We start from the raw sequence: 72,089 nt of genomic DNA, 5'->3' as shown, positions 1-72,089 counted from the left end.
TTCTAGCCACCCATGTGCTAATATGCAAGAAGGCAAGACACAAAAGCTGGTTTGGCAAGCATGTCAAGCAGCGAGATTTCGAACAGGGAGACTTTGTACTTTTGTACTCTGTCAAGGATCATAAGCAGAAGATGAAGTTCATAGGGCTAGGGCCTTTCAGGGTTCATGCCATCAGCAGAACTGGTAATGTGGAACTCGAAACCCTAGAAGGAGAAGGCATAGGCTTCTTCAATGGCAGTCGCATCAAGAAGTACTACCCTCCCATGCACCCATTGTATGAGCCTCCAATGTTAGAGTCCCCTGTCAACGTATGAGTGGCCACAATTACGGAGATTGAAGATGAGAACGAGGAAACAGTAGAACCAACTTATCTAAGCATAACGGTCACTGCCAAACACATGACCACTCTCAATGAACTAATCAATGAGAGGAAGTTGACTTTAATGTCCTAACTCACGAGCATTGGACCCAAATTGGCAAACCGCAGTTACAGCCCACTAATGCCAAACTTAACCCATTTGGAGGCCGATCATATGCACTCTTCGAAAAGTGCAAACTAGCAATCTCTATCGAGTCTGAGAGCATACCCATGATCTTTTATGTATTGCCAAACAGTAAAAATGCAGGTACGGAATCACTGTTAGGACACACGTTTAAAAAGCAAGCTCATTGCAATGTTGACTACGAGTCCCAACCCATTCATATCACCATAGGCAATGTGCGTATAGTCAGCGCCTTCAGCAAGGGGGCTGTGCGACTCCTTCAAAGTCTGCAAAGCCACTGGTAGAGAAACCCACTATCAAGTCTAAGGAGGGGAGTCATGACATGTCATAGCCCACCAAACCTCAAGATGAGCGAATCACTAAAGCCAAAGCTGAGGCCTACAAACCAAGGCTTAAACATCAAAACCCACCCCTAGGAGCACACATCCCCAACCCCGCAAGGCTTAAGAACCCACACTCAAGACCTAGGAGGCCAAGACGTAACCATAGACATCAACGTACGATCAAGCCATGATAGGTTCCCAAGACCTTATTGCAAGTGCAAGGCTACTATGAGGGTAACACCTGGATTTGGGTACCTAGAGCCAAAATGTCCAAAGGCCCTACTTAAACGTCGCCCTCAAGCTTGACCACATAAAATATCAGGACAGATCAGGCACTCAGGCCACAAGAGACTCGGACTGCTAAATCCATAGAACCTCTGAAGCCCGGCCCGAAAAATCTAAAACAATCTATAGGCCTACACCGTAGCCCGCTACTAAACAAACTATCTCAACCTGGTCCTACTAGTGCCTCTCAAACCTCAAAAGTACTCTTAGCAGCCGTAGCCCAGCCTATTGAACAAGAGGCCAAGCCACAACCGCAAAAGCAACTAGAGCCGCAACAATCAACTATTGAACTCTCTAGTTAAGTCAAGCACTAGCCACCTACAGGCCTTAGACCCTCTTATGAGTGGAGATCAATTCTAACCTTGACCCCACGAACTTCGCTGAGAACATGGGGGATGACTTTGTTGCTTACCTTAGACTCTTAGATGTCACTTTCCGGTTGCTTGCTAAAAGCTATGACCGCTTGGACTTAGACCTTTTGGAAGAGCCTTTTGCAACGGAGGTGCGTACGCTACCTTGCTCATGGGAAGAATCCAAATTTGTATTTGTTAAGTCTATCGAAGGCATCTAAGAAGTTAATCACCACCAAGATTTCCTGTGAGAAAGCATAGAAATGATGCCTCATCATGTCATATGGCAAGCACACTACATATGCCACCGACCAAGAAATCGAAGAGTTGAAGCAGCTCGCTAACAACGACTCTTCTTTCTTGAGGAAATGGTACATTCTCTGACTTCAATGGGAATTTGAGGGCTGTCAAGTCGTGACTAATGCTGAACAGAGACATGCTATCAAAACCTCGGAGTATGATCCCACTTATGTAGCCCCAACCTCCTATAGGGTTTCGACAACAATTTGTAACAAACCCCTAGAATAGCTCCTCCTGACCTATCCATCTTTGGATCGTATTCTAACTGAGGAGGAGTTACACATTGCTACACGAATTGACTCTAGTGACTTCCTAACAAATGTTCTTACCTACATCACTCACGTAGGCATTTGACCTATCGACATGGACCACTACGATAAAATGGAATATAATCCAAACTTCTATACTTGGCTCATGCGAAAGTAAAGAACTGTGCACAGGCGTTGAATGCCCTCAACCCTTTAACCTCTAATCTTAAGAAGGATCCTTTTCATTCTCAAGGGGGGAGGGGGTAAGGTGAAATCAAAAGGTAAAATCAAATAAGTAATGCGAATTAAACATGCAAGGAAAACTAAAAAGCCTCAGTCAATGCCCAAAATAGATGAAAATTTAATTTGTGAATTGAGAAAAAATGTCACGAAATCTTGGAATGAAGGGATTGCTTGAAGGAAAAGGCTACTAATGTGCTTAAGCATCTCAAGTTAGCAAGCATGAAGTCCTTCCTTCTGTGAGTAATTATTTTGAAAAGCACTAATGGTGAATATGGCTTCATGACAGGCAACCATCATGGCAGGCTAAGAAAAGACTAGCGGATTGCCTTTCTCAGAAGAAGAACAAGCGAAATATGGCCTCTCGGTGGAGATGAGGGCTTTCAATTAGTTTAAATTTTGGCATATCTTCAACCTAGAGGATGTAGCCATCGAAGAATGAGCCGTGAGGAAAATTATTGAGCAGTGCAATCGACAGAAATACATGGAAGCAGTGGGCCAAGGGGTTGATTACATCCATTGCACAGAGTTCTTATGAACTTTTCACAGGAATCACGGCACCATGACCGTGCAAGAGGGAGAAGAAACTCGTCGAGTGCAAATTCAATTGACCCAGGAGTTGGTAGAAAGAGCATTGGTCTTGGCAAACAAAGTAGAGAGAAAGCCAAAGAGAGAATTATACACCATGCTAGGGATGGACAAGGTGAAGGTCCACACCAACAATGGCATCAGCTTGGCGGATATTCAAATCTCGAAATCCAACTTCAGGCCAAGATGGTGTATGCATTGTTCTCTACTCAGAGGTATAACACAATCATGAGCCATATTAATGTCCCCTTGCTAGAGAGCATTGTAGCACGATCACTAGATGAGGTGAACCTCAATGGCTTTGTAAGAAAGACCATTGAGACCTTGGCAAAGGCTCTAGCAACGGGAGGATAGCTTGTCAGAGGAGAGTCCCCTGCTACAAAGGCTAAAAGGAAGGCCTCATCTTCAAAAGCCTCAACCATTATTGGGGTCCTCACCACCATTATTAGAGAAGCCTTGGGACAAGGGCAAGGAGGAGAAGAAGGATTTGATGAAATGCCAAGCAAGTCACCACCTCACCATCAACAAGAGGCATAGTCCAGTGGAAGGACGATGAGCGAGGATGGAGAAGACGAGGAATAGGAAGAGTAGTCTAGCCAGGGAGAGGCTAAGAAGACAAAGAAGAAAATTGCACAGGAAAAGTAAGAAGAGAAGAGAAGGAAGAAAGAAAAAGCAAACTTACAAAAGACTCGCAGAGGGATTCCAAGAAGGCAGAGGAGGAGTTAAAAAGAAAGGAGGAGGAAGATATAGCCCTTGCAACACACAAATCCATTGAGCAGAACTCCAGGCAGGACAAGCTGGAACCCATGAGTCCACTCAAAAATGAAGGGCCAAGCTCAAGTGCCCACATGCCGAAACTCATGCCACCTGCAGTGCAAGAAGGCAAGGGCAAGGACCCAATCACCCCCATTCCTACTCTCCTCATGCCCACAACCACCACCATATCCACACTTAGTTCTATGAGCCAAGTGGACGCTAGCAACCTAATGGCATGGGTCTAATACTTTGTGAATAAGGAAATGAGCCAAGGAGTAGGAGAAGGCACCCCTTTGGCAGGAACCAAAAGACCGGCAATAGCAAATGCCGAGTCGAGACAAGACCCGAAGAAGCAAAAGGTGGCAACCTCTTCAACATCCATTCCCGTAACAAAGATGCCACCTCTCTTGAAGTACAATGAATATGTCAAGGAGCTTCTCTCTCAACTAAAGAAAGCCAAGGAAGAGAAAAAATTAGCAGTGGCAGAGATAGAAGTAGAAAAAGAGGACATGGCTACATTTCAGCTAGAGAAATCTTGCCAAACCCCAACGCCATAGACACATGCACCATGGCTAGACTGATAATGCATGCTGATCTTCTCCCTTCGTTTTGTTTATCCCTTCTCAAAGATATGAATGATAGCTACTTTGCGCATTGCAATCATCCATTTCTCTCTATCACCACTCTGCAAGTCCACCTAAACCTCAAAGGGTACTTGCAGAGTTGGCAATTCCTAAATAAGTCTCTTAGGCCCCCTTCTCCACCCCACTCGGATGACGAAGCTTAGCTCTCATCCTGCTTATGTATGTTTTTTTTTTCAAGAAGAAGAACAAGAACAAGAAGAAATAAAAGAAAACAAAATTAATGCAAAAGAGAAAGAAAGAAAGAAAGAAAAGGAAAGCAAAGATGAAAAGTGAAGAAATCACAAAATAAACAACAATTTACACCACATAGGCCACAATCACTACACCTTGGGGTTCTCAAGTTAGGTGCGTCTGGTGGCTTCAGTTGGCTGGCTCCATCCCTAACCCCCTAGCCTCATTTTGATTCCCCACTTCACGCTTAGGACACATCAAGGGCAAGACATACCTAGGGAGGTAACACTCGCCTATGGTTAGATCTGTCACCCCAAGCTAGGGAGGTAACACTTGCCTATGGTGACCTGTCACCCCAAACTACATGCACCGCACCTCCCTTATGCACAAATTGGGTCCTCAAGTGGGGGACAATACCCAAGATTTGACCCAACTCCTAGTTCCACTAGCATAAGCACAATGCACCACATGGCAAAGTAGACACACCCCCAGGTAGTGCACCTTCTTTTCCTTTCAGGTATAAACAAGGCTCCAACCCCCAATGTTGAAGGTCCCATCAAGTAGTGCATCTTCTTTTATTTTCAGGTACAAAAAAGACTCCAACCCCCAACGTCGAAGACCCTATCATCCATGCAATGCGCTCCTAGCCTCCACCACCTTAACCGATTGATCAACTTTTTCCCAAGACAAATAGCCTTGAGACCCCATCATCATCAATTCAAACGACTGCCCTTTTAAAACAATGAACCTTCATCAACTCCAAACCACAAGTGTCCTAGGACTAGCACCCATCTAGGAGAGGGGTCATCTTATATGACATGTCACCATGCAAACGAAACATTGTAGGTAAAGACCAAGGCAGTCCCAATCAAAAAGTGAATGAAGAAGCTCATTTGAAATAGTTCAAGACAAGGCAAGCTTAGAAAAAGAGGGAGCTCCACCTACTTTGGTGAGGTCCTCTCAAGGATGAGGAAGGCCTTGTCAAGGATGAAGGATGATCTCTCAAGGATGATGGTAAGCACCGAATATTCTAGCAAGGCTCTCTCAAGAATGAAGGAGAAACTCCAAAGGCCCTCACAAGGAAAGCGCAAGGCACAATGTAATTCATTTTATGAGGAATATAGGTTTTCTCATGTGCGAATGGTGAACTCTGAACAGACATAGGTGAAGAGATAAGGCAACTTAAAGGGAATGGGGAAAAGCCAGTTTCCGCTCATGTCATTGCAACCTCGGCCAGCGAGAGGGAGATCCGTCGAACATCATATTCAAGGGATAGATCCACTCCAAGTCAGTGTTAGGGAAGAACCTGCTGCCCCAACTATATCTTCAATTTCAAGGCTGGTCCACCCAACACCATCCCTCGCAAGGGCTTGTATACAAGTCATCTGACTATACCCATCCCACCTTCCAACTACTACCCATCAGTGCCATGGGACTAGCACTGAACTAGGAGGGGGTAATGTTAACCTCAGCACAAAAAGAAAGCAAAAAAAGTGGAAAAGCACAAGCCAAGTCAAAGGCAGAAATGCATTCTTTAACTCAAGGCGCCCCTAAAACTTTTTATAAAAGAGTGCCAAGCTCCCTTCTGTGCAATTTGTAAAGGTAGATGGTGGTAGAAAGGAAGCTAGGAAGATAGGAGGACAATGGAAAGAAGACCTAGCGACCATGTAAAAAGGGGATAAGGGGATGACCACCCAAAAGGCATTTGGGGTTTTGTATATAAAGTTGAATAGTAAATGAAGAGCTCATTCTTTGGTGTGTGGCAAAGTGGACTCTTCTTCTTCTCTCCTTCTCTTCTCTTTGCTTATTAGTGAGTGCTTGAGGGAGGGAGTGTAAGTACTCTCTTTGTCTCTCTATTCTTTTAAAAAATTTGTATAATTATTGACTCTAATTAAAATTAAAAAGTATTGCCAATGTGGTACATTGATGGAAATTCAGGGCATATGTCTTAGTCTCCCTCTCCTCTAATGTTTATTGAGGTTTTGTAGGTTTTTGGGCCTTTTGACTTCATATATTGTCAAAAAGATCAAATATTGCATTCAAAAAATCTCAATTGAAATTTTCTAAGGATCTAAGACCTCAATTCATATTACATGCATCCATATATATTATAAAAACTATAGATGTCTTTTATTTATTTGTCTATATAAAGAGAGAGAGCATGGCTACCCCTCTATCCCCCTTGCCTAGCAGGCTCTATCCGCATCCTACCCCTTCATGTTACTTTCTCCTACCTCCACCTCTACCTATACTTATCCCCATTTAAATCCTCCTCTTTTCTCACCTATCCCCTTCTCTCCCACCTAATGTTGGGAATAAAGGACCACCGTGCCTACACCCTACACAGATGAACATACGCTTTACGAGTATTGTACTATGTTTCATATATCTATCTAAAAAACCTAAAGAGGTACAAGTCATTGTACTCACACATGATGTGTGTGCTCTGTTCTCTCTCAACCTATTGCATCTCCATTATTGAAGCATCGAAGAAGCTCCATCTCAAATCCTTCACTTCAAACTAGTATTAGAGTTGGATGTCTTAAGGAGCTCCCCCACATTGCTTTAGTAGTTCAATACCTGCATGGTTTTCATTCTTGGCAGCCATATCCACACCATTCATGGTTTATATCAATCTCATCGATTGCTTGAGAACTCATTGGCTTGGAGCTTTCTCAGGGAATTATTCAGTCAGTGATAAGTTTATTTTAGAGAGCATTCAACTCAATTTCAAGGTCAACCATTGATAGCTTGGAGAAAGCAAACTCCATTGGTCTACTCACCTCAACTTGCATTAGGACTTGATTTAAGGCTTTTAAAGCCTTGGTTGAGCCTTACTAGAGACTTCTTGATTATCATTAACTGTTGTCCAAGTCAAAAGCCTATCAAGGTGCAACTTACATTGATTTGCAGCACCCTGTTTTCAGCCCACACAGTCGATTCTCTTCATTGATACTCATTGGTAGCTCAAATACAACTTGGATACATGCTTGATCACACCCATTGAAATTGGCATTGGCTCTTTAGCATGTTGTCGTGATGTTATGAGGACACAATGTGAAAAAGTATGAAATGCATCATCATCTGACTTCTTTATTGATCTAGAGAGTCAATGTAATCTGAGCCATTAGTACTAGTATGAGTTGCATGGATTATCCAAAAATACTAGATTTTTGGATAATTTTAGCCTATTTTTATATTATTTATTGTAAAAATACGAAAAAGTTAGAAAAAAAGCTTCTAGATTAGGATGGCATGCAAAAAGCTAGTTGCTTTTTCAGCCAATTATGGGATTTTCACAAGAGGGATATATTGACAAAATCGCGCGCGTCGTGATCGTTGTAAACAGGCTGAAAACTATAGATTGAACTGAAAGAATAAGAAGGCATGATCTGGGAGATCCGTGAACAGGTGTCCTGTGGTTTTACCCCCTCTTTCGGAGCCAACGGAGCCATCAGATTTGGGTTCTGAGTAGCAAAGAAGGAGATGTAATTTTTATGCACGTTTTGTTCTATGAAGAAGCTCTAGGAGATCTAATGCCTGGAGATTGCTTCTGAGTAGTGCGAAGATTCTAGATTCTTTCAATACTTATTGATTCAATTCGTTTTGCTTTGTCTTTGTAGTGTTTACCACTTGGATATTCTCTATCTTCTCTTCCATCTCCTATCTCTACTTCCTTCTACTTCTAATTCCCGGTGGATTCGACCTTTCGACAAAAACCCCTCCAACAACGTGGAATTGGATTGGAGCTGATTACATTCAGTCCTTTGGCTATGAATCATAGTGTATGATCTGAAATAACATGGCAACACTTGTTTTTAATGCCTCATGATTAGTGGCATGCTCCTTTTGGTGCCCAAATGGTTATGTTTTGATGCTATAATGTTCAGGGATGCTACGTCATTGCTTTGAGATGCCTTTGGACATGTTTTGAGGCTTCATTTTCTCAATTTTTTACAGTGATATAGCTACTGGAATATACAAGGCTGAAAGTAATTTACAAGGATTATCCTTATATCCATTACTTATGGCTATAATTCAGGTGCCCTACATGATGTATTGATGTATGTTGATGCAATATACTCTGATATGGTTATGGGGATAATTTGAGCTTGGATTTGGGCTTGCCAACATTGCCATTGGCTGTAGTAAAATTGCAAGTTGCAAGTAAATATCTGGAGAGCATTTTGGTACAAATTTATGCTTCCTGTTGATGTCTTTGGGTACTGATTTGGCACTGAATCATTGGCATATGCTTGGATAGTGATTGCACATGCTTTGTGCCTCTATTTTGGGCTGAAATATGTCAATTTTTTGCAAAGGTTTTCATGTTGTATACTATGGACAACAAGTCTTACATGCATATAGGTTATCCATGATGCTATCACATGTTATTTGGTAATGTATTAATGTATACTTCTTAGCCCATATGCCTGGCTATGCTTGGATATGATCAATAGGTGGTACTAAGCCGAAAATTTTAGAAATGATGTTGATTGGTACTTGTCTTTCATCTTGATCATTTGCGTGACAAATTAGGCTTGCATTTGGTATACTTGAGTTATCTTTGGGCTATAAACATGGCTATCAGCAGTGATAGCAGCAACCTTTTGCACATCAAGAGACTTGAGGGTGAATAAAACTTCACCATATGGCAAAAGCAGTGCTACAATGTCTTGGTGCAAAAGAAACAAGTAAATCCCATTAAGACAAAGGGGATACGACCAAGAAACATAGAGGAAGAGGGTTGGGAAAATCTAGATGAGCTTGCATGCTCTATGATCAAGCTTTCAGTTTCAAACTCTTTGTTGTTGAACGTAGAGAAGTTGGATTTTGCCTATGCTATGTGGACTAGACTTGAGGAGTTGTATTCTCAAAAGAATACGGCTAGCAAGGTCTATTGGCTGAAGAAATTGATGGACCTTTGCATGAAGGGAGATACAACCATGTATGTACATCTCAATTAGTTTAACTTGATTTTCATCCAGCTAGTTGCTTTGAAGTTTAACATTGATGATGAGTTCAAAGCCCCTTTCCTACTATGCACTTTGCCTGAAAGCTAGGATACATTCAGGATAGCCATGAGTAACTCTAATGCCATGTTGATGTACTATGATGTGGAGAGCTCTCTATTTATCAAAGAGCTTCCAATGCATTGCATACTAGAGGTAGATCCCAACAAAAGGGAAAATTTAAAAATAAAGGATGCAGCAAGTCTCATGAGAAAGATGTAGAGTGTCATCATTGTGGCAAGAAATGACACTTTAAGGGTGCCTACTATAAGTGCAAAAAAGAAAAGGGCAAGGCTAAAAAATCTGATGATACCAAGGATGAGAAAAAGAATAGTCAACCTGCAAAGAAGAGCAATGTCAAGATAGAGGAAGTCAATGTAGTCAGTCATGAGAGTGACAATGGTAGTGATGTCCTCTTTACTTCTTCTTTTAGTGCACAGCTCTGATTGTAGATTCTAATGATGACATGCACACTTGGATTCTTGATTCAAGTGCTTCATTCTATGTAATACCACACCATGCATGGTTCTTTGACTACAATGGTGGTAGACATGGTGTTGTCCACTTAGGAGACAACTATGCATGTGATGTTGCAAGGATTGGCACTGTGCAGTTGGAATTTCAACATGGTTCAGTGTTCACCTTGCATCATGTGAGGCATGTACCCCAACTCAAGAAGAGCTTGGTAGCACACAAGGCAGCTAGATGACAAAGGCTATCACACTACTTTTAGGGATGGAAAATGGAAGATATGTAAGGGATCTAGAATCATTGCTAGAGGCTCTAAGAGTGATACTCTATATCCATTGTATGTATCTAGTGTGCATGACCATGTAGTTAATTAATTAATTATGTTGCTAATTAGTTGCATGTCATATTGTCATCCGTGCTTGTTTGTCAATCTCTATCATGTCTCCTCAAACTCTCCCTCCTCCTCCTTGGCTAAAACATGTGACAACACATTAAATATATTCAATTCCATAACTCGTTGCTTTTTTATACAATGAAAGCAGGTCGATACTTGGCTTCTCACACATTACATGGAGCCATTCTTGTATCTTAATTGTTATATTCTTTCTCATAGTGATTTAAAACTTCTTTTATTTCATTATCAAGTATTGTCATTGCTAGTTCGTTGTAAACTATAATTACATAGGGTTGTTTAAACAAGTCTCTCTCTCTCTCTCTCTCTCTCTCTCTCTCTCTCTCTCTCTCTCTCTCTCTCTCTCTCTCTCTCTCTCTCTCTCTCTCTCGTCTTCCAAGTTCTTGCCAACAAACTATTGCCGAACTCCTCCTTTTCATCTTTCTCCTCCTTGAACTCCTCCTCATCTTCCATCAATCTCTCTATCCCTTGTGTCTCCTGCCATCTGCCGGCTATTGCCAACCTGAGGGGGAGAGGAAAGACTATTAATACTACAATCCCACTACCCTTGTTGAGGGGGAAGCTAATTACTATACCCTCTCTCTCTAATGAGCTAGCTTTAACTCTCCCTTCCTATCTCTATTACCATGCAACCTCAGCAAGAGTCCCCAGTTTTCCACACCAACCACCAACATGGGGGGAAGGGCACCTAGGCACCTAGCACATGGCTAGCTAAAACAGTACCCAACTGTCGTTTGGGGAGGCACAACCTTTCACACAAGCTTAGAGGCAAGCTTCATTAAAGATAACCTTTGGCTATATATATAATTGTTATTAATCACTCCATGCAATCTCGAGCTCAATTATGAAGGGGTCATTTTCACTACAAGGGTCAACTATCTAGTATCAACCTCCAAGGATGTCTTTTTTTCTCATATTTCTTTAAAGGAAATTCAAGGGATGGGGGACTGACTATCCAACTCCACATCATCTCCATCAAGCATAAGTAGGGGCCACGAAGCTTATTTAGGCATTCACCAAATCTGCCCTCGACAAAACTATTGTTTTGTTTCAATAATTAGAAAAAGAAAAAAATATAGTACTCTTCATGTTTGATAGGTCCAACAAGCAAGCTTACATAAAGGGGGGTTGCCTATCACTTAACACCCTAAGATTTAAATCTAAACCTTTTTTCTTACATTCTCTTATCCAAGACTTAACCAAAGCACAGCATGGCTGGGACTCAAACAATTAGTGTTTTAGCATTCCCTTTTGTAAAGCTTAGATTTTATTTATTTATTTTTGCCATCTCTTAAAGCTTCTCTATAAGCTCTAAGTCTTTTACACTAAAATTTCATACGTGCAAAAGCTAACCTTTCAATTCATAACACTAGGCACTCCACGATTCTCTTGGCACTTCATGCTAGTGTTGTCTCAGTGCTTTGCACTAAAGCTCAAAGCACGAATGTCAATAAAAAATTTAGGACACTTTCCATCCTAATGCACATTTCATATACTTGTACACCATCACCTCCACAAAGAGAGAAATAGAGACAAAGACAAAGAGAGAGTCAGCGGCGGGCGGTTGGAGAGACAAAGAGAGAGAAGGTGCAATCAAGTGTGCCACATGGCACCCCTACGGAGGCTTTTTGGGGGGGCAAGAATTGTGACACGTGGTCCCCCTCAAAAAGTTTTTGTTAATATTAATATTAATACGTAATTATGTTATCATAGAATTATCATATTACATACGTGTGTGTGTGTATGTAACGTAATATACTAATGCACAATATATTATATATAAATTAATATTAGCACATAATATATTAATATATTATAATTAATGTTTTATACACACACACATATACATATATACGTATATATCTTTGTCATAACATAATACAATATAGCATATACATACATACATACATACATACATACATATAACATGACATGTGTGTGTGTGTGTGTGTGTGTGTCCCCCCATAGACGCACACATGGGTATGACTTGTGAGGGTAGCTAGGACTGAGAAGGGTGCAGCTTCGCGTAGGGTGCACGTGTAGGCAAGACACATCAGCGGAGACATACATACAAATGACTAAGAGCCACACACATGGTGCGCAAGAGGAGCACACGCGGGAGGGGCTGCACACGCGCCACATGGGACCCCCCACTTACTGTGTATTTTATATTTATATAATATTAATATGTCATATATTAGTGTATTATATATTAATAGGATACTTCTATTTTTAATATATTATATATAATATTTATTTGATTATTTATTTTAATATTATATTGCTAGTATTTTTGTTATATAATATTTGTATATATTATATTAAGTTTATGTATTATTATAATATTATATTTATATCATAATAATTTTATATTAATAGTATATATAATGTTTCTATTATAGATTAATAATATACATTTTATTATAATATTAGTAGTGTACATTTATGTATTGTTATAATATTATTTTTGTATTATAATATTCATATTTCATTATCATACTCATATTATATATATATATATATATATATATATATATATATATATATATATATATATATAATTTATTTTATAATATTCATATTACATATGTAATTTTTGTATTATCATATTCATATTATATATGAGTATAAAATTTAAATTTGTATATCATATTATATTCACATATAATATTATAATATCAAAATACCATATTTATATAAATTATATTTGTATTGTATACAAATGTAGAATATTAACTAAACATTCATATTATACATAAACATATAAAATCCGATTTCGACTTCAATGTTTGTATTATTCTTAAATTTGGCATTCATCTTTCAAACTCACATACGCATGAATATGTGGAAAGAAGTGTGAAGCCCCCCCCCCCCCCCCCTTTCAATGTTATGACCTTGTGCTTATGGGATTAACCTTCTTTTGCCTTCTTTCTCTCCAAAAAGGGTTTGTAGCTAACCAACAGTACATGGCCATCGGGGAGACCTAGAATGGACACATTAGGGGAGTTTTGATGTCTCAAAAATGCCTCTTAGGAGATAGAGAGTGTGTGCTCTAAACCAATAGAAGAAAATTCTCTGTAATGGAACTTTTATTTTTAAAAATATTAAATTTTTATTTTACAAAAATATATATAGTAATAATATGAACTTTTATTATCAATATCTATTTTTGGCATCTTATATTCGTGATTATGACATTCTTTATATTAATGGAATATAATCTTGGTCACTTTTATTTAATGATATGTCTAGATTAATGATAATGATCAATTTAATATAAATTCAAATTAGTTAAAAGCTTGGCACTCATTTTTTTTCCTTTTTTCTTTTTCCCTCTAGTATTTTTCCCTCCTATGTGGTACCCTAGTCCTCTCTCTCTCTCTCTCTCTCTCTCTCTCTCTCTCTCTCTCTCTCTCTCTCTCTCTCTCTCTCTCTCTCTCTCTCTCTCTCTCTCTCTCTCTCTCTCTACCATGGATACATAAATTTGACCTTCAATAAGGCATCCAAGCTCCCAAATCACATCCATATCAGTGTTTAACTCATTCCAAATAGATAGAAGACAGATTCCTACTATCATTAGCAAAAACAATTGGATTACCATGTAACAGGCAAAATGATGTAAAAGACGAAGATATGAGAGCGTGTTCATCTCTGCTTGGAAGGGTAGAATCCGAGATTTCAAGCTTAGAGTAAATAAGAATAACATAAAAGAGGTAGTGATGCAACAACGTCATATGTTTATGCATAGTAGAGAGCTTACACAATACCAAGTGAGGATGGATTTACAAAATGAAGATATTGAACTACCATGCTTATTTGTTTTCCAACTTAATAACAAATGAGTAAGTTTTTATATCATATTATATCCAGTTAAGTGTATATCTGATTCCACTTCCTGCTTAACAAACATTTGTAACATATTTTTTGTTGATATCAATGAAGAGAAAAGAATATACAATGCAAAGATATTGAAGAAGATATCTCTTTACTATCAATATAAAATACATGTACAAATTTTATGGTAAATTTTTGTCAACTATCTCCATGACTTATACACATAAGGGCTTATAAGCAATGAGGCAAAGCTACTTCTTATTTTGAGGACTTTTCTTAGGAGAATGAACATCCTTTCTAGGAGTCCTTTTGTCTTTCTTTGATGCTTTGGTTACCTTAGGTGTTGAAGGCATCGTTTCACGTATTGCAGTTACATGCACCTTCTCTCCTTCATTACCCAAGCCCCTACTATTGTCCATTCTTGGTTTCATACAATTGACCATTATATACTTCATGACCTTACCTTTGCTCTTATGTACTAAACATACTCACCTGTATAGCATTCCCTTGAAAACTATCATACATTTGTAAGAAAATATTTTTAGTTTATTGCTATTTTTTACAATAGACTATATTATTATCATCAAACATGGACTATTTTGCAATGAACCTCTATCTTAAAGTTTAGCATCTTTCAAATTACATTTACAAGTTTATCATCATTGAGATAAATAAACTTAACCAATCTTCTAGCATTTACAATTATTAGTCTCCAACTAAGAGTGACTATCATCTTGATGAGGATACTGCAATCATCAATATAAAGTAAAACTATGAAAATTGTTTATGGTAGTTTATTCTTATTATGTTCCAACCGTTTATCTATTTGTATTGTTGCAAGTAAATCAGAAGGCATGGGAGGATTTTTCTCTAGCACTTCAAAATCAATCTTTTTATAGCTCTGTACCAAAAAGATAAAAAAATTTAGAGTAATTACAAAAAAAGATCGATATATTTAGAGTACTTGCCAAAAAAAAGATCAAAATATCAAGGAGACCCTAGTTTATATAACTTACAACTTAGCATTTCCATGGCTTTCTTTCAAAAAATTGATGAGAAAACATTGCTTCTCCACACAATCTATTCCAATTAGGCTTCAATGAGAATTGAAAACAATCATACTTCAATAATTTAGCAAAACAAAATCTCATTAAATCTAACAAAAGATCAATTTACTTACTTTTCATTGTATGAAATTAGAATGACCTCCAAAAGTTTCAAAGTCAATTGAATTGAACCAATGATCAAGTACACTTGCATCAAGCTCACTCCTCATATAGTATGAGATAGATAGATCAATAACCTCAATTTTTCATTGTATATTAAAGGGTAGCTCATACATTACATGCCTAGAAAAGGAATGGAGATAGTGAGCATAAACATGAAAGCCTAATGCTTGAAAAATATAGTAAATAAAAATAAATTTAGGTATATTATACCTCATCCCAGCAAGAAGAATGAGGTCACTTACTTCTCTCATTTTATTCTTGAGGATTTAACATAGCCAGAGTAAAAAAATGTCATATCAGATCTTCTATTAATATCACTAGGTAAAAAGCAACAGACATACATTGAAGCCCTTAGGATCAGCCCTTTTAAGAAGAGTAGATAGCTCTTTTTCAAAAGATAGTAGCTGCTCTGCTTTCTTTTCTTTTGCATTCTTCCTTCTATACTTCCTCTATTTATCTACATGCTCTTATGTGGCCTTTTCCTCTATCTCATGTAATCTTGTGTCCTTTTCAATCTTATAAAGATGAACAAGCTTTCCAATTATCTTGCAAAGCACATGATGTGCATAGATATGGGCACTCACTAAAGGAATATCTAGGACTGGCTTAAATTGTGGATCCTTGTTGTGCCTAGAGGGAGCTCTATTCTAATTGCTTGAGTTCAACTCTATAGCTAGGGGCATGCAATATAGACAAGGAGATCTGGAGTTGGCTCCCTTTGACACATTGTACATACATTTAAGTATCTTTAAGTCACCAGCTATGTGCCACTCAATTCTATAGTTCCTAAATCCTTCAACAAATAGCTCTTCTCCTACCTGTTGTCTCTCAATAACATCAGGAATTGGTGTTTGATGAAAAACCCAATACAATATATCAAAATCCTCTGTATCTACTTTAAATGCTCCTAACCATCGGATGTTGTATCCAAATTGAACACTAAATGACATTGAGTGATTGCAATGACCTGATGAAAGTGCTCTATTCATCAAGGTAATAGAGATCCTCTCTAATTTTGTGTATTTCAGAATCTTGCTTTCATTAAGTTTAACCATAAATCTAGCCACTCCTTATGCCTCTTCTAGTGACAAGTCATAGAATCTGATCATTAAATATTGTAGGGTGGAAAAGTCAAGGAAAATATTGTTAAATTCATTGAATACAACTTATTTTTTCTACCATTAAAGCTAGCCTTGATATGGAAAGGCTCACATAGAATCTCCATTACTTTGTTATTCACTCTCTATCTAATAGTTCTAACCATGGACGACCTTGGAAGTATGCAATTGCGTACTTATCATTGCTTCATATTCTATTGTAAAAGCTAAAAAAGTTGCATATAAGCACCTCAACTAATACCAATATTATCTAATGTCATCTGCACTAACTCAGTATCCAAAGAATGGTCCTTTATAAATGACTCCAAGCATTGTTTCTTTGCCTTTTTAAATTTCTTCTTCTCCAAAATATATTTTGAAACTACTGAAGGAAGATGATGATGATAAAACTTTTAAAGAATCTCTTTCACTTGCATTTGGTTGAAAAAGAGACCTAAATAAAATTAACATTATAAATTAATATAATTAATTATAAACAAATATATATATAATATTTTTAAAGTAAAAATATATATGTTATTGCTTGGATTCTTTTACTACAACCACCTCCTCCTCATTTGAGACTCTCGATATTTTTAAGAGCCCTTTATCGATTTCAAAGGCCTAAAATAGTTTGTTTTCATTGACAAGTTTAAATGTATTTCTCCAATGAATGAATCATTTGTTTATAGCCCTCTAGCTTCTGCAATAACTCATTGTTATGTTTTGATAAAAGATGGTTCTCCAATATAAGGATATCATTTCTACAACCAAGTTAAATGTATAACCTAGAAACTCATTATAACGATCACCAATGAACCCCATCAATGAAGAGCTATTATAAAAAGACATAGTGTTATTTTTGCTAGGATCTTTGAGATATAGCCTACCATCTAACCAAATATAAAAATTCTTCTTTCCTTCAAACCTAAATATATGTTTCATAGACTTTGTAATAGTAATGGGTTTTGTTCTCTTCCTTATTGGTTCATACTCACTATTCAACTCAATATGAATGTGATAGAGGGGTCCTTTAATAGAGCTACAAAGATCATTGAATGATTGATCCATAGCTAAGGATGTGATTAGAAGATTGGATTGAAAAACTATGTGAATTAGAAATAAGAAGGAAAACGAAGAAGAAACTAGCAAGGAGGGGAAAGAAAGAAAAGAGTGAGAATAGAGAGAAGTAATCAAACGTCAAACAAAATTCAAATTGATTATTAGTTCTTACTTTAATGAGGATGAGCAAGATCTTCATTATGACAACCTTTGTCACCTTTATGGTGGCCTAGATTTCTAGGTTTGATGTGACCATGAGAATATCATGACAATGACTTATTAGTGATTTTTTATATATTTACTTACCAAAATATAAAAAATTTTGAAATTTTAAAAATTATTTTATTTTCTAAAATATTTTCTCTCACTAGGATTGCTTACAAGGCATTTTTGAGGTGTCCATTGTAAACCACTTTCAACCAAACATCCATTGTAACACCCTCCAAGGGTAGACTAGACATATCTCCATAAGGACCATGGGGTGCCTCCACATCATTCTTCCATTACATTAAGCCTTTAACCTCTAGAATACCTTGACTCCAAGACTCTCAAAATATCTCATTATATTGACTTCAATTATTTGATTTGACTTGGGAATACTTTGGCTAGTTCATGCTAAGAATTTACCTCTCCCTATGTTTGCTATAGTTATACCAATATTCTAGTAGCTAATGTTCTAGCACAATACTATATTAGAAGAGGTCACTAACAAGTCGAGAAGTAATGTGAGGCTAAGTTATTTAAAGAAAATTTAATTAGTGTGTATATATTGAGAAGAGGAGACTAAAACTCATTGACAAGCATCAAAAGATATATGTTCGCTCCAAAACATGATAGACTATTTCATATTTTACACAAGATCATTTTGGCAATCCTTCTCAGTAGCAATTTCATATAAATATTAGTCTATTGAAACCCTGTAGAGGTAATCCACCCATTAGTCCAAAAGTTAATATTCTCCATTGCTTGAGAACACAAAAAACTTAGTCCCAAAGGTTACTATTGATCATGATAAAATTACATGAATATGAGCATTGCTTGGTATAATGTAAAAATTACTCTATTGAGTAATCCTATTGGATTTAGAAAGTGTCCTTTTCTCCAACATGTGGTCATCTAATAATTGCATACCATTCACAAGCACACTAAATTCTATATCCAATATAGATCCATTGCACAAGACAATGTTTGTAATCCACTATCACTTATTTTCATAATTGTTGTGTTGATTCACCACATAAGGTAATGCATGCATTTATTGTCGTTCACTTATATTAGGGTTCATATATTTGTATATGCTTAGTTAACTTAGTGCATATCCACCCCATGAGGCAATAATAACACGTGATTGATCACACGTACTATGTATTTATTTTATCAATTTGAGGATAGTTGCTTTCCACCCCTGGATGTATTTATTTTATCAATTTGAGGATAGTTGCTTTTCCACCCCTAGTAATTGTTATCATTATTGATTTACTTTTATTTAAATAAGATATTTAATTATTATATATAATATACATTTTTATTTTTTATTATTTCTCCCATGATTATGACTTGTTAGATATGCAAATGTATAGCATCAGTTGTATTACGCTAGGTGGATTGGCAAGGAATTCAATGTGTTTTATGTTTTTGATGGGCAAATTATTATATTGGAGGATGAGAGAAATTTGTGATTTTTAGATTTAATTAAGCAATGACTAAAAAGAACACATCATTTTTTTTACATTTTCATATGTATTATTTGTGCGCTTAATGTGCAACACATTTTATGTTTTCATATTCTTCCCTAAGGTTGGGGGCGTATCTATTTTATTAATCCCAAAGATATCATTTAGTAATTCAAATTTTTCTTAGATATTAAGAAAAGAATGAATTGTCCATGAAAATAAACTAAAAGTGTAGATGCAATATTCTAATCCTGGGTACAAGATCAATCAACTCATTAAATTCATACATTGAGAAGAGCCCTCTCAGTGCATGGGGGAAGATTGTACCGAATTGGTGCCATGCTCTCTTCTTTGTGTTTCTCTCAATTTCTATTGTGCATGATACAATTCACTTTTTTGCTATCAATTTGTAGTTAAATTATCAGTTTATAACTGAGGATTTTCAACAACTTTACTATATTTTTAGAGATTGATAATCAATCCATAATTCCTAGAGATTAATAACTGAGATGATTCTCAACAACTTTACTACGTTTCTAGAGATTGATAATCAATCCATAATTCCTTTGCAATCTTAAAATGTTATAGTTTAAACATGTAAATAATCTAATAATGATGTTTACTGCATTAGAGAACTAGTAGAAGTAAGAACCAAAGTGTTGTAATTTCTTTATCATTAAACATCTACAATGGTCACTCATGCACCATATATTCAAATTGAGAAGACAATAATGTGTGTACAACCTTACCTCAAAACTAATTATGTATAAAGTCAGTACACAAAATTGGTTTTGCACAAGGTTACCCCAAAATTGATTATGTGAAAGCTAGTGCACAAGGCTATCACAATTTGAAGAGCTTCACTTGTGAGTTAGGTAGTCACAGACATACACCTTGTGGGAACCCTTTTTGTAACATGTCCACCTGTCGACTTCTAGGATACGTCTTAGCAGCCCATCGAGAAGAGAGTCCAAAAAGCGCCGCCTGGCACTCCCACGGAATGACACGGGGTTTGCGATCTAGGTCTTCCCGAGTCTACCACGAAGCAGAAGCATTCCGGCCGTTCCCACTTAGGATCGACCTGAATCAGGGTTTCCTTAATGGTCAAGTTCCTCGGAGGTAACTAGCGTTGAGCCCAAACGAACTACTTTACACAGATACGTCAGGGTCGAAGCGGATCTATACTGCACTTGGTTCAAGGAGAATGGAAAACGAGAGGGATGAGAAGCTCGACCTCTCTGCCCATAAGGCATAGTCCCATTCCGTTCCCCTAAAACAATACAAATCGGGATTCTAGCTTTCTAAATTCTAGGTCATCGTTACCTTGCAGTCAATTCCGTTGAGAAAAGTTTCCGACCAACCAAGACCACCCTTCCATAGGACAGACCCATGGTCACATCCACCGCACTTTCCTCAGGGTGCTTTAGTTATCTAATTACCTACCACATTTAGTTTGACACGCAAAAACAGCTTCCTTAATTAGCCAATTAATCACCAGTTCCTTCACGTAATCTTAGCACTAACATAGAAAAACAATGTCAAGCAAGTTTCTTTTCAACAATTGATCTTACTTATCAGTCTTTGGAATACATCATATAATCCAGCCCGAAGGCTATTCCATAATCCGCCCGAAGGCAATTCCATAATCTACCCGAAGGCAACTCCAACAATCCTCAGGGATCGCCATTCCAAGTTTCCGCCCGTAGACTAGCATGCGGGCCTCGAGATCCAATCTCGAGTCATGTCGGCCTCTTGTGCAGGACCTGAAGGCAAGGGATTTACGGCCAGATCCCCCCCTGGCACCCAAGTGTCCTCCTGCTCCAAGTAGCACCCACAAAGAGACCTCTTGCGGCGGGTTCAGTCCACGTACCCGGTGTGGCTAACAACCCCCTTGTATAGGGTCAGGCAGACAGTCGGGGGTAACTGATGCTGCCTCTCCCTCCAGGCTTTCAACCTGAAGCATTAGTTATTTTTCAGCATTAATTCCTTCAGCAAACAAAAACAAACAGTGCTCCTAAGTGTACAAACGCAAGCACTCCAATGGTCGCTTATACGGCCAACTATTAAGGTGTGAATCCTTCTCTCTGAATACATCCAGCATTCGATCAGGGATCAATTTCAAATTGGCAAGATCCCAAGGGTTTTGTAAGCTGTGTTACTAGATTACCCTCTTTCCTTGGGTTAGGGTTTATACCCTATTGACCCAAATTGATAAACACCTTAGGTTCCTTATATTAAGTCAATAAATCCTGACAATCCCATTGTCCTCACTTGATTGGTCAATTTCTTGGTTGCTAGGCAATACATAACTTCCTTATCTTGGCAAATCAGCCTCAAGGAAATTTGATAGAGCAGGATGACTACTCATCCTCTTGCAAATTAGACTTGTACTTAGAACCTGCCAACCCTTGTTCTGAGTGGCAATACTATTTTGTGGTTTAGACACAAAACCATGTGACGTTGCAACTTGTTGCATAGGAGTCGCATCTGACTTGTGGGATTAGTTCTCTCATCAAACGGTTTTCCTTGGTTGAGAATACCTTTGGTCAAGATGTAGGGTTTGGGAGTCCTCTTGACCCAACCCAACCCCTAACCCTACTAGACCGATAATGCTTTTGCCCTTAGGGTTCCTAACTTCCTTGCGGAAGTCTAGCATTTGGTCATCTAATCATTAGGGTGAGAACCCTAGATCGTTCTTGCATGGGAGTTTAGCTAACCCTAACATTCCGTGAATGTGGGTAGGACCTTTGGGATCGAAAGTCTTGACTTGGCATCCCAAGTGCGATACTAGGTAGATTTTTTAACGTAACTAAACCCTACCTAGCACTTTGAGGTGTTCATCGTACTAACTATTTATGCTTTTATGAATCCCATGTGGGTTATGCCATTACAAGCAATTTACCTAAATCGATCTAATTGTCTTGCGACAAGAGGTGATCTTTTCTTAGAGACGCTAATATTTTTCCTAAAAGATGTAAATAATTTCAAGATACAACATTCCATGCAAATAGCAAGTATAAGACGTACAATGACCATTTCTTTTCCTTGCCTAAACTATAATGATTGACAATTTAGGGCTAACTTGTATAAACCCTACGTTGATTTACATCAAGAACTATGCCTATAAAACCTTCATTTAATGCATTGAATTCAAGCTTTAATATGAAAACGACATCCTTTCCTAAATACAACTTCGATAAAAGAAGTCCATGCATGAGTGAATGCCATGAGACCATTAATGATTTAATTCGTCCTTCAACACTTAGCCCACCCTAGGATGTAATTATTACCGCATGCAATTTGTAAGGTACATAAATCCCTTTTATGCATTGCAACTACTTGGACAACATCTAAATGGACATCAACGATTATCTCATACGAATCACAACTAGGAAGTTGTTACCTAAATGCATTATGCGTTGTTCTTTTTCTGCGAGGCAATCTAGGATGCATTTAGACAAATCCATCTTTTTAACCTATGCATTATGCGTTCAGGATTGCAACTTGAAACTGCAAGCAATTTCAAATGCAGAACATGCACTAACTTCGTTAAAAAATGAATAAATGTATTTAAATTTTCCTAAAAACCATCATGCTTAACGCATCCCTTTCATGCAAGAATACAATTGGAACTTGGACATGAGGACTCGTAGCGTTGTCCACGCGTGAACTTGGGTTGGAAGCTCCCGCGTGCACGCCTTGCGTCTTTAGCTTTGAAGCCATTTATGCAGTGTATTTTGTCACAACAATTTTCCCCTTGGATTACTCGTGTGTCCCGAAGTCTCACAGTCTACAATCTCCCTCTCCTGCGCAGGACACGGCCTTGGAGTTGCGGGTTTAAAACACCCCGGGAAGGCACGGGTGAATAGGGCTTCAGGAGGCCTTTAATGGAAGCTTCCAAGCTTATGTGGCAGGAGATTACGTGGAGAGAGAAGGTAATAATGGAGAGGATGATGGGGATGACGACAAAGGAGATGAGGGTGATGAGTATAATGATGATGGCGATGGTGATGGCGCAAGCGGCAGCAGCATGGCCTGGCGGCAGTAGCCCGTGACATGGCAACGTGGCAGACGGCGCCTTCTGCCGCAGCACGACTCTCTCTCTTCTCCTCCCCTCCCTCAAGCTTGGAGAGGGGGTGGTTTTATAGGACTAAGGAGGGAAGGGATAGCCACTCATGTGTCGAGTTGCATGCCACCTCCCCATGCCCTCCACAACTCAGGCTCTTCTCACACTCCCTCTCCGCGCCATACATCAGCTGAGGGGAGGGGGTTAATAATAAAAAAATTTGCACAAAATTTAACCATTATCCTCTCTTTTTCCTCGTGAAGGGTGTTCGTTCGTGGGCTTGCGGTCTTCAAGCCACAGTCTCTTGTGCGCAATGCAGGCTAGAATTTTGATGATGCATACGGAGGGAGCACTTGGCCACCGATGTTTAACGTTGCAGCAGATTACTTTTGGTTACATTTAGCATGAGATGTTAATATTTCGTGGAAGAAATATTACATTCTCTCCCCCTTATAGGAATCGAGATGCCCTCATCTCGAGAAGAATTGGGGGTATTGTTGGTTGAGAGTACGTTCATCCATCCAAGTGGCATCCTCTTTGGGATAATCTTTCCACTGGACAAGGTATTCTCTCAAGTTTCTGGATCTCAAATCCCTCTCCCTAACATCTAAGATCCTGTCAGGCCGTAGCTCAAGGACTCCTTGGCTAGGCATTACAACTTGTTGATCATCAAGCACGTGACTAGGGTTAGGCACATACTTCTTCAATAGACTAATATGGAATACATTATGAACTTTTAGGTTCTCAAGGAGTTGTAATATGTAAGCATTAGGCCCTAGGCACTTGAGGATCTTATAGGGTCCACAATATCTTGGACTTAGCTTTTTGCATTCACCCAAGGATAGGAAACTCTTCTTTGGGCGCACGCGAATGAAGACCATGTCTCCTTCAGCAAAGGATCTATCTTGACATTTCAGGTCCATGTAAGCCTTCTTTCTGCCTTTGGTGGCTTGGATTTCCTGTCTTATTGACTTGATTTGGTCATCCATGTCTTCCAGCATTTGTCTTGAAGCTTCAACCCTCAGGGTTGGATCCGAAAAGTTTAAAGGACTACGACAGTCGTGTCCATACAATGCTTGAAAAGGGGTCATCTGAATGCTTTGTTTGTAGCTTCGGGTCCTGATCCTTAATGGGAATTTCCCTTAGCAATTTCTGATAGGTTGGATCATGGCATGCCTCTTCTTTAGCTAGCTCAAGAATTGGGTTGTTTGGCATGGATACCTTTGTGGCTAGAGATCTGGCTCTTGATCTTGCAAAATCAGAGAATTTAGAAATGCCTTGTGACTGAGTGCATCGGCAACTACATTCTCCTTTCCAGGCCGGTATTTGATTTCAAAATCATATTCCTCCAGCACTTCAATCCATCAACATTGCCTCATGTTGAGCTCATTCTAGGTAAAAATCCATTTAAGACTTTTATGATCCGTCACTAGGGTAAACTTGTTACCCAGCAAGTAGTGTCTCCAAATCTTGAGAGCATGGATGATAGCTAGCAGCTCCAGATCATGGGTAGCATAATTCCTTTCATGGCTCTTCAGTTTCCTTGAAGAGTATGCTACAAGATGACCTTCTTGCATAAGCACACATCCTAAGGTAAGTGTGCTAGCATCAGTTATCACTTCAAACATCTTACTAAGATCTGAAAGTTTCAGGATAGGTGTTGATACCAAGCTTTGCTTTAGTTTGTTAAAGCTAGACTATTCAGCAGGTGACCATACAATTGATGCTCGCTTCTTCAGTAGATCGGTCAGAGGTGCTGCAATCAAAGCATAGTTTTTTATAAAGACCCTGTACCATCCTGTCAATCCAAGAAAACTACATATTTCTTTGATAGTTGTTGGTATTGGCCACTCCAGAACGTCTTTGACCTTGGCCGGATCTACCGAAATTCCTTTCGCTGATACGATGAATCCTAGATATTCAATCTATCACTTGAAAAACACACACTTCTTCTTTTTGGCATAAAGCTTGTGTGCCCTCATTGTCTCAAGAACGATGCGAAGCTGGGGTTCATGATCTTCTTCCTGTTTGGAGTAGACTAGGGTATCGTCAAAGAAGACGAGTACGAAGTCATCAAGATAGGGCCTAAAGATATCCTGCATTAGCCTGTTGAAGGTAGCAGGAGCATTTGTCAGCCCGAATGACATGACTAGGAATTCAAAGTGTCCATATCTTGTGCTAAATGTCGTCTTTGGGATATCTTCTTCCTTGATCCTTATCTGATAATATCTAGACTTGAGATCAATCTTGGAGAATATCTTCGCACCTTGAAGACGATCAAGAAGTTCATCTATTCTTGGAATGGGATATTTGTTCTTAATGGCTGATTGATTCAACCCTCTGTAGTCAATGCATAACCGAAGCGTTCCATCTTTCTTCTTCTGGAACAGCACTGGAGCTCCCCATGGAGAACTACTAGGACAGATGTAGCCTTGGTCTAACAGTTGCTTGAGTTGCTCCTTCAACTCAATCGCTTCCGGGATGGACATTCTATATGGTCTCTTTGCAATTGGTGCAGCTCCTAGTGCTAGCTTGATTTCGTGATCAACTTCCCTTTGAGGAGGAAGTTCTGTCAGCTCTTTAGGAAAAACATCTACGTATTCCTTTAGCCATGAAGGTTCTTCCCTAGACTCCTGATTCTAATCTAGCTTATTAAGCTTAATCAAATCGATAGGTAGCCCCTTTCTAACTCCTTTTATTATCCGAGATGCTTTGGCCAGTTGAATTTTTGGCTTCCCAGCCTCTCCTTGAGTTGTGACCAATTCCCCTTCAGAATTTTGAAAGAAAACTTGGCCCTTTCCACAATGAATGTGGGCATCATTAGGTTTTAGCCAATCCATTCCAAGCAAACACTCGTGGACACCTAGGTTCATAACCCTGAATCTGACCGAAGTCGACTTTCCACCCAGTAGGAATTCCACCTTAGCAGTTTGCCTGGTACAAGTGACTTCACAACCTAATGATGGAACATTGTACAAGTGAATGAAATTGAGTACAATTATTTTTGGGAGGATGGAACAAGCTGATACATTAATTCGGGGAGAATAAAATTGTGTTACATTCAGCTATGGGAACTGAGTAATAATATGGATTGGGGTCATGGATTTTCAGGAATCGATAGGTCATAGGAAGCTTGGGGTATCCTTTCCTTTGATACCCGTTCTTCTCATAACGTCCCAACACCTTGATTCTGTCGGCGGGGATTACTCGAGTTACTTTCTCATACATATACTTGTTCTGCTTGACCTTTTGACCGCCGACATGAAGGGTTGCTTTTGTGTGAGCCTCAATAAAGATGAACAGCTTCACGATCTTTAAGTCCTCCATCCACTTGATTCTCTTCAAGTTGGTTCAAAGGTACGCAAGTCGATGGGTAGCTATGTAATAAATTCTTGAATCACCCGTCCATCTCTGTTCCACATACAGGGGTGAAGGATTGTAGATGCGGTCTAGGATATTCATCATACCTAGCCTCCGTCAATAATCTGAAGCACGTATCACAGTCATAAACATTACCTCGAACACTAAGAATTTGTTCCATGCTTCACGATTCTGCAGGCCAGCATCGATAAGTAAGTAAGGATATGTTCTTAACAACAACATTTGCTCTACTTTCCCTCATTACGTTTTCTTGTAAATATTAGATTCCTCGTTGGTTTGCTATGATACCAACTATAACGTGTCCACCTGTCGACTTGTAGGACATGTCTTAGCAGCCCATCGGCGGGAAGAGAGTCTAGAAAGCGCCACCCGGCACTCCCACGGAATGACACGGGGTTTGCCATCTAGGTCTTCCCGAGTCTACCACAAAGCGGAAGCATTCCGGCCGTTCCTACTTAGGATCGACCTGAATCAAGGTTTCCTTAATGGTCAAGTTTGTCGGAGGAGGTAACTAGCGTCGAGCCCAGAGAACTACTTTACGTAGAAACGTTAGGGTCGAAGCGGATATATACTGCACTTGGTTCAAGGAGAATGGGAAACGAGAGGGATGAGAAGCTCGACCTCTCTGCCCATAAGGCATAGTCCCATTCCGTTCCCCTAAAACAGTATAAATCGGGATTCTAGCTTTCTAGATTCTACGTCATCGTTACCTTGCAGTCAATTCCGTTGAGAAAAGTTTCCGGCCAACTGAGACCACCCTTCCGTAGGACAGACCCATGATCACATCCATCGCACTTTCCTCAGGGTGCTTTAGTTATCTAATTACCTACCACATTTACTTTGACATGCAAAAACAGCTTCCTTAATTAGCCAATTAATCACCAGTTCCTTCACGTAATCTTAGCACTGACATAGAAAAACAATTTCAAGCAAGTTTCTTTTCAACAATTGATCTTACTTATCAGTCTTTGGAATACATCATATAATCCAGCCCGAAGGCTATTCCATAATCCGCCCGAGGCAATTCCATAATCCGCCCGAAGGCAACTCCAGCAATCCTCAGGGATCGCTATTCCAAGTTTCCGCCCATAGACTAGTATGCGGGCCTCGAGATCCAATCTCGAGTCACGTCGGTCTCTTGTGCAGGACCCGGAGGCAAGGGATTTATGGCTAGAGCCCCCCCTGGCACCCAAGTGTCCTCCTGCTCCAAGTAGCACCATGGAGAGACCTCTTCAGGCGAGTTCAGTCCACGTACCTGGCGCGGCTAACAACCCCCTTGGATAGGGCCAGGCAGACACTCGGGGGTAACTAATACTGCCTCTCCCTCCAGGCTTTCAACCTGAAGCATTAGTTATTTTTCAGCAGTAATTCCTTCAGCAAACAAGAACAAACAGTGCTCCTAAGTGTACAAACACAAGCACTCCAGTGGTCGCTTATACAGCCAACTGCTAAGGGGTGAATCCTACTCTCCGAATGCATCCAGCATTCGATCCGAGATCAATTTTGACTTAGCAAGATCCCCAAGGGTTTCTAAGCTGTGTTACTAGTTTACCCTCTTTCCTTGGGTTAGGGTTTATACCCTGTTGACCCAAATTGATAAACACCTTAGGTTCCTTATATTAAGTCAATAAATCCTGAAAATCATGTTGTCCTCACTTGATTGGTCAATTTCTTGGTTGCTAGGCAATACATAACTTCCTTATCTTGGCAAATCAACCTCAAGGAAGGTTGATATAGCAGGATGACTACTCATCCTCTTACAAATTAGACTTGTACTTAGAACTTGCCAACCCTTATTCTAAGGAGTGGCAATATTATTTTGTGGTTTAGACACAAAACCATGCAACGTTGCAACTTGTTGCATAGGAGTCGCATCTGACTTGTGGGATTAGTTCTCTCATCAAACGGTTTTCCTTGGTTGAGAATACCTTTGGTCAAGATGTAGGGTTTGGGAGTCCTCTTGACCCAACCCAACCCCTAACCCTACTAGACCGATAATGCTTTGGCCCTTAAGCATTATTCCTTAGGGTTCCTAACTTCCTTGCGAAAGTCTAGCATTTGGTCATCCGATCATTAGGGTGAGAACCCTAGATCGTTCTTGCATGGGCGTTTAGCTAACCCTAACATTCCATGAATGTAGGTAGGACCCTACCTAGCACTTTGAGGTGTTCATCGTACTAACTATTTATGCTTTTATGAATCCCATGTGGGTTATGCCATTACAAGCGATTTACCTAAATCGATCTAATTATCTTGCGACAAGAGGTGATCTTTTCTTAGAGACGCTAATATTTTTCCTAAAAGATGTAAATAATTTCAAAATACAACATTCCATGCAAATATGCGATTCATAGACTTTTTTCTTCTATGCAACTATAAGATGTACAATGACAATTTCTTTTCCTTGCCTAAACTATAATGATTGACAATTTAGGGCTAATTTGTATAAACCCTACGTTGATTTACATCAAGAACTATGCCTATAAAACCTTCGTTTAATGCATTGAATTCAAGCTTTAATATGAAAACGACATCCTTTCCTAAATACAACTTCGATAAAAGAAGTCCATGCATGAGCAAATGCCATGAGACCATTAATGATTTAATTCGTCCTTCAACACTTAGCCCATCGTAGGATGTAATTATTACCGCATGTAATTTGTAAGGTACATAAATCCCTTTCATGCATTGCAACTACTTGGACAACATCTAAATGGACGTCAACGATTATCTCATACGAATCACAACTAGGAAGTTGTTACCTAAATGCATTATGCGCTGTTCTTTTTCCGCGGGGCAATCTAGGATGCATTTAGACAAATCCATCTTTTTAACCTATGCATTATGCGTTCAGGATTGCAACTTGAAAGTGCAAGCAATTTCAAATGCATGACATGCACTAACTTCGTAAACAAATGAATAAATGTATTTAAATTTTCCTAAAAACCATCATGCTTAACGCATCCCTTTCATGCGAGAATACAATTGGAACCTAGACATGAGGACTCGTAGCGTTGTCCACGTGTGAACTTGGGTTGGAAGCTCCCGCGTGCACGCCTCGCGTCTTTAGCTTTGGAGCCATTTATGCAATGTGTGTGTGTGTGTGTGTGTGTGTGTGTGTGTGTGTGTGTGTGTGTGTGTGTGTGTGTGTGTGAAGAGAATGAAAATAGTATGGGTGCCAAAAAGAATATTATAGTTAGATCTCCCAATTCTCAAAAAATTTGGCATTAATTTCATGGCCTATTTTTCTTATCTTTTGATAGCTTTTGTCAATACATAAGGCCATTTCGGGGCGAAAACAACATCCAAGTTCGGAGATTTCGAATAGAAAAGAGGAAAGAACCATGAAATGAACTTTATTGCCTCCAAAGCAGAGGAGATAAAGATTCTTTGGAATAAACAAAGAAGCAAAAGAGACGAGAATGTCATATTATTGTATGTGTGGCAAGCTCTTTTGGCTCTTTTCTTAATCAAGGGATTAGTAGAAGACACTTTTTAGGAATCTTTGTAATGTGAAGTAACACCTACTTGTTATCAAGTTTTAGTCATGGTACTACCAAAGTGTAGCTTATTATTTTGGTATATAAATCACTTAAGTCCAAGAAATTTGATTTTATAAAGCATACAATTTGCCACTAACCCATGTTAGTACATCTCAGACTTTCAATATTTGAAGTTGTATGACCTTGAGTCATTTGCATTAACAATTGGCAAAAAACACCCATGCATTCGAGTGCACATTATAAACCCTTTTATCCATTCACAGCATTTCTAACATCTAGACTTTGGTAAAGTGCAAGACCCAAGATTAAGTTTAACATTTTTTATACTATATAGAAGAACGTTCAATGCCATTGGTGACATGTACCTAAGCAAACCTACATGAAAAAAGGCACATTTAGTAAACCAAAACTAATTAGCAAAGCAAACCTCCCCATACCATTGGAATGATAGTTTTCTAACCGAGCTATCAAAGTAGCAACCGACTATATCATGCATATGGGCAATATCAACATGCATGCTACTACACATACAAAACTAGGTTGAATGAAGTTGTGAAGACCCAAGCATGTAGCCGATATGCTTAAATAGTTACAATGTAGATGCATGTAACTATAGGCTATAAATTTTAGTATGTATGAGAACCCCCACAATATTTGAAAGGATACCAACACTTTACCAAAACTACTATCCAAGTTAGCACTATACATACTACTATATATAGGAGCCCTAACCCTCATAAAATATCCATATATTATAACAAGGATTAAGAGCTCTTCTAGCACATACACAAAATTTCCAACAAGATAAGCACCTAATTTTATTATCACTATAAGAGCCAACCATAATTGTTGGAAAGTGTGGCATGGCAAGCCAAATATTCAAAGGAGTTCCACTACACATTTATGATTATTCCTTGCAAATCACCTTGAACAATATACATGCCCAATCAACACATGAACAAAAACTAAAACATGAAATGTATACATAAACAACACCATACTTAAAGTGTCAAGAAAGGTAATGTGCTTCCCTTGTGCATGTGTTTTAGCACACCATCTATATTTGTGAAGTTGTGTTGCTTCTTATCACTCCAAAATCCATGATCTTCAACATCTAAACATATGATGACAATCCCCCATGATGAGGAAAAATGCACACACAAGAATGAGCCCATTTTGTTGAACTTCATATGATATTCCCCATCATTAGGAAAAACCATAGTCACAACTTTATATCAAGGCAAGTATTTGCAACTTGCACTCTTGTGCTCACCATACCTATGCTGGAAGACACTAAATTTGACATAAGGCAAGCATGGGGTGTTAGAATGGTTGCAAGCTTCCATTGTGTATGTTTTACAACACATGTATATTTGTGTAATGCACAATTCTTCATTATTTCAAAGAGGGGCTTTACGCATGGCTAAGTTTATTTGTTTACAATGGATTATGCTATAGAATTGAAGCAAAAGTTTACAAAACATTGGCTTCATTTGTCATGAAAATGGAATTTTTTTAAGAATTAATCAAGTAGTTGCAATTTTGTTTCTCTATGTAAGGGCCCTCTTATATGTGTGTGATATGCCACATAATTAGGAAAACACATATTTACAAACTTTATACCAAGGTAGTCATTCAACTACTGCTCTAGATTATGCTCCTATGGCAATTGTCTAATTGCATGCTGTTCTACCTTATGCTCTTGTGATTGATGCAACTATAGAGGTGGTTATTCTAATCAATGGTCATCCATGCAATTGAGCTTGTGCAATCTATGGGAAATCACTTCCAAGCTGTCCTTTCTCCTTAACCTTACAGAGGAACATCAAGTCCTTTTGGTTGTTTGCACGAAGTTTCTCTATTGATAGCAATTGTTCCCCTAGCCACTGATGCCCACCTCTCTCAAAAGTGCTACCACTCATTGTTGGAGCCAATCGAATAGTGCAATCTTTCCAACAATGGCCCCCTCTTTTCAAAGTAGTTATATTTGATACATTCTAAAGGGTTGTGCTACCATTTGTGGCGAGGCATGCATTGTAGCCTCTCCTCTACTAGGCATGGTATCCCTTGTTCTTTTAGAAGCCATGGGTTATTTCTTGAGCTTCTTGAAATCTCATTTCATGAAATCCTTTCCTTTCTATACTTCTTTTTTCCCCATTGGATACACAACCAAACACCCACAAGGGGGGTCGCCTCCCCTACAAATACCATGAACATAGGCACCTCCTATATGGACACCAAGGATAATCCACAAGCCAAGCAAATAGCAAAGATTTATCACAACCAAGATCCTTCTCCTCAAGATACTTGTCAAGGAGAAGGGTTTACCCAAGTGTTCCAAGGGGCAAGAGCCCCAACGACACAAATACCCCATGTGAATATAAAGGTCCCTACCCATGATCCAATTTATGGGGCTTGAACCAACAACCTCTAGGTTAGGGACCACAAGCTTTACCACTAGGACTTTTTTATGGACTTCATGTTATCCACAAACTTCAGATGATCTACTATCACTCTTTGAATCTCTCATAGAATCTTCTAATGCTTTACTACCTTTTGCCTCCTAACATAATGCCCTATACACTAAATCTTCAAAAGTATTGATGGGTGGTGATCTCATCTTTCGCTAACCCTTTAATTAAGGTTCCATTTAGGATCCAATCCTGCATATTTTTACATTTAGGTGGTATGACCAACTGTCTAGTTGCCCTTTTAGCTCCACAAATTTCCATATCTTGAGCTTGCCAACTGCCCCAAGATGTCTTCATGCATCTTCTCTTCTCTAAAATTGGAACGGATGGCTTACAAGTCTGTCTTCTATCCCATCTCTAGAGTGGGGGTGGCTCTACCTTGTTAGCATACCTCATGTGGACTATCATATTGTAGCTCGTGCTCAATCAAGTCACCTCATCTACCATGTTATCATTCCCTCCTTCCATGGCATAGCTCTATCAAAGATCACTTTACTCCAACCTCTATATGTAATCTTCTCCAACTATTCTTAGAAGAAAGGGTAACCATAGCATTAGCAACCCTCATGGCAAGATCTTTGAAATGTTCACACGACTTTGTTGTTCCTTGCTACGTGGTGTGTTGGCCATCAACCACCAAGTGATTCATGCCATCCTAACCTCACATAACCATGTTTCTTATCAAATAGTGTCAAATGGTGCCACGCACGAGATCAAAAATGAGATCGAGCGTAAGCATAAAAGATTTAAAAAAAAAGGAATTGAAATGCAACCACAAAGTTCAATGCTAATAACCAAAATGCTAGGAGAGGCTTCGACTATTGACTATGTTGACAAGGAAAGGTACCTTTGGCCAAGGCTGCTCAAGCCAACATTAAACTGACCCAAGGAAAGATAGTACAAAATGAAAACACTAATAAATGTCACCCCACCAAACTCAAAAACTCCAAGTTTCTAAAACCCACAAAGAGAAATCTTTTGTACACTACTTCCTTCGTTACTTCGTGCCTTGGTTAACAACCACCATTGCTATTCTCAGTTCTCTTGCCATTGCCCATCATTGATTTGCTAAGGCAACAACTTAGGGTCACGAAAGCCTCTAATAATGTGAAACACTAAAGGCACCACAAAACACAATGATAATGTGAAAATGTAGCTATGTATCTTTAGATATTGGGAGCGAGTAATGGAACTCCCAAGAAGACCTCCCCAAGTGCACATCTAGCAATGTAACTTGAAGAGGAAAACGAGAAACTTCATATCGAGCCTAGAAAGCTTGTCACATAACCTAGCCTAAAGTAATGAATAAAAGTGTAGTCACTCCTTCCTATACCCTTTATACCATAATATCCTTCACAAATACAAGATAGGAAGCAATGCCATCATCTTAACATTCAAGAACACATTTGATGCAACAAATTGGTGGAACTAGCATATGGCCAAACACATCCTTCAAGGGTTCCTATCCTTCATAAAGACCAATGCTTTCTCCCTAAAGCCAATAGATTTTTATGTGAGGATTCATATCGAGCCTAGAAAGCTTGTCACATAACCTAGCCTAAAGTAATGAATAAAAGTGTAGTCACTCCTTCCTATACCCTTTATACCATAATATCCTTCACAAATACAAGATAGGAAGCAATGCCATCATCTTAACATTCAAGAACATATTTGATGCAACAAATTGGTGGAACTAGCATATGGCCAAACACATCCTTCAAGGGTTCCTATCCTTCATAAAGACCAATGCTTTCTCCCTAAAGCCAATAGATTTTTATGTGAGGATGATCCCCTTCCTTTAAGGGGATCCACTAGCACTCGATTTATTTTTGCTCAACCATTGGAGAGACAAATACACGCAAAATTAGAAGGCCATTTGTCTACATTCTCCACAAAGCCCAACTGTTGAATGTCTAGACATTCAACATCACTCCCCTCAGCATTCAACCACACATTGACTTTTCCCTCTCACGGTCAATGTGATCCTACCCTTGTTTGTTGTCTTCAGTTGGCACACGCATTGCAGCTCAAAAGGTTGATCCAGAACTCTGTGGGGTTGGAATAGACATTAAGGAATAAAGAAGCCTCCATATGATCAAAAGTGCAAAATAAGGGCCCTATTTGTCAAGCTAATGATAGAAGCAGCTTTTTCAAAGGAGTGTGGAGGTCAAATGCTTGGGCACATGAAAAACCCTTTACCTCAAAATTCGATAGCCCGTTGTATGAAGCCCATTAGTTAAGTGAACCATCTTATGAAAACCCATTAGTCAGAGATGCAGTCAGATGCTTGGGCAGAAAACAGAAGTAGCTCTTTGTATATGGGCTAAGGTAGCCTAGAGGGGTAAGTACAATGACACCAAACTTCAGCCCTGTTGAAAACCTTCCATACTTATTCTTGCACTCTGCTGCCACCACAGGGATTGCTGTGATGGAGTGAAGTTGCAAAATTTTCCTCACCTGAATCCATCAAGTCTAACACAGACATACTTTGTGGTTTTTTTTTTAAAGCATGACAGTACCATGTCCAGAAGGACAAAGCCAGAGTTTTATAACCAATCATACACTCCCATTCAAATCTTCATCCAACCAACTCTTCAGAGGCCTCTCACTAAGTGTCCAACTACTGGGGGGTGCTCTGTGATGTTATTGGGGGCTCGTCTTGCTATCGGCCCCCTTAACCTAGGGAGTCCAAATTTTTGGGCTGGGCAACCCTTGCTCATGCAATGGCTAGAAAGATGACATGGTTCAAAAAGCAGAAATGAAAGATAGGTTTGCTCCCCGTACAGTCTGACAAGGCCCCAAACCAGATGGCCCTGTTTACCAGTGCCATAGTTCCTCTAGTGATAGCCCATGATCTCAGGTTGTGAAAGACATTCAAATTTCAAAGCTCAGAGAGAATAGCCTGGGCTCTTTGAATCTTTTCTTGAGAGCAAGCAAGAGCGGACACTCAACATAACCAATGGCAGTGACCAAGGCAGATGGCACAGCCTTATCTCAAAACTGATGATTTAACAACAGTTAGAAAGAGCTTCGCTTGTTAGCTTGGCAGTTATAGACATACACAAGGACAAGTGCATTGAAGTCTGGAATCTGTGCCTACATCAACTACTATCTTCAGGAAAGCCCGATTTACAAATCAATTTTGCATTTATTCGAGGTCAAACTGATGATATTTATAAAGCTGAGTTGTCATTTGATCATATTATTTGAGTTGAGCTTATTTTCAACGTCTTCTCAAAGCTTTGATAGAATGCCATCTGAAGTCTTATCTTCTGTTGGAAGGACCATTACCTTCCCCATGACTTTTCGCTGTGAAATAGTGGAAAATGCTTCATCAGCCTGTCCAGTCATTCCAAACATCAGTTAGATGTGTCTGCACATTCCCACGCATGTGAGAGAGAGAGAGAGAGAGAGAGAGAGAGAGAGAGAGAACACACCTTGGAGAGGGGAAACTTGTGGGAGACATGCACATTAATGAAACCTTTTGATAGCCAAGATAATAACTCATTCATAGAATCTTGTAAAATGGCTGGCTGATTCTTGAAATAGCTACCCCAATATATTCCATGCACTGTTAGATTCTGGTTTTGAAAACAAGCACATTGGTAAGAGTCATGGAGTAAATACATAGAACTTTTGCAAGTAAATGCATTGTGAGAAGACACTACCTTCACAAGGGCAATATTTGCAGGAATGGATGGTATCTCTCCACTGGTGAAACCTATAAGTAGAACTTGAGCTCCCCAATTCAATAACTTCATACTGTCTTTAAAGAGCTTTCCACCAACAGGATCATAAAGAACATCCACTCCTCTAAGCTTTCTACTTTTGAGGAAAGTCTGAGCATTTTTTATCAGTGCTCCATCAGATGGATCAATTACACAGTCTGCACCCACAGATTTAAGGACATCTGCCTTCTCTTTACCCCTGATCCAAAAGGGAAAGAACTTTCAGATTACAGCTACTGAAAAAAGGGAAAAGACTAGAGATATAGATGGCATTACACTACCTTGCTACAGCAATCACAATGGCCCCACAGACCTTGCCTATCTGCACTGCTGCAAGCCCTACACCACCTGCTGCCCCTAACACAAGCAATACCTGCATCACAGCTAAACAAAGTTGAAATGCCAGCAAACTTCAACACAGGCAAAGGAACATGTAATGAAACACGCAGTATTTGTTCATCAAGCCAAGAATCATGAAGCCTTTGGATTTAGATATATCGCTGTTGACAAAGTGTCTAAAGCTCTCTCTTCTGGTTTAAGGTGTTTTTTGTACCTTTAGCTTTGCTCATCACATGAGCTATCGCAACCACTTCCAAGGATCTGTTATGCCCAAAGGACTATGGCCCTTCACACCTCTCCATTTGATTTTTCACACTCAAAATAGAAAGGATACAGCTGAGATGATATTTATGATGACAGATCTCACAGCTTTGAAAAGCTAAATCTGCTGGCTAGTCCTACTAATCTGGCTGCTGCACTTGCAAAAGGCCTACCCACTTTGGCTCATCTCAAAATTTCAAAGGTTCAGATGCATGGTACTCCTAATAATGACTCCATACAAAAAGTAGGAAGCATCTTACTGACTACACAATGTCCCTCTCATCAAAGACAATGTCACCCACACACATAAGCTGGCATTTTCAGCAAACGCAAGATTGAATGCCTGTGTTTTGGATATCTACACTACAAGAATTACAACTTCTGTGTCTTTCTCAGAAACAAAGATACCATGCTCTGATACCATGTGAGAGAGCGCAATGGAAAGAAACGAAAACACAGAGACAAAGAAACAGAGAGAGACTACAAGAAAATAAGAATGAAATTTGCACTAAACAAGGAAGAATGTTGATACAACAAGGAAAGCGGAAGGAGTCTAATCAATCCCTACATGCAGCCCACAGTGTCAGTGAGGGCACCAAATCAGGCCGAGGACAATGGCAACACCAAGCAGGGAGAAGACAGAGTGTCAAAGTGTGCATCTGCCAAGAAGGACAGAAGATTGGAGAGAATGAAGGACTGCCAAGTGGAAGGTTAGCTATAAATAGCCATAAATGCCCTGAATTGGCCGACCTGCCCCTGAGAGCACCATGAATGCTGGCTGACCAGCATTTAATGATGGTCGCACTGCACAAAATGCCAGAAAAATATCATGTGGCCACAGAAAAATCCCGATTGACATGGACAATGTCTGACAAGTGGAGGCAGACTGGGAAATGCAAAAACTGACCTAGAACTGCACACAAGATACCGACAACTAAAGGAAATGCACCTAAAATTGCTAGAGCTCCTATGTCTCCATACAAGAGCCCACAACCAAGAGATGATAGACTGACATGACTAAAATAGACAAGTCAACATAGAGAGAGGGAGAGAGAAGGCTACCATAGCTGCTACAATAGTTGATAGGCCATTTCCAACTAGCAAGAGACCCTCTGAGAGCTAGTGACATGCCCTAAAGAGACTACAGCATTATTGACTATAGTTTGAGGGTTGTTTCAGCAAAACAAACATCATATTCGGTGTGTCCCATCAATGCAAACAGCTATCAACAGCTGACTTCTTCCATTTTCTCACAATGGAAGTCTGAATTTTCTCTCTATTCAGCATTCTCTCTCAATCTCCAACCATTTCCCAACCTTGCTTCGAAGATCTCAGCATTCTAATCCTAGAGGCTGAGAAATTGTATTTTTCTCTGTTGTAAACCCTGATTTACAGTAGAAATTAGGGTTTGACAACAACCTCGAGAAGCGTGCCAAGAGATTGAAGCCTTAAGACTTGAATTTTTCAAGACTGAGAATTCATTCTAAGCAAGATTCAAGGGAGGGACCAGCCAACATCTGAATTTGGGGCAAATTCCATTTCCCAAAGAGTCGATGAAGGCCAATTGCCCAAGCAAATCAAGGGGCAAATCAATTTGAAGACTTGCTGGTCATTGTCGACAACAAGGGGCTTTTGGATTGTAAAGGAGATTGAAGGAATGCCATTGTATTCGAATTCAATTGCAATTGAAGATAAAGAAATACTAAAAGGGGCACCAGTTTTGAGGCCCACAAGGTGTCCAATGTCCAAGATTGATTACTAAATGTTTGTGTTTCAGATTTCATTAATTATTGCTTGCTATAATTAAGTTATAATCAAGTTATCACCACCCCTCCACAGAAGGCAGGCTAGTTTTGTCAAAAATATGACTAACAAACCAAAGAAATAGTAGGGTTTGCCAGGAGAAACACAATGTGTACGACAAACACTAAGAGAGAAGAGAAACTCAAAAACAAAAGAACACAGTGATGATGCATTGAATCATGCTATGAGAAGAAAAGCTGATACAACAGAGCCAAAGCTCAAAAGATGACTACACTATCCTGTCTAAATCAAGCAACAGTACCTGTAGGAATCTGCACAGTGAAGGGAGTGAAACATAGTCCTCCAAACAATGGGCTATCAAAATAATCACTGGAAGGTGAAGAACCACTGTTGAGGGGGCAAACTGCAATCTTCTAATGCTATCGAAGATGAAGAATATGATCACCAATTGTTGAGGGAGCAAGCCGCAATCCTCAGATGTTAGGGAGATGGCCTAGGCAGCAAATGCAAATCCCAAAGTGTGACAGAGCTGTCAAACACAAGGAGAACAGCCCAAATGTTGATGCCAGGTACAAGATGATGATCCCAGATGATAAGAATTCCCGAGCTGCAAAACGGAGATACTTGAATGATGAGGAGCTAACGCCAGGGGAAGAAAGATGACGCCAAGTGGTGATGAGTTGTCGCTAGGTGGAGAGATATTGACACCAAGTGGAGAAGTCCCAAACACAAGCTATCTGATGGCCACCAGGTGGAACAAAGATGTTGCCAACTGTGTAGGATTGATGCTAAGATGCGAGGAAGCTCCAAAACACAAAAGCTGACGATGGAACAGAGCACCTAAAGCAAAGAGAGAAGATGGAGTAGGTAGCCATGACCCATGAGCCACAATATCAATCGAAAGGGGTGTGAGGGCAGTGGAAGGGTTAGAGAGAGAAGGAAAGGGTGTCTGATAATGAAGGAAGAGGGGTGAAGAATGACTGAAGTGGGTTGTGGTAGTAAAGAATGAATGAAGTGACAACCCATTTATAGACATAAGCTGTATAGGGTAGCACACCACTATGTGGGTGCCCACTGACGAAATGATCAAAATGTGGACACCAACCCTTTTGGGATTGTAAATATAAAACCCTAACCGAAGTGTGTAAATTGAAGAAGTGGTTTCTCAGCACCCCCTCTCAAGCCCAAAAAGGAATAAAGAAAGAGAAGAAAAGAGATATGACGAAGATGTAGAGGATCTTGAGATCTAAGTTTATCGCCTATAAGGTAACCTGTAGTAAGGAGCAATAGATTGGATAAACTGTAAAACTTGACTCCACCTTGGGAGAGAAGCCACTAGCTCCCAAACTCCAAGACCCTCGAGGATATAGTGGGTGTTAAAGGTAAAAGTTGTAATAAGTTATGTCTGATAAGTACTAGGTGATAACCGGTATTAGATTTGGACCTAGACTAATTTATTGGCCACTAATGTCAATGGGGTGACATCAGAGACTAGGCATTAATTAATTAATTAATGTCAATCTAAGACTCAATAACTGCTCAAGGATACTTGGAAGACAAATTGGCCTAGCCAATTTAATTATTGATTGGTGAAATTAATTTTTTCAGCACTAGAATAATTATTAAATTAAATTTTAAAAATAATATTCTAAAAATTAATTTAATAAGCTGGATAATGCTAAAAAATGGGATTAGAAAGCTGCCACTCGGAAAAAACTTGCCCATGCAAGTAGGAAAAACGTTTTTAGGGACTGGTGGAAGTCTATTTCAACCATTGTGAGAGAGGAGGCTGTTAGAGAACAAGGAGCTGTTGCTAATGTGATTTGCAACTGCCTTGGACTAGCCTTACAGCAATTGACAATAATTTGGAGCTCTCCAAGAGTAGGAGATAGTAGCCCAAGGTCCTTCTAGTGCAAATGATAGCATACAAGAGGGGGCAGTAGTCTTTTTTGGTGGTCCTAAGCTGTAGATAATAGCTTCCATGGCTATTTGAGCAGGGCAACAACAGTTTTTCAACATTTCTCACAATTTTCAACATTTCTCACAATAAAACTCTTAAATTTCTCTCTCTACAAAATTCTCTCTCATCCACTAGCTATCTCTTAAGTTATCTCAACATTTTCCAACAGTTTGGACCATCAAAGGAGGAAGATCTAAGTCAATCTCTGCTGTAAACCCTAATTTATAAGCAAAAATTAGGGTTTTGACAGCCACCTTGGGATACATGCTCAAAATTCAAGGCCTAGGACTTGAATTCCAGCAATTGAAATTGAGGAATTTCAAGGAGATTCAATAAGCTAGCTAGCCAATAGTCATGATAACATGGCTCGGGAGATTAGCTCATAGACAGCCTAGTCGAGTTAAAGCTTAAAACTTTACATTTTTGGTAAGGGTTTTATTTTACAAAGCAAATCCACTATGGCAAAACATAAGATCCACTATGAGAAAGATAATTTCTTCAAAACAATCTGTCAGAGTTGTTGATGGCGAAAGCATCTTCTTCTTCTTCTTCTCTTTCATTCATGAATTGATTCTGGTGGTTACCATTCTGCATTTGTTGTGCTCTTTTACGGTGGAAACATTCACTGGCTATATGGCCAGTCTTACCACAATAATGACATGCCATCCAATCTTTGTCGTCGGAGTTGAATCCTCGGCCTTGGCCTTTTGCTCCAGTAGCTCCTTTGGTGTATAAGAGATTTTCCCTAGATTATGAAACACCATCTTTTGCGTTCTTGTTCTTCTTTTATTCTCTTCATCAAGAAGAGAGTGCTCAATATCTTTCTGTGACAAATTAGGTATATTGCTGAGAGTAGAGACAAGATTTTCATAAGGATCCTGGTTTACACTTGCAAGGAATATAGCAATGGCTTCATATTCATCTATTGTTTTCTTCAAAGTGGCAAGTCGAGTTTTTAGACTTTTGAATTTATTAATATGCATAGTCATTGAAGTGTTGTTTTTAAGGTTAAGCTTACAGAATTGCATTAACAACTTGACCTTAGAGTTTTTGGCTTGACTTCCAAAGATCATGTTGAGCTTATTCCAAGCCTTTTTAGCATCTCTGATGCCAGAGATATAGTATAATACATCATCAGATAGTCCCCAGGCAATGATGCCTAGAGCCTTGTTGTTCATCTTTTTCCACTCCTTTGTCTTGAGCTAGTCTTCTTCATCAACAAACCTGTCTTCATCATCTTCCTTCTTGCTATTTGCATCATCCTCAAACAGGTCCCACAAGTCCTTCTGCATAAGGTGGTATATAGTCTTCTCCTTCCAAGCATGAAAGCCTTCTTCATTGAATTGGCTATTTGTTCAAGTTCTGCCATGTTGATCAGCTTCAAGTGAGTGAGATGAGACCAGAACTACGTTGATTCTTGAATGTGTCAAAGGACACAAGAAATAGTAGTGTTAAACAACACTAGCTAGTATCAAGAGATACTATGTAGTTGAAGCTTGATGATGCTTGAATGTCTTGTTCAGCAAGTTATCAATAGATCTTCAAAAAATCTTCTTCTTGAGTTTATACTTGCTGGAAATTGAGCTGGGATTCAGCTTAGAGAGAGTGTCAGACCTCCAATGGAGTGAGAAGATTGAGAAGAGTGAGGTGGAAGAGGAGCTTGGTGTTGATGTTGCTTGTTGGTCTTCCAAACCTTCCAACCCTCCTTATTGATTTAATGCCTAAATATGTGTTGGTTACTGAGTAACAACTCTAAACCAAGTGGCAAGAACTCCAATTGACTGAGAAGAATGAGAAAATGAAGTGGTTTTGAGCTTGCAAGTCAATGGCTATGGTGTCTGTCTGTTAGGGTTTTCTGTAGGTCCGGTTTTTTTATGATTGCAGCTGCTACAATGGATCATATGACACAAGATTTATGTGGGAGATAGCTCATATATGGACCTTCAATTACCCTAAACTCGCAGGACGAATCGCGCTGTGGTGGAGAGAGATCGGAACGTACGATAGGTTGCAGGCACAGTTCAAGGTAGCGCAATGAATTTCAGCAATGCCAAAGCCAGGGAGCAGCAATGTTACCGATTGAGGTGCCAAAGAGGGGCACAGGAAGTCCAAGAAGATATGCCTAGAAGGAATCTTATGGAGATATGGCTTGTAAATAGAGATCTGAGAGATCTAATGGAGATAGATACAGTTTGGCTATGGCTGCCACAAGGTGACTCTGAGATTCAAGTGAATAATGGGGGTCATACACTTGAACTAAGCTAGACTGAGATGAAGAGGAGCTGAGAGGAGTGTATAGTTGCCTTCGTACGTCATACGGATAGATTCGTACCGTACAATTCGTACAGCGCCGTAAGGTACGTATCCGTACGAATTCGTACGTGATTTTGGGCCTGTTTCGGCCACATCGCCTGCGCGTCCTGCGTCCCTCGTCACACGTTTCCTGTGCCCCTGCTTTTACTCCGCCTGCCTACGTGGCACTTTTTGGGGGATGGGAAGCCTTGGATACCTCATCCCATCCCCTTTTCTAGCCATGCACTCCCCTCCCCAACCCTCTTTGGTTTCCTTCGAGCTGGCAGCCCTCTCTTTGACCATTGACCTAGGTTCTGATGATGATGATGATAGTGATGCCTCATCATAGATTCATATGACATAGGTCTCTTTTTTTTTGTATCAGATATACTAGACTGTAGTTGTATCACATGTTTTGCACAGCCTATGCAACCATGATGGTCACTCCATGTATTCATCTTATTCTATAATGAAATGGCTATTTTCACTTTAAACATGTATTCTATGATCTATCATTTAATGATTTATGGTTTTTGTTATTTAAAAAATCATCTCTCTTTTTTTCGTACTAATATCGTACCGTACCTTATAAAATCATAAGGTACCATTTAGTACCGTATTTTATGGTATCGTACCTTTCGTACCTGACAACTATGGAGGAGTGAAAGGAGACTAGGCCATGCTCTGCTGAGCTCTGATACCATGTGAAAAATGCGGATCTAGAGCATGGCAAGAGCTATGGAGGATGGAAAATGAATACACAACTCATGATGACATAGACAATATGGAGACCAACTGTTACACAAGTGAATTAGATTCCAAGATGAAAGCTTGGACTCATAAAGACAATCTTGTGTATTAGACTAGCAATGATAACAATGACACTAACTGAAAGAGGAAGGCATCATGATATTGCATTACTCATTGTGAAAGTACAATGCTTTATAGTAGTCGGGTTGTTCCACTCTCCTCACTGTGCATATGGGATTCAAGATATCTCTTCCTGGAGCATACATCATTTGTCATTTCTCAATTGGGACCAACAAAGTGTCCAATGTCCAAGATTAAAGTGGTAATATTTGCATTTTTAGTTTATGTGAATTTTATGCTTGCTGTAATTAGTGTTAAATCAGGTTATTTACCACCCTATCCGAGAAGGAAGGCCGGTTTCAATGGCCTAGAAGGTAGAGGTGGCACGACGAGTGCAAGGGGGTAGATGCATATACTCCAGGGGTGCAAGGAGCAAAGCTCCATGTCGAAAAGCATCGGTGGGGACTTTGGTGATGCTGAAAGAGGAGCACCCGGTGGTTTGTCCATCTGCCTGTAGAGAAGTCATAGCACCGGATTGTCAACCTATAAAAGGGAGGATGGGTGGGAGAGGAAAAGAATGGTATCTTTGCCTTCTGGTGATGCAACGGAAGTGAAGGGGAAAATCAATAGATAATGTTGAATCTGCAACCTATCTTTGCCTTCTCTAATGCAAAGGATCTTTGTAGCTCACTGAGGACCTCTGGTTCTAATACTATGTCACCAAAAAAAAAACTATGCTATGATGCCATGTCAAAAAAATAACTAAGGGACCAAAGAGACAATAGGGTTTGCGGGGAGAAATACAAAGTGTGTACAGCAAACACTGAGAGATGATACATTGAATCATTCCACGAGAAAAAAAGCTAATACAGCGGAGCCAAAGCTCCAAAGATGACTACACTATCCTGTCTCAATCAAGCGGCAACACCTATAGGAATCTACACAGTGAAGGGAGCGAAACAGAGTCCATTGGGCAGTGGGCCTATCGAAATAATCACTGGAAGGTGAAGCACAACTATCGAGGGGGCGAACCACAATCCTTTAAAGCCATTAGAGATGAGTAAGATGATCACCAGTTGTCGGGGGAGTAAACTACAATCCTCGAATGTCGAGGAGATGGCCTGGGCAGCAAACGCAAATCCCAAGGTGTGTCGGAACTGTCAAACGCGAGGAGAGCAGCCCAAATGCCTACACCATGTACAAGATGATGATGCCAGATGATAAGAATGTTTCCAAGCTAGAAAACGTAGATACCTAGACGATGAGGAGCTGACACCAAGGCAAGAAAGCTAACGCCAAGTGATGAGTTGTCGCTAGGTGGAGAGTGCTGACGCCGGGTGGAGAAGTCCCAAACACAGGTAGTTTGATGGCACCAGGTGGGAGAAGATGTCACCAGTTGTATAGGACCGATGCCAAGATGCGAGGAGGCTCCAAAACGCAAAACCTGATGATGGAACAAGGCACCTAAAGCAAAGAGAGGAGATGGAGTAGGTAGCCACGAACCACAATGTCTGTCGAAAGGGGTATGAGGGTAGTGGAAGGGCTAGAGAGAGAAGGGAAGGGTGTATAATGACGAAGGAAGAGGGGTGAAGAATGACTAAAGTGGGTTATGGTGGTGAAAAATGAATGAAGTGACAGCCTATTTATAGGCATAAGTTGTCTTGGGTGGTGCACCACTATGTAGATGCCCACTAACAAAATGACCAAAATGTGGACACTAGCCCTTTTTGGGGCTATCAATGCGAAACCCTAACTGAAGTGTGTAAACTAAAGAAAAATTTTCTCAACAAATTTCACTACTCCTTATAACCCGAAGTTATATGTCCATATAACTTCAAAGGGGGTCAACTATATCCTGCTATACATAAATGACTTACTCATCACTGGCTCAACTTCTAGTACCACAGCAGAAATTAAGACCAAGCTCTTGTGAGAGTGCACTGCGGAAGAGGGAATACGAACATGGAGGGGGAGAGAGAGAGAAAGCAGAAAATAAGGAAGAGAAATCTGCATTGACTAAAATGAATGCCGAATACAAACGGGAAGGCGAAAGGAGACTGATCAGTCCCTGCACGCAGCCCACAGCGTCAGTGAGGGCACCAGATCAAGCTAATGACGATGGCAGCACCACCACGGGGAAGGAGTGTCGGAATCTGCAAGAATGTGAGATGGAAGGATCGAGGTGCAGCTGTGAGTTCAATAGACAGTGTGAGAGTGAGAGACAGAGTGAAGCACGACACCCAAGAGAATAGATTGAAAGAGTGTACCCAAAAAGTACAAACTACAACCCATAAACCTTAGGGTTGTAGGGGGTGTTCACACCCGACACACACTAAGTGCCCATAAGTGTGTAACATAAGCACATAAGCATATACGACAATAAGACTATAAGTCTGGGGGGGAAAACCTCTCCTACCGAGAGTAAAAAGTGCCCCAATGTCCTGCTGATCACCGACACTCCCATATGAGCGTAGGCGTAAGTGAGGCGTGAGTCAAATACCCAACAAACCCCCCTGGAGTGAAGAGTGATCAAGAGTACAAGGATCATCCACCACCAAAGGATATCAAATTTAAAGCATCGCGAAATGCTTCAAATTTGTCACAAGGAAGAGCTTTGGTGAAGATGTCTGCCACATTACTGGTGGTAGGACAATAGACAAGGCTGATATCACCTGCATGTAGCCTCTCTCTGACAAAGTGATAATGGATCTCAATGTGTTTCGTGCGGACATGAAACACTAGGTTCCATGCCACTACAATGGCACTCTGACTGTCAGTGAACAAAGGAGTAGGCTCCGTAACAGATACATCCAGATCAGCTAGCAAGCGTCTAAGCCATACGCATTCAACTGTGGTAGTGAAAGCTGCCTTGTATTCAGCTTCACATGACGATGTGGCAACACTGGATTGTTTCTTGCTAAGCCAAGAAATGCAAGAAGAGCCAAGAAAGAAACAATTGCCACTGGTGGAGAATCACTGTAAGCATGTAACTGCACTGGTCCCCCCTTGGCATAAAGCAACCCAAGAGATCGAGTACCCTGCAAGTAACAAAAAACACGCTTGACAGCTTGCCAATGTGACATACGTGGCTGATGCATATACCTGCTCAAAGCTGAAACTGCAAACTGTATGTCCGGCCTAGTGTTGCATAGATAGATAAGACATCCAACTGTAGGAGCATATGTATGTATATCAAACAAATCATTGTCATCATGTAATGACAGTTTCAGTCCACGTTCCATGGGGGTACAAACTGGCTTGCAATCCTGTAAGCCAAACTTCTCAAGAAGCTGCCCAATATACCTTGACTGTGATAGCCCAATACCTCGAGCATCATGTATGAACTGGATGCCCAAGTAGTAATGCAAAACTCCCAAGTCAGACATGTCAAAAGTTTGCTGCAAATTTTGTTTGAATGCTGAAATCTGATCAGCATGTGTTCCAGTGAGCAAAAGGTCATCAACATAAAGACATATAATCAGCATAGATCCCCCTTCTTTACATACGTAAAGAGTAGACTCAGATGAGCTGTTTAGAAACCCCTGACCAAGCAAGAAAGCATCTATTTTTGCATACCAAGCTCTAGGAGCTTGTTTCAAACCATATAGTGCCTTTTTGAGCTTGCATACCAAATGTTCTAAGCCTTCAACTGCAAAACCAATGGGCTGCTGTACATAAACTTCCTCCTGAAGTTCTCCATGTATAAATGCAGTCTTGATATCTAGTTGATGCACTGTCCAACCATAATGTGCAGCCAAAGCAATCATAGACCTGATGGTCATCATACGGGAAGTAGGAGCAAATGTCTCCTCATAATCAATGCCCTTTTTCTGTGCGTAGCCTTTAGCTACAAGCCGTGCCTTGTATTTATCAATGGATCCATCTGCTTTCCTTTTCAATTTGTAGACCCGTTTCGTTCCAATGGCTTTCTTCCCAAATGGCGAGGACACCAAATCCCAAGTTTGATTCTTAGTAATAGAATCTAATTCAGCTTGCATTGCTGCCATCCAATGCACACTGTGTTGTGCATCCTCATAACATTCAGGCTCTTCATTATCAAAAGTACTTGCTGCCATAACAAACTCCATGGTATGTACTGAATCATGCAAACGAGTTTGCCTTCTAGTACGACCAGCCATGGGTGCATCCAAAGGACTATCTTGCATAGTCTGCAAATACCATCTAGGTAACTGTCTAGCTTCCTGACTGTGTGCAAGCTCTTGCTAAATTTCAGTTTCAGCATTATGCTGAATTTTCCGATCAGCCAATGGCTGAATTTCTGCACTTTCCATAGGAGCAGCTGGCTGAACATTAGGTTCATTTTCTGAAGCTCCAGCTGAATAACCAAAAGTAATGGGCAGCAGCCCTTCAAAAACAACACGGGCAGCATGATATGTGTCCAAACCAGCCAAGGATAATTCTGATTTTTCATCAAAAACATCCCTGCTGACAAAAACCTTCTTTGTAACGGGATCATAGAGTCTATAGCCTTTGCTCTCATTGCTATATCCCATAAAAATGCACTTAACAGCCTTGTTGTCCAACTTTTTTCTAAGTACCTGTGGAATATGGGCATAGGCAAGACACCCAAAGGTACGAAAGTGACCAACAGAAGGTTTACGACTGTTCCAAGCCTCAAAAGGTGTGTGATGGTCTTCAAGGCTTTGGTAGGGCATCTGTTCAAAATATGGCAAGCACACATGACTGCTTCCATCCAAAAACTATGAGGCAAGCTCTTTGCCTTCAGTATACATCTGGCCATCTCCATGAGTGACCGATTCTTCCTCTCTGCTACCCCATTCTGTTGTGGAGTATAGGCAATAGTGTACTGATGGACTATGCCTTTCTGCTTCAAAAAAGAATTCAGCATAGAGGACATGTATTCCTCCCCTCAGTCCGAACGGAGAGTCTTAATTTTGCATCCAGAAATATGCCGACTGATCTACTAAAAGAGCATTCAACTCATATAAACCATGACACAAAGATCCTGTCAAGACCAAAGTCATGCCTTCTTTATCTCTAACCATGCAACGGTCATCATCAAATGTGACCTGCAAACCACAACGTGCCAAAGAAGAAATAGAAAGCAAATTCTTCTTGATTCCAGGCACAAACAAAGCATCCTGCAGGCGCAGAATAGAGCCATCAATGGCTGTGAGCTGAATCTCCCCAATACCACGAACAGGGTATGATGCATTATTGGCACACTGTACAGATTTCCCAACGGGAGGTGCACTAACTGAAGCAAACAAATCTCTGCGACATGTAATATGTCTAGAAGCACCACTGTCAAAGAACCAAGTGTCTATCCTCTGTAGAGCTAAGTGCTCTATCGGCCCAAGAGATGTCATAACTGCAAGTGTAAAAACAATAGTCCCTATCCACAACAAAGGACGCTGACTCACTAGCAGTGGAAGGAGTAGTAGAAACAGACATTCCTGACTCCTCCTCCTCCTCTTTGGCAATGCACTTCCTACACTCAGTGATATAGTGGCCTGGCTTCTTACAATAATGACATTTTCCTTTTTTAGCTTGCGTCCCCCCATGTGTCTGATCCTGCAATGTGCCCGAAGTGCCAAAACTCTATGGAGCATTTTTCACCTTGCTGTTTTTGCCTTTCTGCCTTGCCACAAAAGCCTGCTCAGAGACTATAGCATCCACACCACTATTTTTCCTTGTTTGCTCCTCCTCTAGAAGCAAACTAACCAGCTGAATAAAAGTGAGTGGGTACTCGGCAATCCTCATGGTGAGGTTCAATGCAGTATGAAAAGACAAGTACGAAGGAGGTAAGGAATTTAAGGCGGTGGATATCAACTGTGCATCCGAAAAGTACTCATCTACATTCATGAGCTGCTCCCTCAAGTCCTGAATCTTATTCAAGTGATCCTGCATAGAATCACCTTCATTCATCTTCAAAGTCTCCAACTCTTTCTTCAAAAAAGAGATCCGAGTCTCATTCTTTCCTGCAAACATATGCTCCAAAGTCAACCATGCATCTCGTAAAGAAGATGCTGAATGAATACGAGGGATGATGGACCGCTGAATTGCCAGAGCAATCAGCGACAAGGCCTGTGCATCACGTGTATCCCAAGCTTTTTGAGCTGCAGTTCTTGGAGGAAGTGGCTGAGGTGGAGCGGGCTGAGGTCCCCGTTGTCCACGTGCTCCTTGAGGAGGAGGAGTAACGGGAGCTACAACCCCCGGTCGAGTTTCCTCTCCACTGATATAATCTCATAAATTCTTGGCCACTAATACATTCTTTATCATGAATGACCATAGCGAGTAATTGTTTCCGTCCAATCTGTCTTCCTTGAATACATACGTAAATACATCACCTCCCTGATTTGCCATGATGACAAATTTCCAAATACAAATGAGCAATGTCAAAGCAGTAAGGACTAGAAATCTGCAAAATTCCAGAAATTGCAGCAAACACACTTCTGCAATTAATATGCAAGGGCGTACTCTGTCAAAAACTGTCTTTTAATGCACGCTTCCCAAGGTGCAAACAGTGCTCAGCAACACTGTTATATCAAAATCCCCAAAATTTTTGCCAAAATTTCTGTCAAAACAGTCTTTCTGTGACTGTAACAGCAGTTCATATGCAACTGTCCTCAAAATACACAAAAGCCCCAAAATTTCTAATGAACCAGTCCAAAAATTTGCATCAAATTTATCCCACACCTGTATCGTGTATGGGGTTCCTACTGCGTATGAACCTCTTCTGCCAGAAATTGATTTTGGACTAAAAAAAAATTTTTAAATTATTATTTTCTAAATTACCTGACATGGATTGCAGGCGGACAGGGCAGTGTGGCGGGTCGCTGGTCAAACGGAAGTCGTCGGGCTGTCGGAGCGGGCGAACAGGACGCAGGTTGCTGACGTGGACTGCAGGCTGACGGTCGCTGGTCAGACGGTGTCGGGCAGGCTGCTGACGTGCCAAAGGCAGGCGGCCACAAGCAGGTGGCGCTTTAGACAGGCGGCACTGGAGCTGGCATCGCACCACAGTCAGGCGGAGCTGGCGGAGCTTCCCAGCTGGATCAGGCGGGGCTGGCGACAGTTGGCGCTGAAGACAGGCAACGCACCACAGGCAGACGAGCTGGAGGCAGACGACGCCCAAGCCTGCTGGCGACTGACGAGCGCCCTGTGCGCGTTGAGCAGACGCAGGACTGAGGACACGCTTGGCTGAGATGGCGGCTCCTGCAGGTCCAGTGTCAGCACGCAAGTACAGGGCGAAACTGACGGGGGCTGCAGACAGTGGGAGCTTCAGTTTGCAGACTGCAGACTGCTCTGATACCAAATGTGAGATGGAAGGATCGAGGTGCAGCTGAGTTCAATAGACAGTGTGAGAGTGAGAGACAGAGTGAAGCACGACACCCAAGAGAATAGACTGAAAGAGTGTAACCAGAAAGTACAAAGTACAATCCTTAAACCTTAGGGTTGTAGGGGGTGTTCACACCCGACATACACTAAGTGCCCATAAGTGTGTAACATAAGCACATAAGCACATACGACAATAAGACTATAAGTCTCCGGGAAAAAACCTCTCCTACCGAGAGTAAAAAGTGCCCCAGTGTCCTACTGATCACCGACACTCCCATATGAGCGTAGGCGTAAGTGAGGCGTGAGTCAAATACCCAACAAAGAAGACAAGTGATCAAGTGAGGAAGGGGGCTGCCTATAAATAGGCAAAAGGACAAACCCTAACCCTAACCCTAAAATGGGCGCAAACCCTAAAAATGCCCTAAAATGGGCGCCCCACAACAGTGACCAAAAAAGTGGCTGACACATCCTAAGACAGCCATTCGAGAGTGACTAGCCTCCCCCATCATAACATATGACAGACATGTCAGAGCTCCTAATGTCCTCGTCTGACTCAAACTGAGGCTCACAGCCAGGAGATGACAAGGCATGACAAACATGACTGCTAACACCCCCTCTCGGATCCTGGATGTGGCTGAAGGCCGAAGAAGAAATAGATCCTGGGGTGGCAAGAGGAATGCCAATGTCAATGAAGTCCGTCGATGTAGACTGCCGCTGAAGGAGCTCCTCACGATCCTAGGAATCCCCCTCTAAAACACTAGGGGACAGGGAATCCACAACGGCATCACCGAGATCGTCCCCCTCTGAAAGGGATGGGGGGTACGAGGGAACCACCGGAGGAGAAGGTGGGGGATGGGAAGGAGCCTGTGGAATAGAAGGTGCACAAGCGGGAACGGGTGTAGCAATAGATTGCCTCGGAGGACCCTGCATCAAAGAAGGGGAATGGAGCCTATAAAGCCCGCTCTCCTACCAACCTGTAGATAAGATAGCTCCTGTAAAAGAATCCTCAATAACAACGGCATGCTCGATGAAGATCACTCGTGTGCCAAGCCTCGTAAGGCCATAAACTGAGAGGAGGGGAAGGCCCAAATCTGGAACATGTAGGGCCTATGAAAAGGAGCTCGAAGGTCGATCGGTAAACAAAGGCAATGTGCCAACACCACTAATAGGCACCGATAAAATGTCACCAACAGTGACTGAATCCTCTGATGGACGGAGATCCTGTAACAAGTCACCTCGGGGAGTCATATGACTCGAAGCACCACTGTCCACGAACCAAGGCTGCGCAGAAGATACTGCAGCCACAGAAGAAGGATCCTCCTCCAAAGCATGGATATGAAGGAACACTGACTCATGGGTAACAGCTAGTGTAGAGGTAGAAGAAGGCTCCGATGTAGATCCACCCTTCGCTCCCGAACGAAGGTGAGGGTATTTCTTCCAGCATTTCTCCTTAGGATGTGTCCCTTTCCCACAGTGTGGGCACTTCAGTCTCTCTGAATCTAAGTCAGAGCCTGAAGAACTGTCCTTCTTCTTAGCCTTTTACTTCTTCTTCTTCTATCCTCCCGAACCTGCAACAAAGGCTCTAGTGGAGTCGGATCCACTAGCACTGACCTCTCTGAGTCGCTCGTCATGCTCCAAGACAAGCGGGGATAGCTCCTCCCATAGAAGCTGGGCACGGGTCCTCGAAGTAAGAAGGTTGGTGTAGAAGACATCAAACCGAGGCGATGGCAGCTGAGTCAAGAGAATCATAGCCATGTCTTCAGAAGATATTGTCCGACCGAGGGATGCAAGCTCATCCCTCATATCCTGTAATCTGTTGATGCGGTCCTTCATGGAAGGACTATCATCAATAGCGAGCATCTGCAACTTCTTTTCGAGAGATATCCGGTGGGCAAACGTCTTCTGTTGATAGAGAGACGCGAGCTTTCTCCACACGTCTGCTGCAATCTTCAACCTGTGAACATGAACAAGGACAGAATTCTGCAAACTCAGAAAGAGGAAACATCTGGCTCTAGAATTGAGCCGATCCCATAAGGTTGCATGATCCATAGATGTCCCATCTGCGGGATCCACCTTAGGCCGGGGAATAGGAACTGAAACAAGCTCCCAAAGATCGAAGGAGTCCAAGATACACTCCACCTTGCAGGACCATAGAGAAAAGTTGGAGCCATCCAACCAGTCCTCTTTGGGCAGCTGAGGAAGTACGGGTACCTGTACAGGGGGTACCAAAGGCTGCATCTTCGGCCCACTAGAAGGGGCTCGCCGAGATACATGAATAGAAGAGGGACGGGAAAGAGGAAGACTCTGGACGACGGTCCTCGTGATAGAAATCACGCCTCCCTTCAGATGAGTGTCGAGACAAAAAGCTCGTCATCTGAGTCATCAAAGCCCGTAAACTGATGAGAAGACATCTTCAATATCTGCAAACACCAAAACACAACAAGGGAAGGTTGCCGGTGCCGAAGCACAAACACCAGAAACTCCTGAGCTGGCCGCCTTGCACAGAACGCAAGGATGATGTCAAACGCAAGTACTAACGATGCAATCACCACAGAAAAACAACCGTCTGCCTCAAAATGCAAGTAGGAATGAGGTCGCCAGCTTGAAGAAGTGCCACCAGAGGTTGAACACAACCACAAAAGCTGAAAACCCAGCTTGGTGGAGTGTCGCCCAGCTAGAGGAGGGCCGCCCAGGCTGAAAACGCAGATCTTGGGGATGACGCCAGCAGCACACGCAAGTAAGTTGACACCAAAAACAGGCCGCCTTGATCAAGGAGATGGTGCAGAAGGTGACACCTCAGCTGTTGGAGATGTCTTGACCAGCAAATGCAAAGTTGTGGGTGTTCTCCCGTGTAGATCTCAGCTCCGTATACTCTCCTTCAGCTCTAATACCATATGAGAGTGCGCTGCGGAAGAGGGAATACGAACACGAAGGGAGAGAGAGAGAGAAAGCAGAAAATAAGGAAGAGAAATCTACACTGACTGAAATGAATGCTGAATACAAACGGGAAGGCGGAAGGAGACTGATCAGTCCCTGCATACAGCCCACAGCGTCAATGAGGGCACCAGATCAGGCTGATGACGATGGCAGCACCACCACGAGGGAGAAGGAGTGTCAGAATTTGCAAGAAGACAAGTGATCAAGTGGGGAAGTGGGACTGCCTATAAATAGGCAAAACCCTAACCCTAAAATGGGCACAAACCCTAAAAATGCCCTAAAATGGGCGCCCCACAATAGTGACCAAAAAAGTGGTCGGGCAGCCAGTGGCTTCCCACTAAAAGAGGCCAAAAAGAAATACACATCCTAAGACAGCCAGTCGAGAGTGACTAGCCTCCCCCATCATAACATATGACAGACATGTCAAAGCTCCTAATGTCCTCGTATGACTCAGACTGAGGCTCACGGCCAGGAGATGACAAGGCATGACAAATATGACTGCTAACAGCTCTATGCTACATTTGAGATGATAGACCTCAGTTTGTTGTCTTACTTTTTGGGGATGGAGGTAGTTCGATCTAGGGGATGCTATTTTGTGTCACAACAGAAGAACGCTCTTCAAATTTCACCAAGATAGAATGCATTTTTCGATTACTATGGACATGTTACAAGTGTCCGTCTTTCATACATCATTTCCACATCCAATGTTTGCTCTCCATTACCTTTATCATATGGTCAAGCCCACACCTTGGGTTAGAAGAAAGACAATACATACTTTCACATATGTAATCTGATTGGGTGTCTATAACCAGAACAAACTAAAGCATATCAAGATTAGACTCGCACACAAAAAGGATTTATGCCTTGCCAAGCTGCATCAATCCAACAGTTCCAAGGCAAAAGTTATGGAGCTTCAAGCTTGGGATCCTAAAAGGCAAACCAATCTTCATTAGCCCCTAGCGGAAGGTTCCTTGTCTAAAAACAATTGCGACAATATTAGAAAGATAAGTGCTATTATTACTATAAGGTGCGTTAAAGAAATTGCCAATGTCCAAAATGTGTAGGGTCTACCCCCAATAGCAAACCAATCTCAAGTAGCACCAAGTGCCTCCACATTAAACATTGTTATTGTTTCAATCCAAGTTTTGAGAACCTAACTAGAGGCTTTTAAGACTAATGAGGAGACATGCAAGTTGTTAGCGCTAGTCAAATTGTAGGTCATTCCCATTTCGAAATTATATGGGTAAGATCATAAGTCCCCACCAGCAGATACATGATATACAAAGCGAGCCCACATGGCACAGATTCTATTGGTAATCAATTAGCAAAACCTAGATATAATACGAAGAGAAAATGAAGTCAAATAATCTTTTTTAAGGGTCAGGACTCAACATACTTCAGCCAATCTGCCTTCTGCTAAGAGGCTTGGTCCAGCCAGGTCTGACAGGTCAACTGCTGCAACATCATCAGGACCTACTGAGCCCTCCTGTCAGGTCACCTGTCTGCTGCTGCTCAACTTTCTATTCATTGTCCACCTGCCACATCACCAGTCCAATAGCAACCTTGTCATCAAAGCCAATGCTGGTCAAGCAATCTTCTGCCCTTTAAAAGTCCGTGCACATGAGGCGGAAAATCATCACAGTGATAGTGGTGAGTTGAGCTGGCAGAAGAATATTCTCAACTATGGTTAAACTGTCAAGATCTTCCAGAAACCATAGAAATTTTCTGAGTTAGCTCCCATACACGTTTAACTGTGGAGTGACTAGCCTACATGTAGAAAATTGATAGGTAATTGAAGCTCTGCTTACTATCATTTTTGGCCATTGCAGGGTTTTTATCTAGCTACATGTGCATGCAATGAGGCAGGCAAGTCACCTTTTTGCTCTGCTACAGTTCAGCCCTTGAGCTCATGTGCACCATCCATCAACGGTTTCTAGGTGAAAAAAGAGAACCATTTAAGACTTTCAAAAAAAGCTGCCATGGCTTTCTCACATTCCACCATAGAAGCGGGAAATGCCCCAAAATGACTGATGGAGGTGCCAGAAACACGGAAACGGCTCGAGAATTCTCGAAATGTGTTTCCCCATGAGAAGTGTTTCCTCTCATCTGAAACAGCGCCATGTGGCATTTCCCCTTGGATCCAAAGCATTTCCCATAACATTTCCCTCATCAACTGGGATTTGGAACACCAAGTAACAAATTTGTGGAAATGAACGTGGGTTTAGGCCATGATATGCCTATACCTTCCTCTCCTTCGACAGATGCAACATCAGCTCCAGCAGTTGCAGCAGAAGCCACAAAGGTTACAGCAATTGCAACAAAAGAAGAGTAACTAGGAAAACCCAAAACACGAATGCCAAGAAGTTCAATGATGGCAAGGTTCAACATGATGATAGAATTGAAGCTTTGTTCATGAATTGGCTGAAACCATAAAGCAGGCTATTTGAGAAAGAGGCCAACAAGAATATGAAGCAGATCAACATAAGAACTTACTCAGAAACCTAACCAAGTAAGTCTAGATTTAGATTTACACCCGCTTATGATATTCGACTTATCTGCTTTGAAGAATTGAATCAGCTGAGAGTTTGAATATGCAAAGCCTGAAGATCACATCATCAACTAAGAATATGCACTATCATACAAGAAATGGGCTGCATACGTGAAAATTTCAGGATAAAATGGTAACTATCAAATGATAGAACTCTTTCCTTCATAAATTGCTGGGAAAACTGAAACAGGTTGCTTTAGATCAGCACTGATCACCTGTTGAGATCGAAGATGTGCACGATGAAGCAAAGCCAAATGTGAAGTTCCAAAGGCAACAGGCAGGCCTGCCACTGCAACCAAGTCACATCCCTCTGGCACCAGAAAACTGTAGAAGCTCATGTCCCCCACCCACAAACACCCCCCCCCCCCCCCCCCGGGCAAAACACACAAAATCAATGTTATTATAAAATAGTTGTACATGTCCATTTGAGCTTGGAATGAACAATTTTCTTTAGTTTTGATTCTTCCCAGAAAGTTAGAACAGAAGCTCTTGTTATTTAATTTTGGGAAAAAAACCAAAGTACCCCTAATTTTGGCTCCTAAGATTTCAAAAATTACCAAAATACTCCTTCTATTTGGTTAAAATTCTCAAAATGCTCCTCAAATCTTGCCAAAATTAACCCTTCAAAATCTTACAAAACTTATTGCATAATCACATTTCCCACATTTTATGGGAATAATTGTGTTTCATAAATAAGAGATGATAAAATGACGATTTTGTAATGCTACTATGTACAAACAAGATAGAAAAGATAAAATGATTGTCATTAATGGAGACAAATATCCATATCTTCAACTCATTCGATGCTAAGTATTATTCAAGACACTCAAAGATAGGTCCTTTGTATACCAAAGAAAGGACACAACAAGTTTCAGAGCAGTTCGAAAAATTCATAAGCAACGGTATTGTGGTAATTCTGAAATTTGAAGGCTATTTTGGGAATTTCCTCAAACTATAGGGCATTTTGGTAGATTTTTCCTTTAATGATCATTCCACTTTGATCATGTTCAAAAACATCATATAAATGCCCCTGTATGTTTATATCCTGCGCTCAGTATCAAGAGATGGTTTGTTCAAAGTAGTCCAACTCCTAACACCAACATCTATAGAAATGGTCTTTTGACTTGATGAAGGTTGAACAAAATAACAAATAGTTATTACTTAATGTCACCTAACCGATCACTATATTTAAGATTTCAATCCTTGAGTACATGTGACCAATTTAACAAACTCTATTGGAAAAGTCAGAAAATTGTCTTAGCAGACCAACCACAAGATGTGTCTTGTATGTGGAGGCTGTTTGGTTGATATAAACTTACCAAAGCAATCCAACAAAGCTAAGACCATTTACAAATATATCTTGACAAAGTTCGGCTTCATGTATACAGACGATTCTCAAGCTTATCATTTCGCAGATTAGCTAAAATTCAATTGTGCACCCGATGCTTTCAGTCAATGTGAGAACCTCACCAAAAAATAGATGCATCAAAGGCAATCCCATGGACAACATCATGTTTACTGAATAAATGTTGACTGGTAGTTGTGTACTTAGAGCAAAAGGTGAGGATCGATGCCATGTCTGACATAACACAGAACATTCCTCAATTGAAGATTTTATCCGATAGCAATATCTGAAACCCATTCAATCAGAATTTCAAACCACAGTCTTTCACTTCATGAGGACCACCCAAAAAAAATAAGGGCTGGCTATGGCTCTTACATTTTGCTTTCTGGGACCACATGCTCTTCTGCGAATGAGCCCACATCCCCAACGCCGCAGACAGCATCGCCCACCCGAAAGGAGCTCGAGACTGCAAGGCCCACTTCCTCAATGATGCCCGAGAAGTCACTGCCAGGGATGAAAGGGAGAGGGGGCCTCTCTTGGTACTGGCCCATGACAGAAAGGAGGGTTGCGAAATTCGCACTGACAGCCTTGATGCGCACACGGACGTGTTTGGGAGATGGGAGAGCAGGCCGAGGGTGTTGCGGGTCTATGTACAAAGGGGATTTGTCAGAGAAAGGAATGGTGGGATCCCCGAGGGACCTGCATACCAAGGCCCTCATGCTGCCTTTCTGCTCCCCCATAGTACTGACTCCTGTTTCCCCCTCCTCTCTCTCTCTCTCTCTCTCCTGCAGGCCTGTTCTAGCAGACAGGCGAGGACGAAGGCGAGGGTGGGGAGGCTGCTGATCAAAATCTCCCGACTAGAATAAAGCTCAAAGAGACCATAAGTCTGATGGTTCTAATTCTAGTAAGAGCTCACGAATCTATAGTGGAAGAGAATCTATAGTGGGAGAGAATCTAGGGGGACACAACTCTCCCTATTTTTGGATGTGTTTTTCACCGCCAACACCTTTCATAGCCAATTTTATGATGTTAGGCTAGTTACACACCGCCATTGCCTGCCCAATCTGCACCCGGTTGGTGAGCACAGGAAAAGTTGATTTGGGCCGGCTGCCACCTGCTTACACACTAGACGACGGACACTTTTCTCAGTTAAGAAGTGTCTGTCCATCTTCCGTCCACAATTGTTTACACACCAACCACCACCTATGCACTAGACACTTTCCGAATTATCCCCCGATCACATATAAATGAAGGGATGCTATGGACGTTGATCATTATTGACATAATAATTATTATTTGAATACATGATTAAACACAATCATTGATGCTAGATAACAGAAGTTCATGTTATTGACGGGGAAAAGGGGATACAATTCATAAAACTAACACATATTACTGACATACTAATCCATGTTAATCGTTATTGGCACTTACAATTATTATTGCAATTCACGATTTACACAATCATTGGCTATAAGTATCACAAATTCATGTTACCAACCACCACCTATGCACTAGACACTTCCCGAATTATCCCCAAATCACATGTAAATGAAGGGATGCTATGGATGTTGATCATTATTGACAAATAATTATTATTTGAATACATGATTAAACACAAACATTGATGCTAGATAACACAAGTTCATGTTATTGACGGGGAAAAAGGAATACAATTCATAAAACTAACACATATTGCTAATATATTAATCCATGTTAATCGTTATTGGCACTTATGATTATTATTGCAATTCATGATTTACACAATCATTGGCTATAAGGATCACAATTTCATGTTACAAAACAAAAAAAGAAGTGACTAATAAAACTAACACTAATTAGTAATGAAAAAGAGAGCAAGGGAAGTTGAACTCCTTCACCATGCTATTGAGGCATGGCTCTACCCAGCTCTCTGCGGAAAGGTGGAAAGAGGGAAATTTTATTAGCACACCACCCCTCTTTCCACCTTTCCACCTGCAATGCAGATGCTATAGAAATTTAGTCAATGTTGTCTTCATCGTCGATCTCCTCCGCAGAGTCAAAATCACCAAAGATTGTACTCACATTTGCATTCTCCCTCTCTCGAAACATGGCTCAAGCAACATTGTCTCTTCGAGATGCTCCCCTAAGATGGCTTGCCCCCGGTGTTGGCTCCGTAGATTGAGCTCTTTGAATTGCTTGTGTGGTACCTGTGTTTGTTAGTGTAGCAACCTTTGCTAATCCATTCCTCAAACTATTTTGATGGTCCATGTCTTAACAAGGTGCATTACTTTCTCTCTCAAGTTCCATTGTCGCTTCATGTATCCATCCATCATCGAAACTCTCTCCATGCACAATGCATATATCATATAGAACAATGCATATTGCCACCATCTTCAAGACATTTTGTAAAAGCATGTCGCATCTCTTCAACAATATACAAAATTGCACTTTAAGGATACCGAATGTTTTTTCAACTAGCATACGAGTACTTGATTATATGTAATTCCAATAATAACATTCCGAAGATAGTCCATCCTTATTATCCTTGAAAGGAGGAAGTGTTTAAAAGCGTGTAGGATAAGCACAATCGCCTGGTAAATAGTATTGTCCCAAAGCTTTATTTGTGCATCGTTTTCCTAGATCTAAACGTTGAAAAACATTCCAATCATGCATAGAACCTGCCCAGCCAACATCATAGTCCCAAACAACACAATTGGCTACCATACTGATCTGTAGAATAATTGAGTGGAAGCCCTTCCTATTAAAATAATATTTGTGGTTCTCTCATGGGTCAATGTATATGACTACCATCTACTACACCACTCGCCAGGCGATGCAGAGCCACACAAACCTGCTTCTCAACAGGTATTGCTCTTCTATTGTTCGTGTTCTTGTGTCGCATTTGTGGTGCTAACTTTGCGCGACGAGATATTCAAATGTACTCATTCTAACTCGTAACTTGCTTGTAAACATTCAGCTTAAATAATTCCCCAGAAGCCCCTACTCCATAAAAGTTTGTGGTCTAGGATAGGCCCAACATGACCATCGATCGTGCCTTCGATGACCTATCCTAGCTCGACATGCAACATAACCTTGAGCCATGCACTCCATCAAAGTTTGCAATTGCATACTGTCATCATCCCCATCATCTAAATCACTTAACAATAGCTAAAACATTACCATGACAGCAACTACAACACTGATGATATGCATTATTAGAAGGCTTTCATCGTCCATTTGCCTGTCAAAAGATTTGATGAAACTTTATGAGACAATTGAAGAGAGATGTATACGTAGACTTAAAAACTTTTTTTTTTTAAGTTCCAAATTCATCTGCTATTGAAACCATTATTCCTTTTTAAGACTTTTGATTACATCTAACATACCAGATACAAAGGAGGCAAATGTATCCATGATAACAAGCTTACGCTCTTCAAATGCTTTCTTCTCCTCGAAGTTTTCTTTTTGATTGGCTATCATTGATCGGGCGGTACTAGCCATGTCACTGAGAGACTCCTCTATCTTTCTACCCTTCTTATTGCGTGCTCCTTGGCTGGTTGTTTGATCTTGCCTGATCTTCACAGGCTCATTAGAGCCATTGTCTTCTTGAGTGTGTTCAACTGGATCATTGGAGACTGATATAGTGTTGTCTTTTGGAGAAGACAACCCACCAACAGACAAGGCATGTGTATTGTGTTGACAACATTGGCGTGATTCCACATATATTCATCCATAAGATCATACCATTGGCAATTGATCTTGCAATCATTGCCTAATATGGCATTGTGGGCTTTATCCTTTCTATACAACTCATAGATGCGTCCCCAATGTTTTTTTCATGCCTCACCATCTTTGTCAAACTCTGGAAATAGCGATGCTAGTTGTGTGGCTACCTTGGACCACATATCCACTCCTTACTTCGATGGCTTTGAGAACTACGTACTCATGGATCCTCGGATGTGAATGAGTTGTACTATCCATGCATCCTTCCACTGAGCAAATGGTTTTTTAATGGTTGTTGAATGATCTTGTGTCTTGGGTACGTCTTACTGATTCTTTCCTTTCCATGCTCTCTTTGGTTTAGGAGGTTTTGGTGCATCAGACTCCGATGAAGTTCGCTGTGGTGGACGTTGCTTGCTAGCATTTTCGAAATGTGGCACCATTGGTACTTGGGTCTGAAACCACATCAATCTCATCACATGTGTCATGGATTGCATCACAAGAGCTTTGCAGTTCTTGTTGTGATGGTGCCGAGGGGGCATGTGAGGACTATGTGGAATTGGATGAAGAATTACATTATTGTGTATTGTTGTGGGTCCCTCTATACCTAACTGTCTTGGTTGTTGGAACGGTGTGAAATGAGGAGGCCAAGGATTGATCAAAGGAGGGTCGTTTGGAAACACATTTACAGGAATAGCGCCACCCACACTATGGCTTGGAATGTGGCTTGGAACACCCACACTTTGGCTCGAAAAGTACATAAAGTCATTACTGCATATTGCATCCTAGCTCATTTGAGACACGAATTGTTGAAACTCCTCCATGGGAATGCTTTCTTGTGAATCCATCGAGCTCCACCTTACGCATGAAAATTGATCCATTACTTACAATACGTGGATGGATTGACTGGTTTATTATTCTTTACATAATTGATCCATAATTGTTCTTTACGTAACTTTATGACAATCTGTATACAAGATCATTCTATGCATAACTTTACAAGACATAAATTCAAATCATGCATAATCAGTGTATGCATAACCAATTTGGAACAATTCAATCTATAAATCCAGCACTGCTAACATTGATCATAATGTCTACATGAAGAAACATGCTTAAACTAAAACAATTTTATGCATAACTTTACGAGATCATTGTATGCATAGCTTTATGAGACAATTTGTGTATCCATAATTGCCGGATGCATAACTTTATGAGACAACATCAATATATGCATAATAAGCGTACACAAAACTTTATAGGACAATCTGTATACATAATCATTGTATAATTATGGCCGTATCACACCCAAACGTGGCTACCCAAGTCCATCAACACGGGCCAATAGGAAGGAGCCAATACGAAAAAAAGCCTTAGTGTATACATATTCAAATGAGCTTATCAATGAACCAAAATATCCTATTCATCAATTTGGATGTAAGGTTCTACTTTGGTATGGTCAAACAATTGTATCGAACTACCAAACTATGAACTATAAAGTTAAAGTAGCTTTCATGGAAACTAACTATAATATGTCAAAACTTGTCAAGCAACTAGAATCTACATTATAGGTTTTTACAAAAACATAATTTACTTTGTAAATAGCTAATTTGAGTTAGGCTATACCATGATGCCACCAATCTAATCCAAACATATACTTTTGCATATGCTTTTTTAGTTTAAACTTCTTGGAACAATTGTTGCTTATGTATACATGCCTAAAGATTTCTTAGGAAAGAGACTCTGCCTATTTAGTTTTAATCAATGGGATGCAAAATGCGAAGAAATTTCAGCTCCTTTACAACAATAATGTTTACATAAACATAGGGGGTGTTTCATAATAGATCTACCATTGGGATTATCTCATCTAGACCCAAAAGTGGTACCGCCTTTGTTAGTTCACCACCTTATAAAGCTCCTTATTTTCAAGACCAAACAGAGGAAAAATAGATTTATACCCAAATTTAGGAACTTCTAGCTCAAAAATATATTTAACCTAGTAGTTCTCCTTATGGTCTTTCGATCATCCGCAAGAAAAACGTCTCCATTTTTTTTGTTAGTAAAGAAGACAAATTGGACTTAAGGGATGAATTCAACCCAATCCCTAGGGTATGTGACTTCTTGATACATTCAAAAGAGCTACCACATCTAACCACTTTGACATGATTTAGACAATCTTGGACACGTTTAATACATGATGCATATAAGCAATTCAATGAATATTTCCATGTCCATGATGGTGGTAGCAATCAGTCCATGATGGTGGTAGTAATTCAGTGAATATTTACATGTCCAATTCAGTCCATGATGGTGGTAGCAACTAGAATCAAATACCTACATGTCCTAATTTTAGTGAATAGATTGATGTAGTGAATATTTACATGTCCATGATGGTGGTAGCAATTTAGTGAATGTTTACATGTCCAATTCAGTCCATGTAGAGGCAAGCTCACGCTCAACCACCAAGACCCACGGACCGCTTATTGTTCAAGCATTTCAAGCCGAGCACTAATGGCTACCTCTCACATAGCCGACATGCTCTCTCTCTCTACTAGTGTAGTGAGCTTACCTCTGGTATGTCCTACCCTTGATGTGCCTTGACACTTGTGGGGGATGTATAAAGGGCTAGGGGACTAGGGACGGAGAAAGTCGGCCAAGGCCACTGGATGTACCTAATTTGAGGACCCCTAGGTGTTGTGCTGTGATCGTGGGTGCCCTTTTTTTTCATTTCATTTCTTTTTTTCTCTCTTCTTTTTTATTCTCTCTCTCTCTCTCTCTCTCTCTCTCTCTCTCTCTCGGATAAAATGAATACAATCTATGCAATATGTTGAGTCTATCAGCCTTTCATTTGGATTGAGAAATGTCAAGATCCAAAGGCTATGAAAAATGGCTATTACAAAGATGATTGTGTTACTAGCCTCGATGCTAGAGGAATAGTTGTTGAGATGAAGAGATATACTTGAGATTTTGCAAACCTCTTTGTAACATGTGAGACATTGTAACAATTGAGGTGGCAATTGGAGTGAGTTGTGTATGGACAAGGAATAGAGCATATGGCAAATTGAATCCTGGTTGATGAAGAAACATTTGTCATTGTTAGAAGCATGTCTCCTACCCGGATATAGAGTTTGGCAAAGAAAGAGAGAGTAGCCAATGATTATGCTTTGGGCCATGCTCAAATGCACTGTGTGCTTTTTGTAGGGTTGATTTTCTCTTCCAACAGGGCTTCTGTTATGGCTCTTTGTTTCTTGGTATTTCTATCGCTTTCTCCATAATGGTTCTTTGTGGGGTTGGTGGCCTTATGGTGACTTGGACATTGAATGCTTTCATACAGAGACCTGTGTCATCCTGCATTCACTTGGCAACTTGTGAGAGTACATGCAAGTCATATGCTTCAACCATAATGAACAGGTACAGCTCAAAAAGACATCACTTATTTGAATCCCATAGTGTTGACTTTGATGCATATCACCTGCACTTGATTATCATTGCTTGTGTGTGTGCTGGCTTTGCTTCTTTTGGTAATATTTATACATAGTCACGAAACACGTTGTTTATTTATGATACGTAGTATACATTGAGGGTGTCAAGTGCAATTCCCTAGCTATGGCTTTTGGGATGTCCTTTATGACTTATTCAATGACAGCTACATAGCAGGAGCAAGCATCTTGTTGCTCCGGTCCCAAGTCAGGGGTTTGGCTCTGAGCTTTGTGTGCTCTGGTGTTGGCCTTCCAATGTCCACATGGACTTATGCACGTGTGATGGTTGTTAGCTTGTGATCATGCTTCATCATGCACTTCATCTCTGGTTCATTGGTCAGATGCACTATCGCTTTTGCCAAATCTTTGAGAGATTTCTCCTCAAGACTAGGCTTTAGGTGGTTTGGAAATGTTGGGGGTGTCAAGGATGTTGGTTGCAACATCTCATCTGCAGGTGAATTGCTAAGGACATGTTCCGCAAGGGGCATTGTCACGACCAACGGTTGTGACTGTTGTGATTCCTGATTGGAAGTAGTAGCGGCTAGTTTAGTGGACTGGCTATTGTTGGTAGACTGTGGTGTCAAGTAGTTAGGCAGATCAATAGTGGTCATGTCTTTTGTTGCCCTTTGCACATTCACTTATGCAGATCGAGCATCAGTTGATCTAGTCTCGGTGGATTGCACAGGCATATCCTTAGGATGAAAATTAGGGGTGGCATCATGTCCCGCATCTTGGACATTTGGAAGCTCAGATGGAGATAGAGATTGGGATTGAGCAGATGTACTACAACTACTATTGTGCTTCTTGTGTCCGTTTAGGGAAAGAGGGTGTAGGAGATTTGGGACTCCTAGATAGACTTGACGCATTGACTGGAAGATTTGCTCGTGGTTGTTAGATGATTCTGCCATTTGCTTTGTTGAGCAATCAGCCTTATCATGAGCAACGTTGCGCCTATGGTGCTCATTATCCTCTTGGGAAGTTAAAGGGTCCTTGGGCACTAGTGGTCTTTGTACACACTTGACGGTTACATCTAACATCCGCTTGTTAAGCACGCTAGGCTGAGGATCTACCTTTCGAATAGTCATGTTTGGTTTCTTGATTTCAATCGTGAGGAGCTTAGTCACTCCGATGTTTTTAGCTCGAGACTTGGATTTTTGTTTAGATTTCCTCCTACGCTTCTTCGCTTTTGATACGATCTAACCTTTAGCTATAATAGAAGTCGTTTAGCAAGGGGTTTTGGTACCCAAATCCATATGTTACTTGCGTAATACCCTTGAGCATGTAGCAACATTTTGGATATCCATCGCGGTGTTGTGTTAGCTCTCCATTGATACCTTCGTCTATAAGGCTTGGGCTTCTTTTGTGGTCTTCTACAATATTTGTAAGTCCAGAGCCTATCCTTGGCATTGTCTCCTAACCTTCTTGTTTCAAGCATGGCCTCGCTCATTGGTTCTCTATGTTCAACATGTGCTTGTATCAACTCTTTCAATAAGTCCTTGCTCTCGTTACTAGGCTTGCCTGGTATGCCATAATATTCCTTGTCTTTCCCTTGAGGTTTGATGAGGTCACCCTTGCTAAAGGTTGTGATTACCCTCACACCCAGTAGTGTCAAGTGTATCCTCTGTGCTACATAATCGGCCTCACAATTTATCACCCTTTTGAAGGGCCCTCCTAGGAGGGTTTCCTTTTCACAATTTGCACTATTTGGAGGAACGTGGAATAGGATAGGCAAGCTTTCAGTTTCAATAGTTACAAGGATCTTGCACTTCCCTATAAGTGCTTGTGGGTGTCCCTTGTAAGGATTAAGAGTTGCATTAGTCGGTGTGTTGGCCTAGTCGATTCCATCCTTCATAGGTCAAGATATTAAAATATGCACATTTATCGATGAGAGCATCGACATTGTGCTCTCTTTTTGCGGTGAGTTTGATCCTAAGATAAACAAGCTGTACTATGTCTTCATCTTCCAGGTTTTGGCTTATAAGTTCAAGCCTTTTGATACATGCCTTTGAGTCCCCAATTGCATAACTAGATGTGGATTCTCTACTGATGTCTTGGGTCATCTGTGCAGTGCCATTCAAAATGCATCTATCATCAAGATTGTCATGTCTAGTCATCCTCGTAGTTGTAGCTTAATGTTGTTGCATTCCACTTTGACTAGATGTAGTCCACATGCAACATATACATGCTTTTGTGGTGTGGCCTTTTTGCCCTTGTTGCCTAGATTGTCCCATTGAGGTTGTAAGGTCTGTGTTTGTCTTTGTTTGGGTACGGGCTTTTGGTTGCTATTTTGCAAGTGAGAATCTATGCTTGTGTAGAGCCATTACTACACTAGGATTTAATTTGAAGGACATGTCACGTGGGGGAGATGCAGAGGGGCAGAGCCCCCTTTGCAGGGGTCTCGAGGGGGAGGGGGGTGGGGGCAGTCCCTCGCCCGCAGGGTCATTACGCTAAATACCATGTGCAATTTGAAGGACCGTTCGTAGCCAAGGTTTGAACTACTTACTCTAGATTTAAGCCCAATTATAAATTTATGAGGTGCTTTTGGCTCTATACGGTCTCTGGGTTGGTTTAAGGGGTTAGATGTGTCAAATTTATATTCTGTTCACCTGCCTGATTTTGACAGTTTTTTGTTCGATTCTCAGAGGTCAGATTATCAAAATCAAATGGTAGTCGTCTGACTCTAGGAGTCGAACGATCCAAGTCCGATTGGGTTTGTCCAATTGGATGGCAGTCCGATCATCAGACCAATGCGGTCTGGTTCGTGGGGGGTTGTCTGACTAGACACAAGGTGGTCTCATTGGCACTGGTTTGATGGCGGTCCACCGACTAGACCTGGTCCAATTGACTAGTGGGACAGTCTGATTCTACCAGTCGAACTGTCCGACTGGTCTAAGTCTGGGAGTTCGATTCGAGGAGTCGACGGACTGTCCGGGTCTGCGATTCTAGGAATCAAACTCTAGTAACAATGTCTGATTCTTACGGACGAGTTTTTAGGGATGACGAAAATTAACTCGATTCTAATGATTTTGGTTATGAGGGGTCACACAAACTTTCATAATGTAAGAATAGACCCTAATGAAGTATTGTATATACCTGGAATAGCAAATAGACTCCAAAATACAAATCAACAAACAAATTAAACCCTCTTGCCCTGTTATGACAACAGAAATCCTAATGCTTGTTTTTCTTTTTTGTTCTTTGTTTTTTCCTACCCTAATGCATCCAAATCACAAAGAAAACACCTACACTACTCCAACCTACTTTTCCAAATCCAAAAAACCAAAAATTTACTTACTAAGGAGATCGAATACCTCTTCAAACTCCCTCACTTCCTACCTATCTACCTCAAGCACCGGTTCGGGAAAAATCCTACTTCAATGCTGGATTCGGAGCATGCAAGTGCTTAAGGCTTGAATCTGTTGGTCCCAGCAATGGAACCAAAATGTAGAGGTGCGAGCTCACACTCAACCGCCAAGACCCACGGACTGCTTATTGTTCAAGCGTTTCAAGATGAGCACTTATGGCTATCTCTCGCGTAGCCGACGCACTATCTCTCTCTATGAGTGTAGTGAGCTTACCTCCATGCCCGATCGAGTTGCCTTCTCTTTGGAGCACTCTGGTAGCTCCACGATCTAAGTGCAAGCTTCAAGCAAGTTCGATCTTCAAGCTCCACGCTCCAAGCTCCATTGCTATGAGCAAGAAAAGAGAAGAGAAGAGAATAGAATAGAAGAAAAGAGGAGAAAATGAAGAGCTTCTCCGATTCCTCACACTCTCACACTCCCTCTCTCAAAAACAAGCTCAAGCAAGTAAGAAGAAGAAGAAGAAGAAGAGAGAGCTACTTTTGGCCACACACAAGAATGAGCTCCTCATTCACTTTTCAACTTTATATTCAAAACCCTAAATCCCTTTTGGGCGGTCATCCCCTTTTTGGTTCGAGTGACTTGGCCCATTTCTCCAACCCTTCTCCTCCTCTTCCCTATTGGCATGGCCTCAACCTGTGCCTCTAACCATTTACAATTTGCACGGGTGAGAGCCCGATGCTCTTCTACAAAATAAATCATAGTGTGCCTTGCACTCTTTTACAAAAGTATTGATTGGCACTTTTTCTTATATGCCTCTCTCCTTGATTTAAGACTTTTTTGCACTTCTTATGTTTTCATATTTTTCTTTGCACGCCTTCGTCTTTTGTTTCACTTTTGCCTTGGCCTTGTCTTCTGCTTTATATTTTCCAGATTTTCCACCTTGTTCGTCTGAGGGTTAATAGTCCATGATGGTGGTAGTAATCCAAAATCAAATATTTACATGTCCTAAATTCAGTGAATAATGGAAGTGAATATTTACATGTCCATGATGGTGGTAGCAATCAATCCATGATGTTAGCAGCAATTCAGTGAATTTTAACATGTCCAAATCATCAGTCCATGATGGTAATTCAATGAATAATAGAAGTGTAATTCATGTATTTACAAATATTTACATGTCCTAAATTCAGTGAATAATAGAAGTGTAATTCATGTACTCTCACTATCACGTGAATTCAGAATCAAATATTCAAAAGTGAATAAAAGAATCAAATATTTACATGTCCTAAATTCAGTGAATAATAGAAGTGTAATTCATGTATTCTCTATTATATTCATTACAAAATGGTTTCCTATTATTTTCCTGAAATGGATGCCTTGGATGAATATTTACATCACCTAAAATGGATGCTCAAAGGGATTCCGAACATTGATGCATGATGCATGTGCGAGAGAGAGAGAGAGAGAGAGAGAGAGAGAGAGAGAGAGAGAGAGAGAGAGAGAGAGAGAGAGAGAGAGAGAGAGAGAAAGAAAGAAAGAAAGTTATATTAACGTCTTCTAAAGACCAAAACTGGCCTATGAGACAAACTGTGATACGACTGATGAGGTCCAGCTATCCAAAATAAAAGTGCTGAATGAAAAGCTAAAAATTGGAAACTGAAAATACGGTGCTGTGAGTGTGATAAGTGTCGTGTATGTGTATGTGCGTATGTAGCTTTGGTACTCCAGATAATGGCTACAAAAGGGGAACAAATGTCGGCTGTGATAGGGGAACAACTGTCGGCTGTGATAAACTCGTGCGATGTGTATATGTAACAGATGCAGGGAGATATACTATCCTGGGATGTAGTAGCAGTCGTCGAAGTGGCTAATAGTAGGTGATCCCTCCTGGATAGATGTGGTACATCGACGGTGGAGAAAGAGCAAACTGGAGATCTGAGATCCAATGTGTCGAGTGTCGTCAGATCTCAGTTTGCTGTCGATGTAGATCAAGAATCCTCCGGATCTCCTGTCGGTGTGGCTGTGGGGTCCGAAACCCACGGATCCTTGTGCGGCGTCAGGTACGCTAGTCCTCAGCCTGCTGTAGTGTGATCCCGGAGGTCTGGCTAGAGGCTGATACAGTAGCTCTCACTCTGTCTGTCTGAAAGAATTGCGTAATAGTCGTCTGGGTGGGCCCCTCTCTGACTGGGACCCGCTGTGTGCTCTGCTCTCTGATGTGCCATGCCTCTCCCAGAAAACGGCCAAATGATCTCTGATCCATATCAGTCATACATCCCTGAAGTGAGCTACTCAATGTGTATCTAGATCTCAACTCTGAGTATGCCGGGCATCTGAGAACAAAATGCTCCTCACTCTCCACCTCTGATCTGCAAAGGGGGCATATCCTCTCCTCCCATGGGATGCCACTGGCTCTGCCACTCTCAATCATAAGCTGATGTGATGATACCCTGAGCTGTCCAATAAGAATTCTCAATCGATGTGGCATATAGATCTACATATATCTCGGAATCTCTATGAATCCCTGCTCTGATATGTTCAAGAACTGTGTATAATAATGTGCCATCTTCGATGGCAGTGGCTGTGCAGGGCTGACCCATGTCCTTTGTATATAAATATGCCATATCTCCTGTCTAATGACTCTGTTCCTCTCAGAGAGAGAGAGGGTGTAAGTGGGAGCCTGAGTATCATATAGAAGAGGTGGGAGTCTATCAATGTCCAACCCATGTTTGTCAAACCAAGCTCTAGTCTGTGCATACCATGATGTGGTATCCCCCGCTTGAGCCATCTCCTGAGATGCCATATATGCTCTGTATGCAATGCGATCTTTGTCCATATCCTGAAATTTGTGTAGGAAGCAGACTGTCTGAAATAATGCCTCGACTAGCATGGGCGGTGTGGCAAGCTCTGCTCGCACAATGTCATGTGGGACTGAGGCCTTGCTGCGAATCAATCTAGATATCATGATCACCTGAGGTCTCTCCATCAATGTCCATACATAATCGGCAAGGCCTGGCCCCCATATAGCTGCTCTATACATCAATGCTGGAGTGACTAGAGTATCGAAGAGCCACCCCTTGGTGCAGGGCTCCTGGAAATGTGCCTAATGACACTGTCGCTCCATAAGAGCCAATGCTGAGTATCCTCTAGTGAGGCGGTCACGAGCTGCCTGTGTCATCGAGAAAATCCCTGAAGCTGCTGTAAAGGTGACTCCCAAATATACATATGATCCAGTGACCTATATACTCCCTCCTACTGCCATGAAAATACTATTGTCTGCATATCTGAGCTGATATATGGAATATAAGAACCTTGGTTTTACCAAGGTTCACTGTCATGTCTCTCTGTATGCAAAAATCATCCAATGCTAATAAATGCTGATGTAATCCCTGAGCTGAATCTGAGACCAACACAATGTCATCTGCATATAGTAAGATATGAACTGTGGCTCCACTGAGATCTATACCTCCACCGGCTCGCTGTTGAATAAACTCTGCTATCTCATCAATGTATAGCCCAAATAGAGTCGGTGAGAGTGGGCATCCTTGTTTCACACCAATGGTGCTCACAAGGGGATCTGATATACCTTCCGGACATCTGACTCTGCCAGTAACCCGCTCATATAGTGCATAAATACCCCACATCATGTCATCATCCACCCCCAGATCAAGTAGGCGTCTGAAAAG

The 72,089-nt window shown here is 40.9% G+C and overlaps 1 protein-coding gene across 1 annotated transcript; it reads right to left on the bottom strand.

The window, feature by feature from the left end:
- Positions 1-35,608: 35,608 nt before the first annotated feature.
- On the bottom strand, positions 35,609-58,833 carry LOC148039866 (GroES-like zinc-binding alcohol dehydrogenase family protein). The gene is made up of 6 exons (XM_087694741.1): positions 58,299-58,833; positions 56,794-56,902; positions 36,629-36,720; positions 36,288-36,546; positions 36,057-36,200; positions 35,609-35,958 (listed from the first exon to the last, which is right to left on the bottom strand). The coding sequence occupies exons 1-6, from the start codon at positions 58,661-58,663 to the stop codon at positions 35,854-35,856; spliced, it is 1,074 nt and encodes a 357-aa protein (XP_087550867.1). The 5' UTR covers positions 58,664-58,833; the 3' UTR covers positions 35,609-35,853.
- Between the last annotated feature and the right edge of the window lie 13,256 nt (positions 58,834-72,089).

Source organism: Lygodium microphyllum, chromosome 2 (genome assembly GCF_053477565.2).
Source record: "Lygodium microphyllum isolate KBCC chromosome 2, Lygodium_microphyllum_v1.1.10, whole genome shotgun sequence".
Classification (NCBI taxonomy): Eukaryota; Viridiplantae; Streptophyta; class Polypodiopsida; order Schizaeales; family Lygodiaceae; genus Lygodium; species Lygodium microphyllum.
The sequence above is the reverse complement of the archived record's forward strand: the minus strand, read 5'-3'. Positions and strand labels throughout refer to the sequence as shown.

What these genes read in the sequence shown, in the direction of transcription:
- LOC148039866 (XM_087694741.1), bottom strand. Translation starts at nt 58,663, where the DNA reads ATGGGGGAGCAGAAAGGCAGCATGAGGGCCTTGGTATGCAGGTCCCTC. An exon ending in ATTGTGATTGCTGTAGCAAG is followed by an intron (nt 36,547 to 36,628) that starts GTAGTGTAATGC and finishes CTTTTGGATCAG; the next exon opens with GGGTAAAGAGAAGGCAGATG. An exon ending in CAAATATTGCCCTTGTGAAG is followed by an intron (nt 36,201 to 36,287) that starts GTAGTGTCTTCT and finishes TTTCAAAACCAG; the next exon opens with AATCTAACAGTGCATGGAAT.